The sequence below is a fragment of the Miscanthus floridulus genome, chromosome 12 (assembly GCF_019320115.1).
Source record: "Miscanthus floridulus cultivar M001 chromosome 12, ASM1932011v1, whole genome shotgun sequence".
Classification (NCBI taxonomy): domain Eukaryota; kingdom Viridiplantae; phylum Streptophyta; class Magnoliopsida; order Poales; family Poaceae; genus Miscanthus; species Miscanthus floridulus.
Window position 1 is genome coordinate 61,156,987 of NC_089591.1, and position 72,089 is coordinate 61,229,075.

The 72,089-nt window shown below is 47.5% G+C and overlaps 3 protein-coding genes across 3 annotated transcripts; 1 reads left to right on the forward strand and 2 right to left on the reverse strand.

Annotated features, from left to right (window-relative positions):
• The first annotated feature begins 23,271 nt into the window (after positions 1–23,271).
• LOC136495970 (uncharacterized) lies at positions 23,272–23,577 on the forward strand. Its single transcript, XM_066491735.1, has one exon. It carries the CDS (start codon positions 23,272–23,274, stop codon positions 23,575–23,577), a length of 306 nt encoding a protein of 101 aa, XP_066347832.1.
• Positions 23,578–39,628: 16,051 nt separating this feature from the next.
• On the reverse strand, positions 39,629–42,207 carry LOC136498015 (protein YABBY 5-like). Its single transcript, XM_066493937.1, has 7 exons — positions 41,897–42,207; positions 41,590–41,760; positions 41,264–41,456; positions 40,463–40,511; positions 40,296–40,371; positions 40,116–40,190; positions 39,629–40,014 (listed from the first exon to the last, which is right to left on the reverse strand). The coding sequence occupies exons 1-7, from the start codon at positions 42,020–42,022 to the stop codon at positions 39,922–39,924; spliced, it is 783 nt and encodes a 260-aa protein (XP_066350034.1). The 5' UTR covers positions 42,023–42,207; the 3' UTR covers positions 39,629–39,921.
• Positions 42,208–49,860: 7,653 nt separating this feature from the next.
• On the reverse strand, positions 49,861–53,986 carry LOC136497964 (NAC domain-containing protein 7-like). Its single transcript, XM_066493873.1, has 5 exons — positions 53,675–53,986; positions 53,366–53,563; positions 51,270–51,490; positions 50,873–51,144; positions 49,861–50,731 (listed from the first exon to the last, which is right to left on the reverse strand). The coding sequence occupies exons 3-5, from the start codon at positions 51,427–51,429 to the stop codon at positions 50,132–50,134; spliced, it is 1,032 nt and encodes a 343-aa protein (XP_066349970.1). The 5' UTR covers positions 51,430–51,490; positions 53,366–53,563; positions 53,675–53,986; the 3' UTR covers positions 49,861–50,131.
• Positions 53,987–72,089: the final 18,103 nt, after the last annotated feature.

The window sequence follows — 72,089 nt, forward strand, 5'->3', positions numbered from 1 at the left end:
CGTATTCAAATACACGCCCCCCACAAGTATCCACATTAACACATGCCGGTTACGAACTACCCGTTCTAATAGCACTTCATTACAACTAAGTGTGCTTCCAGCCATTGAAATAACAGTTCATTACAATAGCCATACATACCACAATTGTCTCATCAACCAATTTACAAGCATTGCACCAAATAAATAGAATTCCTAACAACCCACTACAACAATTCATTACAACAGTACATACCACAATTGTTCATAACACTACTAGTTGGGAGTAGTGGAGCGTTTACAAAACTAGTAGCAGTTGCATAAACCATGTGAAACAACTACAGAAACATGCGTCTTCAAATCTGCACGTCTACTCCACGTACAACAACATGTACCTACATTGTCATACAATCCTACTATTTCCATTTCCTACCGTTCCTCTACATCTAACAAATGTCCTAAGTGGAATCTATACAAAATTTATACCCTTTTCAAGGCACATAAGAATGAGCACGAAGCCGGTTTCCATGCAAAAGTTCCTTACCCAACCATCATTTGGTCTTCATGCCATCCTCCAATACACTTAGACCTCTCCTCCACCTCACGGCCTCACTTGCAAGTGCACAACATGTCAAAACCTACATGTCAACATACAAGGGAGAACTGTGTACATTACAGACCAAAGCCTGCCCTACAGCCATGCATTTCGCTTCTTGGGCACCAAGTACTGAGAGCAAGGAAGGTGGCCTCTCCCAGGTGAGCAGGCCATGCACCTCATCAGAGAATGTGCTATCCTCAATCCTACTGAATGATATGTCAGTTCCCATTTCATGACCTGTGCCATCTCATGCTACCTATCTGCATTATTCTCTAAAGTACCTAGTTGGACTCCCCTATATGCTAAAGCTAAAGGATCTCTATGATTAGATGCTCCAGCAGCTAAAGTGTGATGAATAGTTAAATCTGGGGACACTGCAAACTCAAATTTACCAACTAGCTTTGGAACCTAAAGATGATGGAAGTATTGTTACCAAATTGTTTCAGTTGTCATATTATTACAATTGAACAAACAATTAAACGTAAATGTATCAAAAATGCTTCTCCAATGCAGCAGTCTCAGTGGACATACCTGTGCACTACATAGCCCATAGTCCCCTAGCGATCCAATCTCGCACTCGTGCCATATCATCACTTTCAACTGAAGCTGCCCATGATGACAGGTTGTAATCTACAGGCCTATGAAGGTTCCTCGCAGCAGCCCTTCCTTCGTTTTCGCCCTCCACATAATTGTGCAGAGCAAAACATGCAATTACCTCCTTCACTTGCTTATGTCTCACATATTTTGGTACTCCATCCAAAATGTGCCACCGAGCCTTAAGCTTCCCAAATGCCTGTTCCACAACATTGCGCAGCCTTGTTGGTAGTGAAAGGATCAAGATGCCCAAGAGGGGGGGTGAATTGGGCTAATTCTAAATTCTCTAGCAATAATCAAATCCTACGGATAGCCCAATTAACCCCTTGTGCCTAGAAAAGTGTTTATATCAACCTAATGCACAACAACCTAGCAACCTATGTTCCAAACTTACTCTAGCAAGCAATTCTATGGATGTAAAACAAGTATTGAATTGCTCAAAGTAAATACTCAAAGTGCTCAAAGTAAGTAGAGAGAGAAAGGAACGCGGCGATGTTTTGCCGAGGTATCGGAGAGTCGCCACTCCCCACTAGTCCTCGTTGGAGCACCCGCGCAAGGGTGTAGCTCCCCCTTGATCCGCGCAAGGATCAAGTGCTCTCTACGGGTTGATTCTTCGACACTCCGTCGCGGCGAATCACCCAAAGCCGCTCACAACTTGAGTTGGGTCACCCACAAGCTCCGCTGGGTGAACACCAAACTCCCGATCACCACCAAGCCGTCTAGGTGATGGCGATCACCAAGAGTAACAAGCACGAACTCTCACTTGACCACGCGAAGCCTAATGAGAAGATGGAAGCACACTTTGCTACTCTTGATTTGCTAGTGAGGCTACTCTCTTGGATTCTGAAATCACAAACACCTCACTAGGACCTTGCTCTTCTTGGCACTCACAAACGTGTTTCTCGGCAGTTGGAATGAGCAAAAGATGCTCCACTCACGAGTGGAGCTTCTATTTATAAGCCAGCCTGAAAAACGAACCGTTATGAGCTTCTGCGGGATGACCGGACGCTCCGATCGCTATGACCGGACGCTCCGGTCAGTTCAACCCACGAACAGTTTTCAAGTGATGACCGGACGCTGTCAGGGTCTGGTCAGTACCGACCGAACGCGTCCGATCGCTCTTGGATGCTTACTGTAAACGACCGGACGCTGGATACACAGGATCCGGTCACATTGATCGGACGCGTCCGGTCACTCTTTCCCAAGTCTGGACCCTTACTGGAGTCGACCGGACGCTGGCCCTCAGCGTCCGGTTACATGACCTCCTAGTGTCCGGTCACACCAGACTTGATCCCCTTGGTCAAATGAACTGACCGGACCCTGCGGCCAGCGTCCGGTCGCACCGGAGCCAGCGTCCGGTCTGTGTTTGACCCTCCATTCACTTCCAACTTCCGACCATATGTGAATGAAGTTTGCTCCAAAAGATCTTAGGCATTCATAGGAGCTACCTAGAGCTAGTTTTAACAAGTGTGCACCACACCTAACTCACTAGACTCAACTAGGTCAAGCTACCCGTTCATACCCCCCTTCATAGTACGGCCAAAGGAAAAACAAAGTCCTAAACTACTCTAAGTGTCTCTCCAACTCCAATCGACACTTAGAACTAGTTATCCTTAACCTTGTCGTCCATCCTTTGAAAACCGAAACGATTTCCATCGTAGGGGCATGACAACCTCGATTGCCCAATCGATCTCCATTACCATGACCTAACTTAATTGCCTCTGCAAAACACACGTTAGTCATAGTAATCTTGTATTGACATTAATCACCGAAATCCAACTAGGGGCCTAGATGCTTTTAATCTCCCCCTTTTTGGTGATTGATGACAATACCACCTCGAGTATGTTATGGAGTGAGGTTTTTGACGGGCTTGGTTCATATAAGCTTTTGTCAATAAGAACAAAAGAGTTAGTCAAGCTTATATGACCCAAGCCAACACAATGTACTCAAGGGATATGAATTAAGCATGAGTACAAATAACAAAGCTCATTTGCTTCAAAGTATAAACACGGAAGCAAAAATAAATGAGCATTACACAAGTGATATGACATATAGATAAAGCAAAGTAGAAGTCACACATGTCAAATATCACAATCACGTAGATAGCACTATCACATATATATATATAAAAGTATGCATGAAAGTAAACACACGAATGCATAAGTAATAGTGTACCACACAGATAAAAACTCCAAATGTATATAATAAGCTAATACTAGATAACAGGCTCCCCCTAAAACTCGCTCCCCCTAAGTCTACATACTCAAACCCTCTCCCCCTTTGGTGTCAAACACCAAATCCTAAGGGTTGGACGGCGGGGCTGCAGCGGACGAGTCGGGCGCTGAAGTACGTGGAGCAAGATGGAACTGGGCGCCATCATCATCTGACCCTGAGCTCTGAACTAACTAACCCTCTGAAGCAGGAAGTGTCGCTGAAGCGGTCTGGGTCTGAGCTGGGGCTAGTGCTGCCTGTGAAGCTGCAAGTATGTCTGTCGTAGGATCTGACGAGGCGACAGACAAGGGGAGCCTCTGAGTAGTCATGATAGCTGGAGCTGCTGTAGATGGACCGGCAGTATGCATGTGAGGCGGAGTAGGCATGCCGGTTAACTCGCTGAATGATGCTCCAAGACTCCTAAAGACTGACGACTCAGGCACGAATAGCGAGGAAGTCTGCTCTGGTGAGAAACCCGTGTGATAAGGAGTGAACTGTGGGGCTACACCCGGTGAGGCTAACCACTGGGACACCTGTATAGGAGGTGAAGGAAACTGAGCTGGAGGCTGTCCCTGACTCTGAAGCCCGATGGGCTGTACTGCTGGAGTCGTCGAAGTGGTAGGCGGCTGTGCAAGCTGGGGCGAAGTCTGTGGCAGTGGGATCCCAATGGCTGTCACTACATGCTGCATGAATCTCATGAGCTGCTGCTGCATAAGTAACTGCTGGTGCTAAAGAAGCTACTGCTGCCGCTGAAACTCATCCTGACAAGCCTAAAACTGTGCGAAGTTGGCAGCTGTCTCCTGTGCCTGTTGTGTCTGATCCTGCTGCATCCGCTCAAGAATAGCATTGAGAGCGGGGTCTGTTTGTGGAGCAGGTGGAGCAGAACTGGAGCTACCTGCCTCTGCATCGTGTCTGCGTGGAGGCATCTGAGGTATAGGCTGGTAGTCGTCGTCAGAGCTATCACTGTACTCACTCACCTCCTGCTGTGCCTCTAGCTCCTCCTCCTCAGTGGCTGCAATCCCTCTGATGATCTCATCCTGCTGAGCTGCAGACTCTAGCACGTCGGGGCGATGGCTAGGCTGACTGGGTGCCTGAGGAGTGGAGTGTCTGATCCTCTGTGACAGGTTGTAAGCCGGGAACTCTGTGGTGGCACCTGTATACTCATCCATCATACTAGGGGGCTTATCAAGCACTATTCTGCGGATGAGGAACGTGATCCAGTGAGCATAGGGAAGCTGCCTGCGACCCTTGAATCCCTCAGCTATAGTATCCTCCATCTCTGAAAGAAGGAGGTCCCAGATGTCAAATACTGTCCTCTGCATAATGGCATTGAGAAGCCAGAGTTGTAAGCGAGTCAGGCCCTCCTTGTATCCCAACCTGGGAAGCAGTGTCCTCCTGATAATGGCCTCTAGTACTCTCGCTATAGGAGTCAAGTCACTGGGGTTTCTGCTCGACCCCTCACCAAAGGGCTCCTTGAAGCAATGACGCACTAAATCTATAGGGGGCACCAACCCTCCATGGGGACGCCTGGGAGGTCCCTGCTGTCCATAACAGACCTCATGCATCTTTATAGGCTGCTCCTGTAGCCTCAGTATCTCTCTGGCCCTGCTACTCATCACTCTATAGTCTTTGCCTCTGAAAGCAAAGTGAATGAATCTGTGATGTGGATCGATGAAGAGTGAGGCATAAAACTGACGGACCCAAGAAGGTACATATATCCCTGTCCGTCCAATCAGATCTGACAGTCCTGGCAAATATGACAAGTATGGCCGAATGCTCTCTCCGGCTGCTGCCACAATAGACTCTATCTGACAGACCCTCTGAGATCTGAACACTGCCCCACTGTTAAGATATGCATTGTAGAAATCCTCCTGCAGTGGCGTGTAGAACCCCTCAGCTGCTCTCTCATCCCTCCTCGGAGGAAACCAAACCTCAAACTCAACAAACCGCAGCTGCTGAACCTGCCTAGCTGTAGCGGCCCTCAAGTCGAGGTGTACCACTGGAGGCGGACCCTGTGGTCTAGGCGGAGGGCGTGAACCCCTGCGCTATGTAACTGGCCTCGGTGGAACTGCAGCACTGGTACGACTCGAGCGGCGTAGCTGAGGTGCCGGCTCAGTCTTCTGACTCTCCTGAGTCTCCTGGGCTGGCTGAGGCTCTGCTGGTGGGGGCTGCTGCTGTGCTGACGAACCCTCCTCAATGGTGACCCGTCGTCCTGCAAGCGTAGCAGTCCCAGCTGGACTACCGTGATGACGCTCAACATCCTCAATCGCAGCTCTGACTGTGGGTGAAACTGGCTGATCTGCAATGACAACTCCGCTGTGGGTGCCACCTCTCTCGTCACACTCTACGGCCTCTACAACAGCTGTAGCTCTCGCTGTCTCTACGTCGGGGTACTTCTGCTTCTTGGATGTTACCTGCTTGGTTGACTTGCCCTTAGATCCGGCTGGCTGACGAGGCGAGGGCCTCCGATCATCATCACCTGGGCCACCACCAACATTCTTGGTGCGAGCCATCTGAACTAACAAGATGGTGAACTGCCGCTGATGAAGATCAACTGTCAAACTGCCGCTTTCGAGGCTTGGCCTCGATCCTTACTCGCGAGCTTGGCTCTGAGTTGACTGCCAACTGCCAGACGAAACACAACGGAACCGACTCGCTGCACGATAGAATAGATGGATATACAAGTAAATACCATATATCTAATACATGCGAAATCCTAATAGAGAAAGCAATTTTGGATGCGAACTTGAATCGAGTGGCTTTCTACCTGACGATCAGCGATCCGAGAATAGATAAGATGTCACGTGGGGGATCTCGGAATCGGCTAGGGTTAGGTCAAACGCCTTGAATGCAATGGGGAATCAGTGTATTTAGAATTTGATCTAGGTCACAATTGGAGATCAAGATTGAAACACAAAACTTGCCTTACCAATCAATGGGAGGATAGGGCAAGGTCACTCCGGTGTGAAGATCGATCGCCTTGGCGATGGTGGAGTGGTGAGCTTGGGCGTGAGGTGGCTGGCGCGGTGCTATAGAGGCGAGGCAGGGCTGGAGCTCGGCGGCGCTTGACTGGCGAGGGGGCCGAGCGTGGTGGCGCGCGGGACGGCGGTGCGTGGCGGCTGTCGAGCGGAGGAGGCGCAGGAGGTGGTGCGTGGCTGGCGAGGGGGCCTGAGCGCGGTGGCGCAAGGGACGGCAGCGACTCGGCGAGGCTGCGGCGGCGCGGCTGCTCGGGCTAGGGCACGGCGGCACTGGTTAGGTCAAGGAGGAGGAACACGGCTTGGATAAATAATCCCCCAAACGCGATAGAAAAGGAAACCGAAAAGAGTCCTGAAGTCACGCGAGATCCACTGACCGGACGCTCCAGTGGTAGCGACCGGACGCTACCACCCAGCGTCCGGTCGATTCCAGAGAGGTCCAAATCCTCTGGAATCATGACCGGACGCGTCCGGTGGTCCATGACCGGACGCAGGCAGGGTCCGGTCAGTACAACTTGATCATCCTTCGATCGACCGGACGCTGAACCCTTCCTGACCGGACGCACAGACGCAGCGTCCGGTCACTCCTTCAGTAGCGGTTTACCTCTTGTGAACTGACCGGACGCTGGACAGCAGCGTCCGATGCAGCGTCCGATGCACCTTTTCCAGCAAACCTTCATCCTTCCTTCGCGCTGCCTATTCCCAATCAAGTCCCAACTTGAATAAGATCCAAATAAACACCAATTGGGACTGATGTGAGTGACCTCTCTCAAACCCCCATATTTTTCAAAATATTTTACCTTAGGCTATAATTCTTTTTAAGAAAATAGGCAACAAGAGGGCAAATGGAACAAAATGACAAAAACAACATTCATGCATATGTAATACTTGTAAGTAAATCTAGTTGCTTGTCAAGTTTGATCCAAGGTTAAGCTTCTTCACACGCTTTTCGGCGGTTATCTTAACCATGTTAGACAAGCCCTATATGCATTGCCACAAATTAAACATGTTGTATATTACAATGAATGCAAGGGACAACACAAGCTCAATTTTTAGTGAAGTTACTAAAATCAAGTACATTGAGCTCGTTCCGCAATCTACAAAATGTAGCCTCATCTAGCGGTTTAGTGAAGATATCCGCTAATTGATCTTCGGATCTTACACCTTCTAGTGATATATCATTTTTAGCTACATGATCTCTTAGAAAGTGATGGCGGATATCTATATGCTTGGTGCAGGAGTGTTGAACCGGATTATTTGCAAGTTTTACCGCACTTTCATTGTCGCACAAAAGAGGTACTTTCTCTAGAACCACTCCATAGTCCAGTAAAGTTTGTTTCATGTATAATATTTGTGCACAACAAGCACCCGCGGCAATGTATTCCGCTTCGGCGGTGGACAAAGCCACACTATTTTATTTCTTGGAGGACCAAGACACAAGTGATCTACCAAGCAAATGGCATCCTCCGGATGTGCTCTTTCTATCAACTTTGCATCCGGCGTAATCCGAATCGGAATAGCCAATTAATTCAAATAAAGCTCCTTTGGGATACCAAAGGCCAATGCTTGGCGTGTGCTTAAGATACCTAAGGATTCTTTTTACGGCAATTAAATGTGTTTCCTTAGGACTAGCTTGAAACCTAGCACACATACACACACTAAACATGATGTCGGGCCTAGATGCGGTTAGATATAACAAGCTACCAATCATAGAACGGTAGAGAGTTTGATCAACCGAGTTACCTCCCTCATCTAGGTCGAGATGTCCATTGGTAGGCATTGGGGTCTTGATTGACTTACATTCATCCATCTTGAATCTCTTGAGAAGATCTTTTGTGTATTTCTCTTGAGAGATGAAGATGCCTTCTTTCATTTGCTTGACTTGAAAACCAAGAAAGAATGTAAGCTCACCAATCATTGACATCTCGAACTCCTTAGACATCAATTCACCAAATTCTTTGCATGAGTCTTCATTTGATGATCCAAAGATGATATCATCAACATATACTTGACAAATGAAGATATGCCCATCAAGCTTCTTGGTGAATAGTGTGGTGTCGACCTTCCCAATGGTGAAGCCCTTCTCAATAAGGAAATCCCGAAGGCGCTCATACCAAGCTCTTGGGGCTTGCTTAAGCCCATATAGTGCCTTGGACAACCTATAAACATGATTAGGATATCTAGGGTCTTCAAACCTGGGAGGTTGATTAACATAGACTAGTTCATTAATAAAGCCATTTAAGAATGCACTTTTCACATTCATTTGATATAGTTTTATTTCATGATGTGATGCATATGCAAGAAGGATACGGATGGCTTCTAATCTTGCAACCGGTGCAAAGGTTTCTCCAAAATCTAAACCTTCAACTTGAGAGAACCCCTTTGCCACTAGTCTTGCCTTGTTCCTCACAACAACACCTTGATCATCTTGCTTGTTGCGGAACACCCACTTTGTTCCAATCACTCTTGCACCTTTTGGTCGCTCTTCAAGATTCCAAACTTCATTGCGAGTGAAGTTGTTCAACTCTTCATGCATGGCATTGATCCAATCCGGATCTTTTAGAGCTTCTTCTACCTTGGTAGGCTCATAGCAAGAGACAAAAGAGTGATGAGCAATAAATGAGGTAAGTTTTTGAGATTGAGTCATCACCCCCTTTGTTGGACTCCCTATGATGAGATCTTGTGGATGATCTTGTAGGAGAGGTGTATTTCTTCTATTGACCACTTGAGGAGGAGGTTGTGGAGCATCAACATCTTATGCTTGTACCACCATTTGCTCATGGGAGATATGAGTATCTTCATTTTCTACTCTCCCAACTTTTTCACCATCTTGTGGTACATTTGATGAAGAGGGTTGGTTAATGACTTGTACATCATCTTCATCATCTTTTGGCTTGATGTCTCCCACCGGAATATTCTTCATAGCCTCCCTCAATGGTTCATCACCTACATCATCAAGATTCTCATGTGCTCCTTGGGAGCCATTAGATTCATCAAATTCCACATCATATGTTTCTTCAACCAAGCCGGTGGCATGATTAAATACTCTATATGCTTTGGACTTCAATGAGTAACCAACAAGAAAACCTATATCACAACGCCTTTGAAACTTCCCTAGGTGTTGCCGCTTCTTGTAGATGTAGCACTTGCAACCAAACACCCTAAAGAAGGAGACGTCCGGCTTCTTCCCATTGAGCAACTCATATGGTGTCTTGACAAGGAACTTTTGAAGAAATAGGTGGTTGGATGCATAACATGTGGTGTTGATTGCTTCCGCCCATAGAGCTTCAGGGGTGTTGTACTCATCTAGCATTGTCCTTGCAAGAGTGATCAAAGTCTGGTTCTTCCTCTCAACTACACCATTTTGTTGAGGAGTATAGGTTGCGGAGACTTCATGTTTGATTCCAACTTCATCACAATAAGCTTCTATGTTTGTGTTGTCAAACTCTTTGCCATTGTCACTTCTTATCTTCTTGAGCTTCACTTCAAATTCATTTTGAGCTCTCTTGGCAAACTTCTTGAAACAAGATGCAACTTCGGATTTGTCATGAAGGAAGAACACCCATGTATATCTTGAATAGTCATCCACAATCACAAGACAATAGAGATTTCCTCCCAAACTCTTGTATGTTGTTGGTCCAAATAAATCCATGTGTAGGAGTTCTAGCACTCTTGTGGTTGACATGAAAGCTTTGGTTGGATGAGTGTTTGCAACTTGCTTGCCGGCTTGACATGCACTACAAAGCTTGTCCTTCTCAAACTTTACATCCTTCAATCCTCTCACCAAATCATTCTTCATAAGCTTCTTGAGTGAGCTCATCCTAACATGAGCAAGCCTTCTATGCCATAGCCACCCAAGTGTTGTTTTGGTGAATAGGCAAGTCTTCAAGTTTGCATCTTCGGAGGTAAAGTCAACTAGATATAAATTGTTGTATCTAAATCCATTGAATATCACTTGATTGTCATCTACCTTAGATACAACCACCTCCTTCTCGGTGAACAAGCATTGGAAGCCAAGATCACACAATTGTCCAACGGATAGCAAGTTGAAACTCAATGAAGCAACATAGAGCACATTGGAGATGGAATGATCATTTGATATTGCCACTTTGCCCAATCCTTTGACCTTGCCCTTTGAATTATCTCCAAATGTTATTTTCTCTTGTCCATCTACCTCTTCATCTAGTGAGGTGAACATACGAGGATCACCGGTCATATGTTGAGTGCAACCACTATCAATAACCCAATGACTTCCACCGGTCTTGTAGTTCACCTACACATAAGAGATTCAAGCTTTAGGGATCCAAGCTTGTTGAGGGCCCTTCACCTTCTCAACAAGTGACTTAGCCACCCAAATTTTCTTAGGCCTACTCTTGTTGGGGGGACCTAAGAACATGACTTTCATCTTTCCACTCGAATCTTTTCTAAGCATGTAGTGAGCATTGAAAGCAAAGGGTCTAGCATGCTTGGGCAAGGGTTGTGGTGGTGGAGTTTGACACTCATGAGCAAAGTGGCCTTCTTGTCCATACTCAAAACATCTCTTTGGCTTTGGCTTTGGCTTTGATTGTTGGTGTTGAGCTGGAGCCTTCTTCTTCTCTACACTTGCCATATATCCAATGCCACTTCTATCCATCTTCATGATGGTATTCATGAGTAGCTCACTTTGGAGATGCTTGCCTCTAGCAAACTTGCTCAACCCCACCTTGAGATGCTCTTTCTCCATCTTGAGCTTCTTGTTCTCTTCCTTGAGAATATCATTGTTCTTCTCCTCCTTGAGTTTCTTGATTTCTTCTTTTAACTTCTCATTCTCAAGGATCACCTCTTTGTCATGATCAAGAGTTTCTAGCACAATGGTATTGTGACTTTTCATCTCTTCAAGATCTTTCATGAGCTTCTCATTGTTACTCTTGAGCTTGACATACTCATCATAGTCATTGCACTCAACCACTTGCTTGCCCTTGCTACTAGATCCATGCTCAATGCTTTCATCAATTAAATCATCACATGAGGTAGCTATATCAATCTTAACAACATGGTTAGTAGCATCATGTGGCTCATTTGGTAAGAATTCTTGTGCAATAATAAGGGTATCATAATTGATCTTTAGAGTTGTATATTCATCTTTTAGCTTATTGTGACTAGTGATAAGCTCATTGTGCACCCACTCAAGTTTATCATTTTTATCTTTAAGCTCTTTCTTAGAAGATTTGAGCTCCTTGAGTTTGGATGATATAGAATCATTTGTTTCTTTGAGCTCATCATTAGCCTTTTTAATGTATCACACTTAGCTAAGAGTGAATCATTTTTAGCATCAAGTTTTTCATTTGTAGCTCTACTTTTTCTAATGATCTTAGTATATTTTCTTAGTATTTTGACAAGATCATCATATGTAGGTGAGTCATCATCATCGCTATCACTATCATTATCACTAGCATGTTCATCATCACTACTATCATCACTCTTAGTTACCTTGCATTCACCTTTGGCCATAAGGCATAGGTGTGTAGAGGATGATGGCGATGGTGGCGGTAAAGATGCAAGATCAATAGCAATGGCGGCCACCTTTTCATCGTCACTATCATCATCAGATGATCCACTTGATGAATCAATGTCCGTGAGCCAATCATCGACAATATAGGCCTTGCCACTCTTCTTCTTCTTGTAGATCTCCCTCTTTTTGCCATCTCTCTTCTTGTATGGCTTGTTCTTCTTCTTTTCATCTTCATCACTTGAATCATCTTTCTTGCCCTTGTTCTTGAACTTGTCTTTCTTGGGCTTTGTGCATTGATGAGCTAGATGACCAAGTTCACCACAATTGTAGCAATCCATCTCGGAGATTGGCTTTCTTTTTGAGCTAGTGAAGAACTTCTTCTTCTTGCCATCAAACTTGATGCCACTCTTGTTTAGCCTTTTTAGCATCTTGGTGGTCTTCTTCACCATGAGGGCAAGGCTTTCTTCATCATCTTCATCACTTGAGCTCTCATACTCAAGTCTTGCTTTGCCCTTGTCTTGGCTAGCTTTGAATGCTAAGTCCTTCTCTTTCTTCTTTGTAGAGGATGAGCCATCTTGTGGTGTGATGTGCATGTACATTTCATGAGCATTGATCTTTCCCAAGATTTGTGTCGGTGTAGCGGTGGAAAGATCACCTTGATGTAGCACGGTCACAATGTGCCCATATTTGTCAATGGGGAGGACACTCAAGATTTTTCTCACAACGTTGGATGGTGACATTTGAGTGAGTCCAAGCCCATTGACTTCCTCTACAAGAACATTTAATCGAGAATACATCTCATTAGCACTTTCTTTGGGAAACATCTCAAAAGAATTTAGCTTTTTAATCACAAGATGATAGTGTTCCTCACGCTCACTCTTGGTTCCCTTATGGAGCGCACAAACGTCCGACCATAGTGCATGGGCGTCTTTGTGGTTCCTTACACGATTGAATACATCTTTGCAAAGGCCTCTAAAGATGGTGTTGCGAGCCTTTGCATTCCATTTTTCATAATTCACTTCATCACCTTGAAGTTGTGTGGCATTCCTAGGTGCTGGGAACCCTTGAGAGGCGGCTCTTAGAATTCCAACATCTAGAGCTTCTAAGTATGCCTCCATGTGGATTTTCCAATATGGAAAATCATCTCCCTCAAAGATAGGAGGAGGTCCATCCCCGTGAGACATCTTGCTCTAAGCGATTAAGCTTAAAAACGTGAGCACGAGGCTCTGATACCAATTGAAAGGATCAAGATGCCCAAGAGGGGGGGTGAATTGGGCTAATTCTAAATTCTCTAGCAATAATCAAATCCTACGGATAGCCCAATTAACCCCTTGTGCCTAGAAAAGTGTTTATATCAACCTAATGCACAACAACCTAGCAACCTATGTTCCAAACTTACTCTAGCAAGCAATTCTATGGATGTAAAATAAGTATTGAATTGCTCAAAGTAAATACTCAAAGTAAGTGCTCAAAGTAAGTAGAGAGAGAAAGGAACGCGGCGATATTTTGCCGAGGTATCGGAGAGTCGCCACTCCCCACTAGTCCTCGTTGGAGCACCCGCGCAAGGGTGTAGCTCCCCCTTGATCCGCGCAAGGATCAAGTGCTCTCTACGGGTTGATTCTTCGACACTCCGTCGCGGCGAATCACCCAAAGCCGCTCACAACTTGAGTTGGGTCACCCACAAGCTCCGCCGGGTGAACACCAAACTCCCGATCACCACCAAGCCGTCTAGGTGATGGCGATCACCAAGAGTAACAAGCACGAACTCTCACTTGACCACGCAAAGCCTAATGAGAAGATGGATGCACACTTTGCTACTCTTGATTTGCTAGTGAGGCTACTCTCTTGGATTCTCAAATCACAAACACCTCACTAGGACCTTGCTCTTCTTGGCACTCACAAACGTGTTTCTCGGCTGTTGGAATGAGCAAAAGATGCTCCACTCACGAGTGGAGCTTCTATTTATAAGCCAGCCTGAAAAACGAACCGTTATGAGCTTCTGCGGGACGACCGGACGCTCCGATCGCTATGACCGGACGCTCCGGTCAGTTCAACCCACGAACAGTTTTCAAGTGGTGACCGGACGCTGTCAGGGTCTGGTCAGTACCAACCGGACGCGTCCGGTCGCTCTTGGATGCTTACTGTAAATGACCAGACGCTGGATACACAGGGTCCGGTCACATTGACTGGACGCGTCCGGTCACTCTTTCCCAAGTCTGGACCCTTACTGGAGTTGATCGGACGCTGGCCCTCAGCGTCTGGTTACATGACCTCCCAGCGTCCGGTCACACCAGACTTGATCCCCTTGGTCAAATGAACTGACCGGACCCTGCGGCCAGCGTCCGGTCGCACCGGAGCCAGCGTCCGGTCAGTGTTTGACCCTCCATTCACTTCCAACTTCCGACCATATGTGAATGAAGTTTGCTCTAAAAGATCTTAGGCATTCATAGGAGCTACCTAGAGCTAGTTTTAACAAGTGTGCACCACACCTAACTCACTAGACTCAACTAGGTCAAGCTACCCGTTCATACCCCCCTTCATAGTACGGCCAAAGGAAAAACAAAGTCCTAAACTACTCTAAGTGTCTCTCCAACTCCAATCGACACTTAGAACTAGTTATCCTTAACCTTGTCGTCCATCCTTTGAAAACTGAAACGATTTCCATCATAGGGGCATGACAACCTCGATTGCCCAATCGATCTCCATTACCATGACCTAACTTAATTGCCTCTGCAAAACACACGTTAGTCATAGTAATCTTGTATTGACATTAATCACCAAAATCCAACTAGGGGCCTAGATGCTTTCAGGTAGTTGAATTTCTCCATGTATCCTTCCGCCTCTCGACGTTTGAAGTCATCAAGAAGGTACCTTAGATTCCGATAGGGCCCCAAATATCCTGCACGCACGGCGTATCCAGCGTCCACCAGGTAGTACCTTCCTGCAATTCATCAATCATTTGAACCATTAATCACAAAAGTATTCGTCCAATCTGACAACATAGTCCACGATGATACAAGCTTACCTGTTGGCAGATGCGGATAATCTGGTCGCTGCATACACTCCGTCAGTACCGACATGTCATGAGAAGACCCCGGCATTCCCGCACCGACATATGTGAATAGCCCGTCCATGTCCACTATCCCTAACACATTCATGGCCACATCTCCTTTTCTATTCATGAAGTCCAACCGTGACTTGCGACTAACCTTGACTTTGACGTGTGTTCCATCCAAAGCCCCAATGCACCCATCAAAGTAGGGTCTAAATTCTTCGAACCTAGGATGGATTTTTGTGTACATCAGATCCTTTACCACAACAGTCGTCTGGGCAAAGGAGTACATGGCATCTACAACCTCACCCATCTTCTTACTTCCTATGCCCAGACCCCTCCCAAATCTTTGGGTTACCTACCTGTCTAGTTGGCTGCTTTGTCGCACACACCCATAGGAACATAGCTAATAATGACTCATACGACTCAATCTCTTGTGAACTACCCAGCCCATGATACTACACTAACTCATTGTGCAACTTCAATAATGAGTGAGGATACATACGAAAGTTGTCGAAGCACTTTCGTTCATTCTACAAATTTGCTTCCACCCATTGTCGCCCGATCATGTCTTCAAATGGGCACGGAGGATTCACCCTAGGACCTCGCCTAGAAAATGCCAAAGCAGCAACAACAACTCCAAGCCCCGCCAACTTGAGAATTTTTGCCTTTAGTTTCTTCGTGGCACCATCACTCAAAGTTTCACTCACGTTGGATTGTTCCGCGGAATGTTCAGTGCTGCTCATTCTACAAAAAAAATTTAGGAACATCAGGCACCTACAACTCGTAATCATGTTTTCCAAAAAAGACTCTGTGACAATAAATGTAGCTGGACATAAATTAGCTAAACATGGCTCAATCAGTTATAGGCCCCTTTATCAAATGGACTTCAACTACAACATGCCTCACTCAGTCATAGGAGCATACTAAGTAGCTCTAAACATACAGTCTTGTTATTAAGATGGGGGCAGCAATAACATGTACCACTGTCGGACAACTCAAAACTACTGATTCAGATCATACCTTTAGAAATCATATTCCAGGATACAACTACTGTATGCCTAGCATTTAAAGCATATCCAAGATATTTAAGGCACCAGGTCTCTGCCAACATGGTCAAACAAAACACAATGAGATTCAGTTTTGCCAGTATAGCAGGTTGCTGGGTTGATACAAGAAAGAAAAGGCTTACTGATATGCACTAGTGTTTTTAGAAATAATAAGCACCATATCATATGAGCCTACTGAAGAATATCAAATGAGGAAATTACCAAATTGCATGACAATTGTTCACTTTTTGACGTATTTAATAAAGATCAGCAACTTATGTGGATCAACATGCAAGAAGTGAAAAAGAGACTTTAACAACAACAAAAATTATAGAATTGGAATGCTTTACACTTGCCTTATTCTCAGGAGGTTTTATCCCAAAATGCTTCAATTTATGTAGCTTTGGCAAAAACTCTGCAAGGGTAAAAAACAAGCAAAACGGTGAAGCATGGAGCGAATATGGGAGTTAAGGAAAGGTGCAGAAGGAACCCATAAAGCTACATATTGTTCCAAATGATTTTAACAATTTATTACTCCAGTCCAACCAATTCAAACAGCACAGTAAGAAGTCATTGATAATGCCCATAAATGAAATCACCGAAAAGGAGGTATGCATATACATTTACATAACATAAAAGATGTTTGCCACAGTAAGTAGAACGCCACTAAAACATAGAACACCAGTCCTCCCCTACTGCGTTTACCTGACTGTTGTGTTTGTAGTGATGATCAGGCTTCCGTGCTCCTGGTGAGTCCGCGTTCCATCATTGTGGTGCTATGATTCCACTGCAAAATGTAAATTTAGATCCCATACATATCCGACAATAATAATCATAAGCTCAAATTATTAAATTTGTAGCGGAGGCAAATATTATTACATCATAGGGCACCAGATAGAAGTTTATTGTGATGCAGTACATGAAGAACACATAGTTCATGGCAAAGGCTCACCGTACATGAAACGGATTGAAACAAACAAACACACATCGATTAGAACAAACAAACACACATGTAATGAAATTAAACCAAGCATGACTAAACATCAGCGCTGCTGCAGGTCCATTGGTCTACTTGTTTTCCCAATTAAAGTTGATCCAAGACAGTCGGCCATCGCTTGTTTTCATGGTTAGGAATGTCCTACGGTTGAGTTTCTTCTTGCATAGGTACATGGCTTTGAGGAACTGCTCGGTCCCCTCTAAGTATCCATCTTGTTCTAAAATCTAACGAACTTGGTCCATCTCTAGTCCCTCCTGGCTGAGATTGTGCTCACCCGGTCTTTCACGGTGTCTGAGATGTCCCTCACGTAGTCCTCCAAGCTGGCACTCTTCTTTTTCTGTGGGCTGTCCACCACATGGTCCCTAGTGCGCCTTTTGGAGGACTAACCAACACTGGATCTAGCTACGGGGTCCTATGACATAGCTCCTAGAGTGTCTTCGGTCAGCAGTGTTGGTGACCTATCATAGTGGTCACCGGCACTGAGCAGTGTGCCCCTATCTCTAGGGGTGTGGCCGTACAGAGTGGTCAGTTCATCGAGGAATTATGGTGACGCCCTAGGATCCTCACCTTCCTCAGTATTGGCCTGTAGGTGCTCAAGTTATTACTCGAACCGTACATGTCATTGAACAAGCAGAAGCAAAGAATAGATGAAAGCAGTTACCTCTCCCTCTTCCTCCCAATGGCTGGGATCAGATATGACACCTCCAGTTTGGGGTCACGGCCGAGTCCTATATGGGTGCATGGCCGCTAGCTTGTCCTGTAGCTTCTTATTGGCCAACTCAAGGCCTGTTTCCTTCCTAAATTCTCAGTACACATTTTGCTATCCCAGATTAGTTAAGCCCTTCTGGTTGAAGTTCATTTTGTTCTTCTCAGCAATGCAAAGGTCCAGGAAAATTTTTGTCTCCTCAGGTTTCCAATGGGCATGGTCGTTGGCCATTTGCACCGAGGTGTAGTTACTATGACTATGTACTTATGCTAGTTGTATGTGAGGATACACTAAAGAAATGGTCATGATGCATGGAACAAACATGCAGTATTAGTAAGGAATACACATCATTATAGTTGCCTTCTCAAGCAACTTTGTGCGTTTCGAACACAGGTTGTAATGCCTGGCTTCAAGTGGAGAGCACGACGAAGAGGACGACGGTGCCAGTGTGGGCACCGTTGTGCAAGACCTGGTGAAACTTATTGAAACTGGCAGAAAACCTACAACGAAAAAGGATGAATGAACATGACATAGAACCGAAAAAGGCTGGTTCCTGTGGGTGGAAGTAACTATATCGTTGTTAAGTCCTTTCCTTTCTACTTGTTTATGTCATTTTCTTTCTACTTGTGTAAGTACTTTTTTGTCTAAAATAAGAAGAAGCGGTGACATATGCATTGCAAAATGTATCATATCATCCAAATGATGTCCGCATAAGTGACTCGGCATGCAGCATTGACATTATACATCCACTAAAAAGATGTCTAATACAAGAACCCATGAGCTATTGGCAAACCTCAGAGAGGGAGTTTTTAACATTGTATACTAAAATGAATAACATGACAAGTATAAGTTGTGTAGAACTGACAACATATAACTCATCCAAACACAAACAAGGCAAATGTACAAACAGATCTGTGTTCACCTATTTGTTGGTAGATGAGGAAGCCTACGGCAATAAAAGGGGATTTGCATACCCAAGTGACGAGTTGTAGGTCTAATACATTCAACAAAGCAAACGAACAGATCTAAGAATGTGGATCCATACCTTAAGAAGAGCGCAGACGGTCGTGAATGTATAGGGCACAGATCGACAAATCCTGGAAGACAAAGAGCGAGTGGGAGGGATTAGCAGGCTGCGAATGGATTCACAAAAGTAGAGAAGAGGAGAACGAGGTGGTGCATGTACCGAAGGGGGACACAGGGAGCGACGACGGATGAACCACATGGGAGGCATCGGGTAGATCAATTGGGGACCTTCAGCATAGGCAACGGTGATGTTGATTCGGCCTGGCAGGAGGAGTGGGTGGATGATGGCATCGAGACGGGGGGGGGCTTAGGGTTAGAGGGCTGGATGACGGTGAGAGGGATGCCGCCGCCCATGTACGTATGGCCACAGCGAGGTGGAGAGAGACTGCGCGAGGGGAGGAACCCTAGCCGTGGGAGCATCATTTAAAAGAGAGAGAGCTAGCGGCTAACGGAAGCCACCTTGTAGGTCAACCAAATGGCTGCACATGGGTTGTAGAACAGCTGGGCTAACCAGCCAAACACGTTGTTAGTTTAGAAAGCAGGAGACATGTAAAACCATTATTTAGAAAAAAAAGAAGTTTACAGTGGAGGAGTTAGAAAACTAAAAAAATACAGTGTTAGTAATACTATCGTTTTCAAAACTATAAAATTTGTTCCATCCAAACACTTCATGGGACTTTAAAACCAATGTATTTTACAAAACAATGATATATTACATGATTCTAAAAATACTTTGTGTCGGGTTCATAAACTCAGGGTCCCCAATGGACATGCTTCCCTGCAAAAACTTGGCCCAGCAGGCGGCGTTGCGACAACGCGTGCCTCTCGGGCCAGCCCAGATACCTAATGATAGGCCGGGAGAACGATCCGGTCCCCGACTAGAAGGCCTGGCCAAGGTGGGGACATAGTCCGACTCTGACCTCCTTTTTCGACCGAGGATACGTCGGACCTCTACTTATAGCTCTTCCCCGACCAACATGGTTGGGGCCGACTGGGAACGACCGACCAGGGATGCCCGCTCGGTGAGGGCCTGGGGATTAGGCGAAGCAGATAAGGTAAGGCGCTCAAGTGAAACCATAATACCGAGGACCGTACCCTGCCATACCTAGCGCACCTATAGGACGGTGCCACCAGGCCATGCTAGATAGGCACTATGCAACTTTCCAAGCATGTCAGAACTCAAACAGTATTATAGGAGCCAACATTTGCCATACCAGATGAACACGGTAGAACCTACCACATGCATCTGGACATATAAAGTATTGTGGGCACCGACGACCGTCTCGTACCCAACAGCGTGGGCAACAAGACTAGATAGCACACATATACATTCTCTCTCTTTCTTTGACTTGTAAGAGCCCATCCCCTTTGACTATAAAAGGGGATGAGCTCTCTCCCAAAAAGGGATCTAGCTATTCTGACTCTGGGCTCTCTGGCTCTCCTAAAAAAAGAGAGCTAGAATAGCTCTAGAACTCTAAAGTTACATAGAGCATACGCTCCAATACTTAGCGAACGTTAGAGCCCCCATCACTCTCGGCCCTTCGGTTCAGAGTTCGACCGGGCCTTTAACACCCCATTCTTATTTCGACTCGTTTGTAACCCCACAGTAAACTTCGAGCACCTAGGCTCAGGAATAAAGTCATCGACCAACTGAAACTGGATGTAGGGCATATTGCCTGAACCAGTATAAATCCTGTGTCATTAAGTGCTAGGCCACATCCGATCACAACGTATGGCAAAACTACAAATATTTACTTGTTGGTCACTTTTCGCACCGACTGTTGGCGCCGTCCGTGGGGAGGACACCGTGCGTTCACGCATTTGGTCATCGGATGGCCCATCTTTCCACCATCTTCAGCATGGAGGGCTCAATCGATACGATTCACTTTAGCTCACTAGAGTTTCTCACGCTCCCACCCATTGGGATGTGGGTTCCTCTTATCTTCGAGCCGCTCCAGACCTTCCTCTTCGGAAGTTTGGACTTTGTCGTCGACCAGCTCGGCGTACTCCGCCTCCGTGAGGAGGCACTTGTCCTGGTGCCCACTAGAGGAGGAGCGCCCTCCACCGGCCCTGGGCCACTCGACGACCTCAACGTCGAGACACCAGCGCCTCACCTCAAGCCCATGCTGGGCTCAAACTCCACGGTGAGTAATATACATATTGTTCTTTATTCACTATTTAACACCTTTCGCCGACTCTCCGGAGGGACCCCGTTGTCCTAACCACGATCGCCGTATGACCAGTTCCCCTTTGGCTTTGCATCCCCCATGGACACGTGTGCACAGGGGACTCCGAAGGATGCAGACGCCGCCCCCTCTCACATCCAAATTCGTGGGAATGGTGGGCAATGCTCCCGCCTCCTTTCATGACCTCATAGATGACGAGGTCGAAAGCGATGGCTCTAGCATCGATGACGTTGTGGCATCTAGCCACCCTCTGTCCTAGGAGTATGCTATGGCGGACGCCCTGGGATAGCCACTGGTGGTAGTGGAATCTCTACAGACTCACACCCCTCTGGACCCTCATGTAAAGGCCCTCACATGTGCGTAGGAGCACGACGAGGAGTTATGATAAAGGCAGCAGAGTCAGCCACCACCTATGCTAGTGCGCTCAGCGCAGCATGCTACGCCATGTGCGTGTAACCCGGTGAGCGGTGCTCGGGGTCACGCCCGCTTGGTCCAGCGTAACATCCTGGACAGAGGGAACGATTCCCCATAGTTTGCTCGGGCTGGCCAGAACATCGTTGCGGCGGTGATGCTTCTACGCGGCCTTCCCGAGCCTGTCGACCCCCAGGAATAGGCAATCCACTGGAACCTCTGGACGCTGGTGGAAACCACCACCATTCAACACGCGGAGAGCTCCATGTCGTGACACCGGGGGAATGGGGCAGCACCTATCAAATCACTCCATCCACTCACCACTACAGTGCCGGGTGTGGGGTAGGAGGCCGCGACTACACCATAGCCCTACCCGACGCCGGCTCCACACCGACCACCTATGCATGAATGGCTTGGGCCGAACCATGATGCTCGCAGCATCATCAACAATCGATGCCATGCCAGACATGTTGATGACGTCCATCTAGTGGTGGCTAGAGTAGGCAGCATGGGCCCTAGCCTGACCATCGAGGAGTGTAGGGACATGCATCCCAAGCATGGGGGCTGACCAAACGATTGGAACCCTAGCCCGAATGGCCTAGGGCCATGGGCCTTTGGTCGTCGCATCCATAGAGCGTAGTTCCCACAATGCTTCCGACCACCCAACAACATCGCCAGATACACCAGGGAAACGTACCCCAGTATATGCCTCGAAGACTTCCGGCTCGCCTACCGAACCGGAGGAGTGGATGATGACCACTATATCATTCAGTATCTCCCCATCTACGTGGGGGAGCATGTTCGAGCATGGCTTGAATTCCTCCTACCCAACAACATCCGTGACTGGGCAGATCTCAAGAGGGTCTTCGTTAGAAATTTTTAGGGGACATATGTCCGTCCTGGGAATTCCTGGGACCTCAAGAGCTGCCAGCAAGAGCCCAATGAGTCAATACGGGATTACATCAGTAGGTTCTCAAAATGGTGCAACTCCCTTCCTGATGTTGTTGATGCGGACTCATCAGCACGTTCCTTTCTGTGACAACCTGTGAGTCCTTGATCCACAAGGTTGGCTATCTGAAGTCGCGTACCACCTATGACCTGCTCGACATCACCACAAACCACGCCTCTGACGAGGAGGCGGTCGGGGTGGTCTTCAGTGGTGGTCAGGACAAGGGCAAGGCCAAGCACGAGGACCAAGGTGAGGGCTCCTCCACACAAAGGGGCAAGAAGAACAAGAAGGATCGGCGCTGACCGGCCAACCCAGCTTTGGTCACCGTAGCTGATCATGTAGGCAAGTAGCCCCAGCAGGGCCAGCCCAACCACTTTGACAAGCTCATGGAGAGTCCATGCACCAGCCAAGCCTACCCCGTCAAGCACCTCTATAAGGACTACGAGCTCCTCAAGTGCTTTCTATGATAGGCTGGCAAGCTAAAGGAAGGGAAGGGTAAGGAGGAGGCGGCCAAGAAAGAAGGCACGGTGGGCAAGGATGATGACGGCTTCCCCGACCTTGTGGAATGCCTCATGATCTTTAAGGGATCTGATGCTATCCACTCCAAGCGCTAGCACAGGGTACACTATAGAGAGGCATATGCCGCCGAGATGGTTGTCCCCTTTTTCCTTAGCTGGTCAGACTCCCCAATCACTTTTGATCAGAGAGACCATCCTTCCCTTGTTGCCTGATTGTGTCACTACCCGCTCATCATCGACCCCATCGTCCGCAAGAAGCGCCTCACCAAGGTGCTGATGGATGGAGGCAGTAGCCTCAACATTCTCTACGTCGACGCCCATGATGCTATGCGTATCCCTCGGTCGGAGCTCTACCCAGTGAGCTCTCCCTTCTATGGCGTGATCCTAGGGATGTAGGCATACCCACTCAGGCAGATTGACCTGCCCATCATGTTTGGCGATCGAGCCAACTTCCGCTCGGAGGTCCTCACCTTTGAGGTGGTGAACTTTCTAGGATCCTACCATCTTGGGGTAGCCATGCTACGCCAAGTTCATGGTGATCCCCAACTACACCTACCTTAAGTTGAAGATGCCAGGACCCAATGGCATAATCACCATGGGTAGCACCTTTTCACATGCCTACACGTGCGACCGAGAGCATTACAAGCTCGCCACGGCCATCATCAACTCCGCCGAGCTCCCGAAGCTCAAGAATTCATCAACTCCAGCAGTCCCAGACTGCAATGAGCCAACCTCCTCGAGTGCCTTCCACCTGACCAAGGAAACCAAGGCGGTGGGGATCAACCCTGCCGACCCAACCAAGATGGTGCGGATCGGGACCAAGCTCCCAACCAAATAGAAAAGCGAGCTCGCCGACTTTCTATGCGCCAATTACGATGTCTTTGTATGGAAACCTTTTGGCATGCGGGGCATACCAAGGGAGGTCATCGAGCATGCATTATGCCTTGTCCTAGGCTTGAAGCCCGCCAAGCAACGCTTGTGTCGCTTTGACAATGAGAGGTGTAGGGCCATAGGCGAGGAAATCACCAAACTCCTAGCAGCCGGGTTCATCAAAGAGGTATACCACTCTGACTGGCTAGCTAATCCTATTCTTGTGAAAAAGAAGACCGAGAAATGGAGAATGTGTGTTGATTATACTAGCCTCAACAAGGTGTGTCCAAAGGACCATTTTCCTTTGCCACGCATAGACCAGATAGTCGACTCCACCTCAGGATGTGAAATCCTCTCCTTTCTAGATGCCTACTCAGGCTACCACCAGATCATGACGAAAGAGTCCAACTAGGTTGCAACTTTATTCATCACCCCGTATGGTTCATACTGCTATGTAACCATACCTTTTGGTCTGAAGAACGCTAACACCACCTATCAACGGTGCATGCAGCGATGCTTCGCTGACCAAATCGACCCACCCGACCAGCCTGACCAAGTCAAGCGGCCAAAACCAACAATCGCCGTCTATGTAGATGACGTAGTGGTGAAAATGGCTCAAGCTAGTGACCTGATTGCAAATTTGGCCACAACATTCACAAACCTCCGAAGGTTCAATATCAAATTGAATCCTAAAAATGTGTTTTCGGAGTTTCGAAGGGGAAGCTCCTTGGATACATCGTGTCTAGGTGTGGCATTGAAGCCAACTCCAAAAAAATCACAGCCATCTCCAACATGGGCCCTATACGCAACATCAAGGGTGTATAAAGGCTCACCGGCTATTTGGCCGCCCTAAGTTGGTTCATCTCCCGACTAGGGGAACGAGGGAGGCCTCTCTATAAACTTCTCAAGAAGATAGACGCATTCGTCTGGATAGAGGAGGCACAATAGGCTTTGGAAATCCTCAAAAGCATCACTGATGTCGACCCTAGTCCATGTCGCTCCTGAACAGGGAGAACCCCTCCTCCTCTACATCACGGCAAACAACCACGTTGTGAGCGCCACCCTCGTAGTTGACAGGGAGGAGCCGAGACGCCCCCTGAAGGTTCAATGACCGGTGTACTTCATCGGTGAGATACTCACTGATGCCAAGGCTTGATACCCCTAGGTCTAGAAGCTTATATACGTCATGTTGATGGTGACCTGGAAGCTCCTGCACTACTTCACTAACCATGAGGTCATGGTCGTCACCTCATACCCACTAGGAGACATCATCCTTAACCGCGATGCCGTGGGATGAATCTCCAAGTGGGCTCTCGAGCTCTTAGGTGATGACATTAGGTATGTCCCTCGCACCGCTATCAAGTCTCAGGCTCTCGCTGAATTCATCGCTGAATGGACGAAAGTCTGGCTCTCGACCCTGGACGTCACCCACGAGTACTAGATAATATACTTTGATATGTTGGTTATGGCACCTGGTTCAGGGGCAGGAGTGGTTCTGATCTCCTCAGATGGGAGCAGGCTCTGCTACATAATTTGTCTCCATTTTTTAGCCTCAAACAATGTCGTGAAGTATGAGGCCCTCATCAACGGACTGCGCATCATCGTCGAGCTCAGTGCTACATGGTTGTACGTTCGTGGTGACTCATAGTTGGTCATCGACCAAGTCATGAAGGAGTCCTCCTGCAAGAGCCCTCTCATGGCAGCATACTGCTAGGAGGTGCACAAGCTCGAGGACAAGTTCTGAGGGATCAAACTGCATCATGTTCCCCAAAAGGACAACGATGCCGCCAATTTCCTAGTAAAATTGGCTGCCAAGCGGGTTTCATCTCTAGATGGGGTCTTCATCAACTATGTCCATGAGCCATCTGCCCACGTTCTAGAGGATCCAATCCAGACACACTCTGACACCAATCTAGCACTCGGGGGCTCTAACCTTGGCCCCTCCATGACAACATCACCCACCGATGTCGCCGTGGTGGCACTCGATCAGGCTAACTGGAGAGCACCACTACTCGCCTACCTCCTCAAGGAGGTTCTCCCACTAAAAAGGACTAAAGCGCGATGAATTACTTGACGTGTCAATACGTTCGTCGTTATCCGTGACGAACTTTACAAGCGAAGTCCATCGGGAGTACTCACGAAGTGCATCCCGACCAACCAAGGGAAATAGCTCCTCCTCAAGGTCCATGCTAGAATCTGCAGACATCACGTGGCCCCAAGGTCGCTAGTTGAGAAAGCCTTTTACCATGGTTTTTACTGGCCCACTACGCTGTGAGATGCAAAGGAGGTTGTCCGTAGGTGTGAAGGATGCCAGTTCTATGCTCAACAAACTCATCTGCCAACATAAGAGCTTCAGACCATCCCCATCACCTGGCCATTCATAGTCTAGGGCCTCAACATGGTTGGACCCCTCAAAAAGGCCCCGGGCGGCTTCACTCACCTGCTCGTAGCGGTGGACAAATTCACCAAGTGGATAGAGGTGAAGCCCATCACCAATATCTGCTGGGAAGAGGCGGTCAAGTTCTTCCTCGACATCATCTATTGGTTTGGTGTTCCAAACTGTATCATCATCGACCATGAAACAAACTTCACCGGGAAAAAGTTCCTGGACTTCTGTGATAGATACAACATCAGGATCGATTGGGCCTCGGTCGGGCACCCGCGTACCAACAGTCAGGTCGAGTGGGTCAATGGCATGGTCCTCCAAGGACTCAAGCCCCGCATCTTCAACCGACTCAAGAAGTATGCGGGGCGATGGGTTGCAGAAGTTCTAGCAATCCTCTAGAGCCTAAGAACGACGCCAAACCGGTCCATAGGGTTCACCCCTTTCTTCCTCGCATATGGAGCCAATGTAGTGTTGCCCTCCGACCTCGATCACGGCACCCCGAGAGTAAAGGCCTTCAACCAAGACCAAGCAATGGAGGCTCAGCAGGATGCAGTCGACCTACTCAAGGAGGCTCATGAGACGACCATCATCTGCTCCACTCGTTAACAACAAACTCTCCGTAGGCACCATGAAAGAAAAATCAGGGGGTGGATCCTTGAGATCAGTGACCTTGTACTCCGAAGGATCCAGTCAACCAAAGAGAAACATAAACTCTCTCCACCATGGGAAGGACCCTACACGGTGACCAAGGTGATCTGGCCGGGCACCTACTGGCTGAAAGACGACAACGGCAACGTTCTCACCAACACATGGAACATCAAACAGTTACGTCATTTCTCCACTTAAAACTCGGTCTTACTGTTCTCTTTCCATTCAACGTTTGCTCCTACAACACCTCAGCCCGAGCACTCTCGACCTAGGTCGCTCGGGGGCTCCACAAGGGTGCAATACCACCCTCCTCTTTTACTATCATATAGTAATACTTTTTGCCCAAACAAAAGGATGTCACCAAAACGAAAGGGCATTCCGTTCCTTTGATTACCCTATGTAACTTGCGTTTTAACCTCTCGGCCGATCACACCCTGCCACAACCTACGGTTATGAACAGCTGAGCCTCATAGGCCTAGGTTCTTAAGGTTGCAGCCTATGGGTCAACGGGCAGGTGCAAAAAAGAAATGACAAAAAATAAAGCTACACTAGGGTAAAAACGAGGGCGGATGGGACAAGCTTCCCCTCACGAGTGATTTCATCACAAAATGAACTTAGAATATTCATGAATGTAAAGTTGTTCAAACAGGGGCTCCCCTATGAACTCATCTCTTACATGAACTGACTATTTCTACTCTAAACTCTATTATGGCCTCCTGGTGGCATCGGCTATCATTACGGTCGACAAGGACGACAAGGACCAAGGCAGCTCACTTCTGGTCGGGAAGACGTTCGGCTCTGTTGGGGGCAGGACAATGCTCACCTCTGACCCAGTCTCCACTCCCACTATAGGCTAGATGACATCTTCCCAGCGCATGTCTTCAGCCATGGACGAACAGCGAGCCTCCATCACCCACTGCGCGATGACCTACTCGGCAACCATCTGTGCATGTGGCAGCAAACTCTCCCCCAACACATGGATTTCGTCTACGCTCCACCCATCAATGTATCCTCTATAGATCGCCGCGAAGTCTAGATCGGGGTGATGGGTCACCACCGAGGTCAGCACCCACATCATTCCATAGAACATACCATCGGAGATGAGCACTCGAACTTCATTCGGGGTGACAGGCGTACTGGTGCTCGGTCCTTACCCGAACACCTCAAAGACGACCACCTACATGATGTTGCAAATTTGGTCAAGCTCCCCCGTGAGAGCGCGTCGCTCCTTAGGGGACTGGGCTAGCGCCTCCACACCTCGACCGACCGCTGCTTTGACTGTCTCCAACTCTTGCTCTAGAGAGCCGATCTTTCCACCTAGTTCTGGAAGAAGACAACAAATTTAGAAGGAAAGGAAAGGAAAAATCAAGATATCAACTGAGGGCAAAACAGGTACATATCAAGGTGGGTGCTTTCGAGAATAGAGAGCCCTTCCTCTTGCCATGTCACCCTCTTGAACAGTCGAGCATTCGACTCCTCTACCCTGAGCATCTGCCTCTGGAGCACAACCACTTCTTGTTCAGCATTTGATCGGGCCTTCCGCTCTACCTCTAGAGCCTCTAAGGACTTCTGAAGCGCCACCTCAGTCTCTACCAAGTGGACCTTCGCCGCATCAAGTTCTCGCTCAGCAGCAGTCGCCCGCTCGACCGCATGTAGCTCCACCACCCATGCTCCCGTCACCTCAGTCGCTTGGTCTTGGGACTCACAGTGGATGAACTCTAGCTGGTGCCTGAGCTCATTAACCTACCATGATGTCATTGCTTCTTACTCCATCCGACCATGCTCCTCCTAAAGAAATTGGGCTTTATGGATTGACATCATCTCTAGATCCTGTGAGACAAGAAGCAGGCATGCTGAGACAACTATTGAAAGGCCAAGGAGTCAAGGACAACACCAAAAACATAGAGAACTTACCTCTGCAATGCGTGGCAGGTCATCTATCATGGCCTGATGGACAAGCTCAACCCTCCCCAAGGCCTCCTTGAGCCTCTCCTTGGTAAGGGTGAGATTAAACACCATCAATAGTCCTCTCTCCCTGAGCAGGTGCCAGAGCTTCACCTCCTCCTCATCACAAAGGATGAACTAGGCCATTCCCTCCTCGCCGGGGCAAGGCCACACCAGCTCGCGGGTCGCCCCCGACCCACTGGAAGATCAGCATCGTAGTATCATGCGACGACTAGATCATCACCAGCTCCCGGGATGTCGGGATGGTCGGCGGTTCCACCCTGGTATTGTCCTCGCCGGAGAAGGGGATGCCCACCGCCAGGACTCCACAGCTCACCGGCGGATGCACTACCTCCGGCCTAGTCGTGATTCTTCCCAACCCCTCTAGCTCTGACCAGGCAGGCGAACCGTGTGCTCCTCCACTAGGCAAGGCAGGGAGCCTGGTTTCCCCTCCTCTCCTCCTTCGCAAACTATTGGGGATCGCCGCCATCACAGCCACTACCGCTGTTTGCGTTCTCGTGACCACGTCAGGAAGACACAACCCCTAGTGGGGAAGGTCACCATCGCCACCAACCTGCTTCCCCCTCACTCATCATGACCCACTATAGGCTAGGTCTCCACTCTTCTCGCATGGGAGGCAGGGAGATTCCTAGTCCCATCAGCCCCTAGCTGCTGTCAAACAAGCGCAAGTTAGTCACACTCAAAAACTCAACTATGAGAACAAAATGGAGCATGAATGCATACCTAGATGAAAGCGACAGATCCCTAAAGCCTAGACCAACTGACGATGGGCCCAACCAGACGAGGACCACTCGTGGGTCGAGACCCATGTCCCCTCGCATCGGTCGAGGGAGGGGCCAACCTGGCTAGTCCTCGATCGGCCCACGAATGGGCTTTGACCGCCAGCTCATGGCAAAACCACCGGAACACCTAGTGGGGCATCCCCCCATTGGGGGTCATGCACACGCACCGACCCCAAAGATGTAGGGGAACAATCACGTCCCACAGACCGATCGATATGCTCCGCCATATTTAGAGCAGGGGGCACAAAGCTGACGATGCCTCCGAAGGGTGGGCAACCGCGCCTGCTTCACCTCTCGTTCAAGTGCGGTGTCTTCAGTCACAGCACGCTCCTCGACTCAGGAACATCACTGCCCATCTCCACAACATGCCCGCCGCCGACGAACACAGCCACAGGCTCACGATGCTCCACCGTGGTTACAACAGCGCCCCTGACTTCTTCATCCTCTGAGGTACTTGTGTCATCACCCATCTCCATGGGCTCCTCCGACTTGAGCTCTGCCTCCATGTCACTCTGGCTCTCGCCTTCTTGGACCCGCCGATTGATCTCCTCCTTATCAAACCTCCTCTAGGGCCTTTTTGGCTTTCTTCTTCTTCTTGGCAAGCGCCGCCTCCCTCTAGGCAGCATGCCGAGCCACACCTTCTAGCCCTCTTGGAAGATGCAGCTAGGATTTATAGCCCGCAAGTCCCTTCAAAATGGGCAACTCGGAATCAATCAAAACATCAAAACAAGAAGGAAAAGGTCACAAAAAGGGGGGGCATACCAAATTGGATAGCTTCATGGCATGAAGGGGACCAAGCATCCCTTCGAGGGAGTCTTTATCCTTCAACTACAGCACCTGATCGAGACAACTCTAGACTTCATCCTTTGGCAACTCCTTCATTGACACGCGGTCGGAATCCATCGGGCCGGAGTATTCCCACATCGGTCGTGTTCTTTCCACCAACGGGATGACCCAATGATAGAAGAAGGTATAGAAGACCCGTAATCCATTGAGGCCATGCTGCACAAGCCTCTAAAGCTTAGTCTTGATAACCTCCAACTTAATCTGCCAACCAGCAGGGCCCCACAAACCAGCTTTCCCTCCGCTCTAGCCTTTTTCCATTGAACATTGGGAATGACACTTCTATTGGGTTCCTGATGTAGAATCACTCACCATGCCACCCTGAGTTGGAGTCACAGGGGGAGTACGTAGGGTAGGGGACTGACAGCTTCAGCTTCTTCTGCAAAGCGAATCCCCCAACCGACGCAATTCTAGGCGGCTTCACCTTAGACAGGGCTCGCCCGCTAAAGAACTACCGAAAGAGGTCCACGTGCGGCTCCATCCTAAGGAAGGCCTCGCAGATGGTGATGAAGCCGATGATATGCATTACCCCAGTCGGGTTGAGGTGCTGTAGCTCTAGACCCCACTCATTGAGGAGCCCACGCAAGAACCAGTGCGCGGGATACCCAAGCTCGCGCTCATGGAAGGTGAGGAAGGAGACGACCTCATTGGCCTAGGGTTGTGGAACAACTTCCCTTGGTGCAGGAGCCCTCCAATGCGCCACCTCCATCGATGGGAGCAACCCCTTCTCGACAAAGGCGGCCAGCACCTCCTCATCCATGTTGGAAGGCCTCTAGTTCAACATCGCACCTCGGATTTATGAACAAATCTGTGAGTTCTCCTCTCCCTCGCTCTACCCTCCTCTCTCCTAGAAACCGCTGCACACACGAACAGACTTGGCGAAAGGGAGGAAGGAGGAATAGCAGCTGTTGAAGGAAGGCAAAAGAATGGGATGAAAATCCTCTCCCTTCCCCTTATTTAATGCGGAAGAGCGTGTGGCGGCATGTGGCCCTAGCTGATGGGATGTGCTCTGCCTGACAAAATATCACCCGGATAGCGGGATGTGGCCTAGGCAAGGCCCACCACTATCACAACCTGGGCATGAGAAATAAGGCGTAACTGCACACAAGTGATCCTCCGCCTTCCTAGGTAGGATTTGGAAGGGCACACCAATAGAATCTCCATTGAGAAGAAGCCAATGGGTCACCCGAGTGGATCGGACGGCTCGAGCGGCTGCCGAGAGACAGGGAAGGAGCAACGGGATGCCTCATGCGGGTTATGCTGACCCCGTCATGAACGACGGACATAGATCCCATTCGGACATATCCGATAGGAGCTCCCTAGACCCATCACTCGAGCCATCGAGGTAACCTTACCAAACCACCTTTTCTGTTTTCTAGTGCATAATCATTCATTCATCCATTCTGATGCATGCATTCATACATTCATCCCATGCATCCAAGCATTGCATATGCAGTTGTTGCATCACAACGCTTCGTGTTGCGTCATGAAGTGGTAGTCGCCTCATTCTATATGAGCGACGACCAACCAAGGTTCGAAGGCCAACCCGCAAAGGGCTCGAGGCTGCCTCGTGTCAAACAAAGCTAGGGGAGAAAATGCAGATGAGCCCTAGTGACCCTCGCCCGATCAGCTTAGAAGTGGACAGGGCCATCTTGACCTTCTCGTTTGATCCTGACCTCAAGCCATACCCTTAGAATCTCCATCGAGGGGAGGCCGGCGGGCCACCTAAGTCGGTCTCCAGAATGGCTCGGGCATCTGCCGGGAGATGGGTTAAGGAGCAGTGGAATGCCACATGAGGGCTATGCCAACCCCGTTATGAAATATGGACCCGGATTCCACTTGGACGTACCCATTATTAAGCTCACCGAGCGTGTCACTCGAGCCATCGAGGCAAGCGACGTTAGCTCAACCCCTCCGGTTGCGGATATCGTGGATGGAGTAATGCACGAAACTAGACCGGCCCCTCGGCCACGCCTGACACTTGGGTTGGCGCTCTATCTCGCCCGACCGATCGTGCCCAACATTTAGGGTTGGCGCCCGACACTGGGGTTGGCGCTATGTCTCGCCTGACCCCTTGGCAATGCCCGACACTTGGGGTTGGCACCCAACACTTGGGTTGGCGCTCCATCTCGCCCGACCCCTCGGCCTTGCCTGACACTGGGGTTGGTGCTCCGTCTCGCCCAACCCCTCGGCCAGGCCCAACACTTGGGGTTGGCGCCCGACACTTGGGTTGGCGCTCTGTCTCGCCCAACCCCTCGATCGCGCCCTACACTGGGGTTGACACTTCGTCTTGCCCGACACCTCGGCCGTGCCCGACACTTGGGGCTGGCGCCCGACACTTGGGTTGGCGCTCCATCTCACCTGACCCCTCGGCCACGCCCGACACTTAGGTTGGCACTCCGTCTCGCCTGACCCCTCGACCGCGCCCGACACTTAGGTTGGCGCTCTGTCTCGCCTGACTACTCAGCCACGCCCAACACTTGGGGTTGGCGCCTGACACTTGGGTTGGCGCTCCATCTTGCCTGACCCCTTAGCCGCGCCCGACACTTGTGTTGGCGCTCCGTCTCGCCCGACCCCTCGGCTGCGCCCGACACTTGGGTTAGCGCTCCGTCTCGCCTGACCCCTCGGTCGCACCTGACACTTGGGTTGGCACTCTGTCTCGCCCGACCCCTCGGACGCGCCCGATACTTCGGGTTTACGCTCCGTCTCATTCGACGGCGACCCACGATCTTACACCCATCGGGTGCACTCATGAAATGAGTGTAAACAACCCCTTCACGACTTCACAGAAGTCCCAAAAGGGTTTGGGGGCTCCTGTCGGGTTCATAAACCCGGGCTCCCCAATGGACCTGCTTCCCTGCAAAACTCAGCCCAGCAGGCGGCGTAGCGACAACGCGCGCCTCCTGGGCCAGCCTGATAGGCGGGGAGAATGATCTGGTCCCCGACCAAAAGGCCTGACCAAGGTGGGGACATAGTTTGACTCCGACCTCCTTTTCTGACCGAGGATACGCCGGACCTCTGCTTACAGCTCTTCCCCGACCGACACGGTCGGGGCCGACTGGGAACGACCGACCAGGGACGCCCGCTCGGTGAGGGCCCGGGGATCAGGCAGAGCAGATAAGGTAAGGCACTCAAGTCAACCTGCAATACCGAGGACCGTACCATGCCATACCCAGCGCACCTGCAGGGCGGTGCCACCAGGCCATGCCAGATAGGCACTATGCAACCTTCCAGGCGTGTCAGAACTCAAACAATATTGTAGGTGCCGACATTTGCCATACCAGGCGAACACGGTAGAGCCAGCCACATGCATCTAGACATAAACAGTATTGTGGGCGCCGACGACCGTCTCGTACCCGACAGCGTGGGCAACAAGACTAGGTAGCACACATATACATTCTCTCTCTTTCTCTGACTTGTAAGAGCCCATCCCCTTCGACTATAAAAGGGTATGAGCTCTCTCCCAAAAAGGGATCTGGCTATTCTGACTCTGGGCTCTCTGGCTCTCCTCAAAAAAGAGAACTTGAATAACTCAATAGCTCTAGAACTCTAAAGCTACACAGAGCATACGCTCCAAAACTTAGCGCACGTTAGAGCCCCCGTCACTCTCGGCCCTTCGGTTCAGAGTCTGACCGGGCCTTTAACACCCCATTCATATTTCTACTCGTTTATAATCCCACAGCAAACTTCGAGCACCTGGGCTCAGGAATAAAGTCACCGACCGACTGAAACTGGACGTAGGGCACGTTGCCTGAACCAGTATAAATCATGTGTCATTGAGTGCTAGGCCACATCCGATCATAATACATGGCAAAACTATAAATATTTACTTGTTGGTCACTTTTCACACCGACACTTTGCATCCAAACAGGATCTAAACTGTGTGTATTATCAAAATAGTTTGACCGTCGTGCAACCATGGATATTGATTCTAAAACAAAGCGTGAAAATATCATGGAGAAGAGAGGTTGTCATCTTGAATGGCTTTACCAAGAATTGTTGGGGAAATATTTATAATAGACTTTGGATATGATTTTTTCCTACATTTTTCTGCTTATCTCCTTTATTTTTTTATCAGCAAAATTGTGAAACTTATGTGTGCGGCTATATAGAGGCGAGACTTTTTTCCATTGTTCTAAAGAAAGGCTGTTGAAATGCATATATGTCCATTTAGTGAGATAGCCAGAACTGACATGCCAATATATGCCATGCCGCACCTATCCCTATCTAAGTTAAACTGTCAAATCGAATTCAGTTACATGACCTGATCAGGATGCTCTAGGGTCTATCTACAAAACCATTTTCACAGCAGCACACTTCTGTAAATATCAGGGAGAAGAGAGGTTGTCATCTTGAATGGCTTTACCAAGAATTGTTGGGGAAATATTTATAATAGACTTTGGATATGATTTTTTTCTATATTTTTCTGCTTATCTCCTTTATTTTTTATCGACAAATTGTGAAACTTATGTGTGCGGCTATATAGAGGGAAGACTTTTTTCCATTGTTCTAAAGAAAGGCTATTGAAATGCATATACGTCCATTTAACGTCCATTTAGTGAGATAGCCAGAACTGACATGCCAATATATGCCATGCCGCCCCTATCCCTATCTAAGTTAAACTATCAAATCGAATTCAGTTACATGACCTGATCAGGATGCTCTAGTCTATCTACAAAACCATTCTCACAGCAGCACACTTATGTAACTTTCCCATAATGTTTTCCATCATCCATTATTTATCCACCGCGTGCACAGTAACGCCTTTGGACACGAGCGAGATAATTTGCTCGTCACGGGCGCGCTCTGGAGCGCCAAAAAGCCTGCCGGTCGACCGATCGAAACAGTGGCCGTTCCGGCGACTCGCGCGTCGTGTCGTCCACACGGCGACGACGACATGACAGTTCCGATGATGCCGCAACTGTGCCTGTGCTTTGCTTGCAACATGGCAGCCGAAAAACAGCAATCATTGACCCATGAGAGGGAAACCACGATCAAATCGATCGTCGCGTCGATTCGTTGGATGTATGCATGTAACCGGCCCCGGCCGGACGGAGGGCGGAGAGGAGCCAGTCGTACTCCCTGGGACGGGGACGGGGACGGGGACGAGGACTGCCGGGCGGTGGCGAGTGGACAGATGAGAGGAGCAGCTCGCGACAGAGCGGGGAAAGGAAAAGAGAGCAGCAGGGCTGCAGGGCCTAGGGGAAAGGGTTAGGTCGCAGCAGTGCTCTACGGCAGCCTAGCTCTAGACATATGGAAATGGTCGCACCGTTGTATCCCTGTAGACGATGGCGCATGGCCGGCCCCAACGAGCTTGCCATGCCAAGCACCAGGGCTAGCTGTCGCCGCTGCAGCTCGTCGTGGCTCGTGGAGCAGATCAAGGACACGCTCGTCAGCACCCTGCTCGCCACCGCGCGCGGCAGTCGTCGTCGGGCACGTAATAAAGATACATTTCGCGCTTCTGCAAGCGCCAGATCGTGGAATCGTCGTCTATGTGGAAGTCCGCCCAGGACGCCGGCCAGCGACTCTACCAGACCATACAATCGTGGCACTTGCGGCAAAGGTTGAGCTCGTCGACGAGGTATATAGGGGAAGGATGACGCTCAAGGTCGGCGCCTTTTTCTTCGCGACCAAGTTGACCTCGGCTCGCGATCCGGCGCTGCTCGTACGTCTGTACTGGCGGCAGCGGCGGCTGGATCGGCCGAGGGCACGCCCACGGCGCAGTAGTCGTACTCGTAAGTCATATGGTCGTACGTCGTACTCGTGAGCGCCGGAGGGTGTGGCCGGAGCTCTTGGTAGTCGACTGCGGCGGAGCTCCAGTCGGGTGGTGGTCCTGGATCCAGGCTTTCGTCGAGCGAAAATGCGTGAAGCCAAATGCTAGCGACGAGCGACGAGAGGCCGCTGCTCTTTCCACCTGTCCTCGGCTCGGCAGCTCCTCCTCCAGCCCCCAGTCCCGCCCTTGTAATTGCGCCATACAGGCAGCAGCAGCAGCACCCTGCCATGCCTGCTTGTGCTCGCGGCTCGGCTCCCCAAACTGTCACCTCACGCGGCCCGGCGGCCCGCGCCCTTGACTGACTCCTTCTGTCTGGACCGCGCACAGGCTTTGGCAGCTGCAGCCTGCCAGTGCTCTGTCCCTGCGCCTGTTCCATTGCCTGCCGCGTCCTCGCCTGCCATGCACGCGCAACGAGATGCTACCTTGCTACTCGTTGTATGCATGGCGCCGTTGTATGCATGTGTAGAGCAACTGTCTTCTTGTCGTCGCGGGGTATGCGCGTGGTACTTTTCTGTGGGGATAGGCACTCATCTGTCATCACGGCGATTCACCAGTAGACAGATGGGTTTTGGGGCCCTGGATATACAAGCTACTCCTTCGTCATCTAATTCTAAAGAGATTTACTACAAATTAAATATTAACTTTGGCTAAATTTATAGAAAATGATATCATAACTTCAAGTACATGGTTATTTTTATCCTATTTTAGAAACAATTTATTATTTTTACCTAACCTTTTACTCATGCCCCGTTTAAGTGTCATGACAAGATGAAGTTGGAGTGCCATGTGCAATGGTGTGACAAATCTGCCATACAGTACGTATTAGCGATGTGTGCCGACGAGACGTGCTTCTGCCATGTAATCAGTGTGACGCGACAGCGACTATCTCTAGCAATAGAGGGATTGGTGCGACAAGACCACTTCCACCTGACAAGTTCATGGCCCTCGATTATCCTCACCAAGGTCATAACTGCACCCCCAGACGGGGCTAGGTCGGGCCAGTTTGTCTATGGCAGGTCCAATCTAGGGTTCATCATCCATTTGGCATACACGTCTTAGATGGATAGGCACGTAATCTAATTTGATTGTAACGGAATCGACAACTTAGTCGCTAGCTCTTAGGCGGGGGCACTACCGGAAACCGGCATTTTGCCGAGTGCCGGAAGCTTTGCCGAGTGTATTTTATCGGGCACTCGTCAAAGACGGCTTTGCCGAGTGTTTTTTCGGCACTCGGCAAAGATGGCTTTGCCGAGTGTTTTTTTTTTTTGCACTCGGCAAAGATGTATTTTGCCGAGTGCCATTTTTCGGCACTCGGCAAAATGCGTCTTTGCCGAGTGCCTTTTTTTCTGGCACTCGGCCGTCTTTGCCGAGTGTCTTTTTTGGCACTCGGCAAAGAGGCATTTTGCCGAGTGCCATTTTTTGGCACTCGGCAAAATGCGTCTTTACCGAGTGCTTTTTTTTTGCACTCGGCAAAGAGGTATTTTGCCGTGTGCTTTTTTATTTTTGCCCTCGGCAAATTATTTTTTCAAAGCAATTTTTGAGGCCCGAAATGAATTCAAATGAAAAACTTTTCAACTACAAAGTTGCATAACTTCTCAAGATCTACAAAGTTTATTTTGGTCATTTCTTCATTTGACAAAACGACAATAACGTTGTTCATAAAATCTACATCTCTCTCATATGTCTCATATTAGTTTCATGAAAGTAGAAGAGGGATATATAAGATTTGTGAATAATGTTACTATCACTATGTCGGATGAACAAATGACCAAAATAAACTTTGTAGATCTTGAGAAGTTATGAAATTTTGTAGTTGGCAACATTTTGATTTGAAATCATCTTGTCATGCAAAAACGGCGTTTGAATTTGAAAATTTTAAAATTTGAATTTTTCAAAAGACCTCGGATGGAAAAACTTCCTAAACAAAAATTGTAGACCTCCAAAAGTTATGAAACTATGTAGTTGACAACTTTTTGATTTGAAATCATCTTATCATGCAAAACTACGTTTGAATCTCTCAAATTTAAAATTCGAATTTTTCAAACGACATCGGATGAAAAAAACTTCCTAAATGAAAATTGTAGATCTCGAAAAGTTATGAAACTTTATAGTTGACCACGTTTTGATTTGAATTCGTTTAGGGCCTCAAACAAGCAATTTACTCTCGGTTTAGTATAATATATGAGGATAGATAATGGAATTTAGACACAAGTGACAGTGTAGTGCAGTGGTATAGCAGTAGACACGCGAGGGAGAGGTCGTGAGTTCGAATCCTACCCGCCGCGTTAGCCGTGAACTTTGCGCAAAAAATGCAGCGACTTCGATGGACGGTGGCGCTGGACGGACGGGCGCTGGCCGGTGGCGGCCTTCCCCCAAAAAAAATTGCTATTATTTTTGGGGGTTTTTTTCGTATTTTCATTTTGCCGAGTGTAAATCTTTGCCGAGTGCTTTTCCGGCACTCGGCAAAGGCTTTGCCGAGTGCCCGACAAAAAGCACTCGACAAAGGCTTCTTTGCCGAGTGCCCTTTGCCGAGTGCGACACTCGGCAAAGCCTTTGCCGAGTGTATTTCGGGCTTTGCCGAGTGCCGCAGACACTCGGCAAAGTGCCAGTTTCCCGTAGTGGCAGGAAGTATTTCCTAGTTATATTTCTCCTGTCTAAGGGCTTGTTTGGAACTGATCCACAAACTTCACCGAAGAGCAGCTCAAAAAAAAACTGAGAGTTCCTTTTTAGGTGCTCTACCAACTGAGTATTTTTTGCTCCACCTTTTTCTTGTAGCAAAGTTTGAGGAGTTGGATCTGTTTGGCTGAAAAATATAGAGCGAAGCTGAAAACATGGAGGAAAGCATTCCCAAACAGGCCCTAAATCAATTAGCATTTGAACTCCAAATTCTAGATTCGACATGTATGCATGTTATATATAGTTTAAATGTTCCATTTTACCAACATGCACAATGCTGAGTCCTATATATTCCGAAGTGTTTGATTTCAAAGTAGGCCATATGTTATTACTACGATGAAGTCACTTTAGTTTCCAAGTGTTAGCATAAGAGAGAGAAAAGTGCTTCCTATTGTTATGGCAAACCTAAATTTTGACTTATCATGATTTTGGTTGGACAAAAACTGAAAGCCAACTAAGCAGGCCCTATAAACCACTAAATAAACAAGAAGTATTACTCGATCAATTTTGGTAAAAAAAATTATAGATATGAATAATAAGGTGTCTTCCTTCCATTTTGGTACCATACAGAGTATGAAAATTTATATCTTCAAAATTATTTAATCCCCATAATATAGTAAAGATATACTCTATGCCAAAGCTAGGTCACCTCGAAAGTATAAGTTCACAGTGATGTTACTCGAATAGTAAAAAAAAACATGGCGTTGACAAGATCTCAAAATACATTTTTTACTGGAAATGTATTTTGTTGTTGGACTAATAAACTTATATATATTGTATATGATTTTTCATGTTTTCCATGCAAAACATTACATATAGAATATAGGCAACGATATAGTTTAAAAATTTTCAAAGCACATGTAGCCTAAATTATATATCTTTAATTTGTTCACAAAAAAATATATAATTTTGCGACGAAAACTTTGGAAAAAGTTGAAGTCGTAGATGCTCAGCCGGATATCCAGCTCGAATTATGTCCATACTCCATATAAGATATAAGAGACAGCATCATACACATAACAACCTCTCTAGGTTACATCATAATAAATTAAGAAACTGGAACCAAAGTAAGGAGAACGAGAGGACACATATATAGATATACGGTTTTAGAGACATTTCGAGATTATCCGGATCGGATAGGCATTATTAAAGCTATCTCTCAAGCAACCGCGATACTGAGGGACTGAGACAGAACCCTAAGCGGCTAAGCACAAAGGCAAAACGATATGGAGTGTGAAGTCAGAATGGAGAAATGCCCATGCTGGACGCAGCTGTGGCGGCGGCGGCTGCTGCGTAGAGACCGTCCTTGAAAAGCATGCATTCAGCTCCCTCCTACAAAGCACAGCAGGAAAAAAAATAAGTGTTGCTCATGCAGCATATCTGTGTCGTTGGCTCTGAGTTCCGATTAGGGTTTATTCTCCGTAGGCTCTTACCTGATTCTGCATAGGGTTCTTCTTCAGGCCCTGATCGGGCATGAGACCGAAATGGATGTTTGGGAAATGGGCCCACTGATGCGTAGACAGAGGGGAAAATAAAAGTCAGTATATACAGATCTGATTTATGAGAGAGTAAGAAGTATGAACAATATTTGATGAGAAAGAGAGAGGAGTTACATTCTTGGCAGCCGCGCTGAAAGCTTCCCTGTGAGTGATGTCCGGATTGCTGGCCTTGATGCGCTGGATCTCATCTCTATACACATGAGTAGCAAGTTCGTCAATAGCTAGATGCCGCATGCTAGTTAAAGGGAAAATCTTATGCGAGAAACGAACGATGAACTCACTTGATGAAACGGTTGTATGCGGAAGGAACTCTCTGCCGCTTCTCTGAAGCTGCGGAAAACACAACCAAATCGAGATTGAGTTATTAGCAGAACTGATGAACAACGTAACGTACTAGCTAGTCGCTAACACTGATAAAAACTAGTATATCGATCAAATAGTGTCAGACATGTGCAAGGGCAACCTAGCTTGGCCATGATTCTGTCCGTGTGTTGTTCTCATTGGTCCCGTGGAGTCGGTGGAGATCAGTGTTGGATCTCCTGTGCTTCGCACTAGCATCTTTAAACACTTTATTTATTTTCCACTTTAATTTAGTTCTCACTGTGCGTGTTTTAGGGCCCGTTTGGCACGGCTCGTTTTCTCTCTCCTCCCCTCCTCTCTCACTGACATCGGCGCTGTTCATCGAAGCCAGAGAAGCCAGTTTGCCTGGCTTTTGCTACAGTGTTTTTGTCGGGTAAGCACGCCGTGCCAAACGGGCCCTTAATGTCGGGATTTTGGAAGAGCCTACCGTGAACGTACTGAAAAGGATCATACATGGACACAAGGCACTATTGAGCTGACGTGCAAACGTACTAGTCACCGTCCTACTTTTGACCACTAATTAAAAGGAATCGTTTGTGACGGAAAACTGGTATTTCTTTTTATATATATATATATATAAGACTTCCAAAGTCTCATCAAGAGGATCGAGCTGTGTGTTGTTTGTGCGCGCGCGCGCGTGCTCGATCGCAAGAACAGTGCGGCTAGCTTGCTAATGCAGCACCGAATGAAACGATGAAGATGGAAATAAGAAATAAGCTCACTTTTGTTGCTCTTGGGCAGCTGCGGCTCCTGCAGTGCAGGTTTGGCCGGTGGCGACGGCGCCATCGACGACATGGCCGACGCGTTGTTGCCACCGCAGCTGTTGTTGATGCTCGTGATGGTGCTCACGCAGGCGCTGGGCGGTTCAGCACTCCGCTGCAGGCTCGGCGCTTGGAACGACATCGTCTCAGCATCCTACGCATATATATATATAGTCCATGGCATGCATCAACAATTATATACGCCGAAAAAGAACGCAGACATGCGGCAGGAAACATCTGCAAATACTAGTAATAAATACAGAATGGTAGTATGCACCAATACGTACAAGTAGACCGTGCGGGGAGGTTGGGGAGAGGAGAGCCTGGCCGCCGAAGGGTGGTAGCTGGTTGGCGGCCGCCGGCGGCAGGAGGGCGCGGAGGTTGACGTAGAGCAGGTTGGAGCAGTGGCCGCACCGCACGGTGACCGTCTGGAACAAGCTGCTGCACGGCACGCCCACCTGTAGTAGTACATACAGAGATGAGTTTTCCTTCTCTTCGTGGCCGGAGCCCGGAGGAACGTGATCAGGCGACGCGGCGCGTAAGGGCACGCACGCCGTATATGTATTATGCCCTATGCCGTATGTATGTACGTACCGCGAGGATGGTGTCGCAGTAGCTGCAGTGCACGTAGCAGATCTGCTCCTGCTCCGCTGGCGGAGGCTGCTGCTGCACGAGGTGCTGCTGGTCCAGGTTGAACGTCTCCGGCACCGACGACATCATGGCGCCAAAAGAAGCAAAGATCCTCCGCGCGGATGATGGTGCTTCTTCTAGCTTGTGCAGCTCACAGCAGCGGCAACAACCGGCCGCGCACGCGTTCTTGGTGGAGTGGAGTGGAGGATGCGGCTGGAGCGTGAAGCAGCTAGCTAGCGAGGTGCAGGAAGGAAGGACTTGTGCGAGTGGATGGATGGTTGTGCACGGGAGTGTGGGGAGGGGAGGACTGGAGGAGGGAGGTTTATATAGGGGCGTGGCGGGCGGGCGGCTCGGTTCCGTCCCAGCAGGTCCCCCTGGGAGGATCGATCATCGATCGATGTGGTATCTCGATGTGATGGACGACGACGAGCCGACCGATCGATCGGCGTTGGATTTGACGTGTAGGGTACTAGTACGTGGGGTGGGGAGCGGCTGCCTCGTCCCCCTGACGGATTTGATTGATGGACCTGCCCGATTCGAGAAACCATCGGATTTGTTGTTGCCTCCGCCCGCCGATTTGAATGATGATGCTCTCTCGGGAGGAGAGAGGGCAGAGACAAACGGCGCAAGGCTGCCTTGCCTGCCCTGATCGCCGTTCGTTCACCTTGGGGGTGGGTGAATGGCCAGGCCACACCGCGGGGGCAAATTGGCAAAGGCATCAGGAGTAGGGCGAGGCCAGGCGCCAGGCACAGCCTGCCGCGCAGGCAGCACCAAAGCCGAGAGCGTCCACCATCCCTCTGGCCTCTCTGCCGGACGGTGCGAGCAGTGGCAGCAGCAGTAGCCGCTAGCGACTGTTTGTCTGAAAAGCGGGCAGGGCCGGAATGAGTGGTGGGGGATCGTGGCGCAGGCGGTGGCTGGCCGGACAGAGCCACAGTGGGCCACTGCCCCGGCCCGGCCGCCTCTCCGATGCATGATCGATGCCGCCGTCTGGTCCTGTCCCGGTGTGGTCACGATTTCGACACGTTCGGTGCAGGGTTAGTTTAGTTTACACACAGTGCTACGTATTTTTCGGGCACCGTCGTCCTTGCCTTGCCTGGCCGCCTGGTGGTGGGCTGCAAGCTACGAGAGCTCGTAGCCCTGCGTCGATGCCACGGCGTGCCCTGCGGCCCATCAGCTATCAGCAGCTAGGCTACTTAGCTCTAGTACTAGTATCTTTGCAAATTGCAACCAAACGCATGCATGCATGGAGCATGGTCCCCTTAACTAGCTAGGAACTGTGCCGTAATTGGTGCCCGGGGAAAATGACTTAAATGGAGACAAAAGCAGGTTAGGCGCGCGCGGCAGAGGTAGCTACGACGATCACAGTCGCTGCTGGGACCGGCCGGCCTGTGCACTTTCGTTTCGTCGCTTTCCGCTTGGGAGACGCCGGGCAGGCGCGGCACGAAAGGCTGCCGCCTTGGCTCCGCCTCCTCCGGTGGCAGTGCATGCCGCCATGCCGGAATATTCCGGGCTGCCTGTGTGCGCTGCGCTGGGCAGCCGACCGGGGCCGGCTAAGTGTACGTATATTGCAAGCGAAAGACAGGTCCGCATGCATTCAGCATGTCCGCTGGATCGTAAACTATCTTAAATTTTCAGTCGGAACAGTATTTTTCTCTCACATTAAACCAATCAATAATAATAATCTATGATCGTATACGATCGTATCATCACCAGCCGAACAGGCTGATTGATGGTGGCCTGGCCTGGTGCCGTGGGGCTTACCCTGTGGCCTGCAACCGAGAGGTGGGCCGCGGTGGAATCGCGATCCGAGCTGCAAACAGCCGCGCGCGGCCGCGTCGTCGTCATGGCTTGGTCTTTGGTCGCGTCCGCGTTCACTCTTGCAGAAGTTGCAGTGGGCACACTTCAGAAATAACTTTTTTTTTTGTTCGAACAAAACTTCATTTATTATGGATGGATCTAACAGGCGACAGCGTACGTACGCCGAGCACAGCAATCAAAAAGACCTTCACACATGAGCTCAGCTACGCGTGTTCCTTTCCTCGTTTCGTTTGCTCGATCGTCACCACGTTTTGTTTGGCGAATCCTGCAGTCTGCCGGCCGATCGAGACGCTGCGGCGTTGCTAGTCGATCCACAGGATGCATGCGCTGCAGAGCAAACGTAGGCAGGAATTCTCTGTCGCGTAAAAGCGTGTACACATTCTGCATTCTACTGTTCTTTTTCACGTTTCGCGAAAAAGCGAACAAGCAAGCACGTCGTAGCCGCTCCCATCGAGGCCTGGACTACGGATCGACCTTGATGGATGAATGCAGGGCTAGCTGCCCTGCCTGTTTGACAGTTTTGCACAGTGCCACTGTCGCAGCTAGGCTAAGAGTAACTTTGACTTGTCTAGGCTCTGCTCATCCTCAGCACCAAGGTCAACTTAGCTTCCTCGTGCTCTTCATTCGAAAAAGGACTTAGTACATTTTTGCATGCAAAAATTTACATCCACAAAATTAAATACTCATCTGACATACGTACTGTATATAGTGTATACCACATGAAAAGATGTCTGGCAGACAATTTTTTTTTAACTTTGGACAGTGTAGGAGGAATTATTATAGATTATTAAATACTCAACATGAACTCATTTTCTTAATTTCTCTTGTTCCAATTTATAGTAAAGTGCACCAGCGGGTTTTGAGGACAGTCCCGCCGGTGCTTGTTAACCAATCGTGGGCCGCTTAATCACTCCGAGGCTTGGTAATTTTGTCTAGGAGAAAATATTTTTTTTAAAGACGTCACCGGGGGTGAGAGCCCCACCTGAATAATTCTCACTGATACCGGCGAGGTCGGGAATAGAGACGGCAAAGCACATATTATAGAGACGACCCTTGAAGGTCACAGAAATATACAAGACAGAGTGGGAGAGACGAGGACTATAACACCAACACCAATAAATTAAACAGCAACAATACAACAACCTAGTTCAACTATAGGCTCAGCCTACATCCAAAGCTATTGTGAGCACCACGTTCCTGACTTGTGCCATCACTAATGAAAGACTCTGAAGATCTCTAATCTAGAAGCAGTTGTAAGAGAGCCGGGTCCGACAGACGACCGACATGAAGCTTCAAAGCAATAGGCGACAACCATGAGTTGCATCACCTATGAGAGCATCTGAGGTCCAACCGACGCTCATCTATGCCATTTGGGTGAAGGAAGCCTCAAAGGGAAGGACCGTCAAGAGGAGAACGATGAGATCCAGAGATGGGGATTAAGGTCCTTGCAACCTAGCATATGATGAGGCGAAGCACTCAGCATATGATGAGGAGAAAAGAATTGATGCAGTTTGATGCGGCTTTTATGAAAGATGAAGCTCGACTATTGCTTAAAGAAATGTCGGTCATCAAGGTAGTAAAATTAGTTTGTTTTGCAGTTTATGTGCAATTAGTTGATTTGTCAGTGGCCTATAGGTGGGTTTTAGAGACATGTAATATGTTTTAAATGCATTGTTCAGTACTTTTTTAGGAGAATGATGGAGCTTGTGGATTTTAGCCATCTTACTTTGTTGTATAGGGCTCTATATCAAGTATTTCGTTGGTGTGGATAGTAGAGTTAGGGATGCATATTTTATTGGGTCAACCCCACAATCCATTAGACATTACTCGACATGTAAGTTTTAGTGTACAAACCCAATAGGGCTAACCCAACCAATTTATGGTCCCATATTGAATAACACTGTGGGTCATTGGGTTACGCACTATGTCACAACGCAACCTCCTACGGGCCATTGTCAACCTTTGTTCGTTGCTTTTCGTTACAATCAGGATTCTTTTTGTAATCCTCTTTGTTTTTTATTTTCCTTTTTTCTTGTCTCCTAGTCACTTGTCCCTTTCCCCACACTCTCCATCAAGTCCATGCTCCTACTTCACTCGTTTTCCAAATAGAATTAGTTCAACAAGTGTCTCCTTAATTCTTGGCTTACTGTCAATGGCCCTATCGAGCTCTACCGCCCTAGGTGACATGAACGGGGTCTGATCTTCCATCAGATTGAGATAACAATTGATTTTGCGGAGAGCGATACACCGATCTGGCTTTAGATCACAAAGACCCAAACCCTGTAATTTTAGCACCACGTATCCTCTGGTTATGAATCGTGTCACAATCCGGTTGACCTCAGCAAGAAGGCTAATCCCTACTACGAATCGAAGAATACAAGCAAGAACAAGATAAAGCACAACTTAATTAAAGTGACAATTGCAGATGAATGATTAAACACTCAAAGTTGAGGTTTCACGACCGATAACGACGACTGTTCAATGGTAGATTTATCTAAAGCAAAACTCAAACCTAATGTGGGCTGCAGCTACTGATTATATTGTCTAAGGGGCGTCCAATAACCCCTATTCGCGTCTTCTAATGGGCCTACACGTTACATGGCTCAATGACCCAAAAGACGGTGACGCAGCACCCTAATAGATTCTGGGCGCTGACTTATTTCGATAATTTCCGTTGACTCTGGTGGAATTTTGATGTCAAACTAAAGCCATCAGTTAGCTTATGAAATTATCTTTCCATCCATAGGTGGACCGTAAAAAATGGAGTCTGTATATGTCTGGGGCGTCCGTTTTACTGTAGGTGGTCCTGGATTCAGAGATGGACCCAAACTTGATATAGATGGGCCTCCAACTAGACTTGGACGCCCTTGCTAGCCTTCTATGGAGGTGTCCAAGGGGAGGACGTCCAAGGTCTTCCTTGATATGCTCTCCACATGGTTGGGACGTGCTCCAACTTGTGCTCCAACTTGGGCTAGGGTCCCAATTGTGAATAACAAGCCCGCGACGACGTTGTAGCACCCGACAGAAACATGACAATATGTCTTATCAAACAAGCTTTTCCATCAAAGTGCTCATTGACATCCATTGCACTGGGGATGTATGAGTTATGGCTATCCCAATGAAGCACTGTCGGGTTGCCGACAAACCGAATGCTGAACTTTGTTGAGCTTGCACTCCAAGATCGATCTTGTGCATTTGGTTTGAAATTGCATTTGGTTTATTTCCACCAACAAGCTCTGCTGATTTTTTGTCCTTGGCTTCAGCAAGTAGATGACAACTTACGCTCTCAAGTTTGTGTGGGAGCAAGTGCAATCATTTGGTCTATTTGGTTGAGTCGAAATGATTTGGTTTTTTGACAAAAAAAGATATTATCTTCTAATTTACAGGTTGTTTTAAGGGCCAATCATTGGACACGCTTTTGGTCCATCTTAAAAAAGACCATGACCGACCGACGTTAAAGTGGGCAAGCCGTATTATAAAGACAGCAACAATGGAGATTCTCATCAAACATGGGTGGTCGTTTTGAATAGGCTTATGCATAGTTTATCATTACTTCTTGCGAGTTTTTTAGGCTTGTTTTTATGCTAAAGACTTGTTTTGTAGTAAACTTTGATTGAGTGCATAACTTATGCAAGATGGCATCTATCACCTACAAATGGTTGTGGCTACCTTAAACTCTTGTGATCACGATGTTGCTTAAACTCATGTCTCTCAATTAGTTGCACACACTGGACAAGCAATCATTATCCTTTGTCTTTGTTTCTATAGTGCTTTAGCCTATTCGACCCTATTCTGCCCAACAGGCGCTTGTAATCTCTCCATGGATGGCTCTATTCCCATCATGGGACGTCACTACCGGAGACTGTGTAGTTACCGAGTGCCCCGACAATTACCGAGTGTCAGAAGTCGGGGCACTCGGAAAACAATATTTACCGAGTGTCAACACTCGGAAAACAAAAACACCCGGTAGTAGACCGCTTTACCGAGTCCACACACTCGGTAACTTAAGACAATCGGTAAAGGCAAGGCAAAGGACCCCGACCTCGTCTACAACCCGGAGGACCCGCCCGAGGCATACAGTAACCTGAGCGTGCACAGTCGCCTCAGCGAGTACACGGCGATGGCGAGAGAGATCCATGGGCCAGAATTTGATCCGAGCACCGCTGACCTCGAGGGTGACATCGTCATGAGGTTGGGACCAGGTAAGCCACACGGGAGGTACTATATGGGCAACAGCACCATAGACACGGCCAACACTCAGACACTCGCCCAGATTAGAGCCCGGAGCACGAGTTTGAGCCCAGCCATACGCCCACGCTCACAGCCCCAGGTGGTAGCACTCCAGGTTAGTTCTGTTGCATTCGTTGTCCATTCATTTTCTACCCGTTCTTTATTTGCATTCTAACTATGTGATAAATAATTGTAGGCCCAGATTGAAGCCCTGCAGGAGTCACAGCAGGCCTCACAGAGCCAGTTTCAGGCCCTCCAGCTATCGCACCAGGCCGAGTTGGCACAGGAGAGGGCGCGAGTGCAGGCCCAGCTTGAGGCCTTCCAGCAGTCGCAGAAGGCTTGGTACGAGTACATGGCCAGCTTTTCTCAGAGCATGGGCCAGCCTCCACCGCCTCCGCCGCCGCCGATGATACCGTTGGTGCCTCCACCTCCGCGCGACGGCACTCCTGTGAGTCACTCTTCATCTTGAAAGGCTTTTTCAGTTCAGATTGTGCTACAGTCAACACTATCATGTTAGAACCTAGAAGAGAGTAGGATACATACATGTATAAGTTAGATTATTAGTAATATTGTTCAGACCTTGAAAGGCATCATGTTAGGTTCTACATGAGTACATAGGTGTTTGCCCAATTCATGTTCAGTCTACTCGACCATGTGTGACGATATCTTGCACATAGAGGAGAACTAAACAGCAACTAACTTGATATGTGTTATCTATTATATGCCTATATATTGATGTCACTGTTAACTGGTCTTTCGAAGGAATATTTGAATTTGGCATACTACCTTATGATTAATTGACAAATATGTTTATTTTCTTTTGCTCCCTCATTCCAGGGACCTTCTACAGCTGGATCGAACAACGATCAAGACTTGGACTTGTCTCCGTTTCTCGGTAGGGCTCCGACCATGTGACAGGACCATGTTTCACTTGTTTGTATGTTGAACTTAGAAGTGGGTTGAACTTTGTGGACTTTGGACATGTTGATGGTGTTTGTGGACTTTGCATTGTGCTTGTGACATTTGTTGTAGCTATATGTTGGTTATAATGAGTGGATGTGACATTTGTGGACATATATGTGATATATATTGTCTATCTGTTGGTAACTGTGATATTCTGTTATAATTGTTGTTAATTGTGGCTGGATATGCACTGAAACAAACAAAAAAAATACTGTGGACAAGTTTTACCGAGTGTAACACTCGGTAATGGTGATGTTTACCGAGTGTTACACTCGGTAAAACAGAGAACAGAACCAAATTGGTTCTGATTCTGTTAATTTTGCCGAGTGTGCCATTTTTTACCGAGTGCCACGACCCCACTCGGATATATGTGCCATTTTTTACCGAGTGGAACACTCGGTAAATGAGTTACATGTTTACCGAGTGTTACTGGTACACTCGGTAAACTATATTAGGAAAAAAATATTTGCGGAATTGTTTTAATCATGAAAATGGTTATCTGTTTACCGAGTGCTATGTCTAACACTCGGTAAACGACGCCGTTAACGGCAAGCTTGGGGACTGACGACCGTCACGTCGTAGTTGTTTACCGAGTGCTGGCGTAGCACTCGGTAAGATTTATTCTCCGAGTGCCCCGTTAGTTGACACTCGGTAAACTAACTTTACCGAGTCGTTGTTTACCGAGTCATGTTTACCGAGTGTGGCACTCGGTAAAAAATTTACCGAGTGTTTATCCATATTTGCCGAGTGTTTATCACACTCGGTAATTAATCAGTATCCCGTAGTGCGTTCTTATGTTATCAATATATTTAGCTTTAAAAAAATAGAATGACAGTAGAGATGCACCTGTATACATGGACAAATTGACAATACAAATAGGCATTATTGCCTTTGACGCATAACCTATAAATCTTCACGACTTGCCAGGTCAGTTGCTAAAGCCCCTTAGCTTCAGCTGTTAGCTAACCTTATTAACATCAGACATTATGTCGACTTATGCATGGAGGTGCAGCCTACTCGGTTACACTTTATTATGTACACATACCATTCTACCACGACACATGAATCGGTTGGCTACTTATGTACTACGTTACATCCAACACACCTCAATTTTATTAACTGTGTAATGATGCAATTATGCACTATTCCAGTGATTTAGTGTGTATGTGAATATGTATATCGTTGACGTTATAATTTCCACAAATCATTGTCCCCACCACAGGAAGTTGACGTTGACACGTAGTCCAATGCCTCTTCTTTCTCCTCAGACTGCTGAAACACCTGTGCTGGATTGGAGTAGCTAGCTGACTCCTTACGAGTGGTGTCGCCGTTGTTGAGCTGGGACGCCACGAACTTGTCGAGAGCTCGCCAATCTGTGCCTGACGCATCCCCAGCCGTCAGATAGAGAGTCTCGGCCTGGAGCTCCTGCACGGTGTAGCGAGGGGCGCCATGCTCCTGTGTAAGGCCGCATGGCTGGAGAGTAGTGTCTACATGGCCAATAAGGTCAGGGAGCTTGGGGCTCTCCAGCTGAGGGAGCTGCTGCAGGAAGTGCTCCTGGGGAAGGAGGTGGTGGTACTCCAGCTCCACCTTGCAAGGGTAGTTGTAGCTGCTTTGTTGCCTGTGGTACATCATGGCGCTCTGCTGGTGGTGTGCCGCCTGCCTCGGCGAGCCGAGCTCCGGCGCCATGAACCCCGCGTGGTCGTTGAACCAGTAAGGCGAGTCCCCAACCATTCTTTGGACAGTCGCGAGTCGCTTCCTGAACACCCTGCAGACAACCCATCCTTCTTCCTGAATGAGAATGACATGTATGCATACAACCTTTTGTTAGACAGGTGAATAACTAATATAACGCACACGTAGGATGCTGACATGCATCATGCGTACATGACACTAGGTGAACAAGTAATCCTGGGAATCTGTATATCTTACGTGTGGAATTCCATTTTCGTTGGTCTCCAGGCGATACTCGTGCATGATCCAGTCTGACTTTTGTCCATTGGGCGCCCGGCCTTTGTAGAAAACTAGTGTCTTCCTCATCCCTACGAGGCAGTTCTTCACATAGATCGGCTTGTCCCTTCCTGTGGCCTTCCAGAAACCGGCCGTCGTCGCTCTGTTGGTGCGAGTGCCAGTTGGGTACTTCTTGTCTTTGTGGCTGAAGAAGTACCATTCCTTTTGCTCTTCGGTTCCAATCCTGCACTTTTCTGTTTCATCATCATATATAGAAGTGGGTTAAAGAAATAGAGACTCCGAACCGTTGAGCTTCATGCATAATTACTTCACAAGAAGCATGTTATTGCACACATGCTATGAGTTTATCTTACTGCACCTTGCAGATCCCAAGGCTCAATTTTGTACAAATCCACATCTTTTATAACATCCAAGTCTATCTTCTTCAGTGCTACCTTTTTCCTAAGGTAGTAATCAACGAGTTCCTCATCGGTAGGGTGGAAACGAAAGCCGGGAGGAACATGTGTGAAAGCGTCCATCTTCTTCTTGTGAGTCCAAGTTATTATGCAGCTGGACCTGGTAGACGTCGAGCAAATCTAACTGCACCATGGTTAACAAAGCTTTCATTTAATTTAGCTATAACTTTTGTTGTCAACTAGTCTTCTGATGTGTGGGCCTATCTATTTTGTACTAGCTCAGGCAAAATAAATGATAAGAATGTATGACTCCGTCCTGTTCAAGAATATATAAAGATTTGGACAAGCAACGAAAGTTTTCTTCTGATTAGAAAACTTGACCCTTAATTTCTACAGTGATAAATAATTTAAAAATATTTGAAAGCACTTGTGCTTTTGGACGAGATCCCATCAAAATCTTACAACTTTGGCTATTAATAATATTTTAAAGCATTTTGCTCCATTCAATGCAATACATCTCAGGTGGGTACTGTCTCCTAGATCTGTTGACCATAAAAGGATATGTAGTTTAAAACATAAAAAATCATATGTATAGATTTATCTTGAATAGTACTTCCTCCGATGCACGATCTCTAATATGATATTTTTGATAAATGATATAAATATATACAAATGTGATCATTATACATTATTCAATTATTTTTCATAATAAATCTAGTAATACCGATCTTCTAATGCCAATCTATATAAAGTTTTAGACAGTGCTAGTGAAAAAGTAAATAACAACTGGCTTAGGATAAACCTAGAAACATAAGATCATGTGTCTAGATTATATTTATCTAGAATAGTACTCCCATAACCGTATAAATCTATTAGGTTTTATATAGATATATATTCTAGTAGAAAAATAGTGATCGAAATCACAGCTTCAGAGCCCATGAATGATAAAAAAAACATCAAGTTTATGTGAATTGAGGGAGTACTTCTTTTATGTAACCATCTGAGTCATTTTATTTGCTCCAGCGGTTGAACTTGAAGAAATATCTTCCAAACCCCCTAAATGTCATATAATTTAGAATCGAGATAGTAGTTTTAGTTTTCCATGAACTCTAAATGTTTGTTAGAAAAGGTGAGAATCATCACGTGCACTATGGCTGTGTTTAGTTCGCGAAATTTAGGAATTTGGCTACTGTAACACTTTCGTTTTTATTTGGCAGTTAGCATTCAATCATGGACTAATTAGGCTCAAAACGTTCGTCTCGCGATTTCCAACCAAACAGTGCAATTAGTTTTTTTCGTCTATATTTAATGCTCCATGCACGTATCGTAAGATTCGATGTGGTGGCTACTGTAGTACTTTTTTGAAAACTTTTTGGGAACTAAACACAGCCTATATATAGGTAGGATAAAAGTGAGGGTGGGTCTGTATAGACAATAATACGGAGTGTGGGCACACTCACGTAAAAACGAAAAATCAGTGATTCTAGTTATACTTTTTCACCAGTACATGCACCCTGATGGTAAAAGTTATGCACGCAAACACGCCCAGCCTCGAATGGTAAAAGTTTATGCACGCAAACACGCACGCCTTCGAATTTACTCTAGCTTCAGCCCTACTAATGACAGTATAATGCTTCCGTCATACGATTACCCGGACGAAATCCCATTATCGTGCTTTGTTTATTTCTTTTGTGTCAATGAAGCTAGATTTAATTTCTACCCTCGTGGAGACCTTTACGTTGAATTGGTTAAATTAATGTTCAAAGATGACAGCGTGGTAAAGAAAAAGACTTCAGAGTATTTTACTATCTCGGAAACATTTTGCAAATATATCCTGAGGGAAATGCATTAGTAAAGCTCATAACCATATTAATGCATGCACGTTTGCTTTCCTCTAACACAGAAGTACAAAGATTGTAAACCCCGACAACAGTTTGCCTTAATTCTCAGAGTTTGAAAACACGGTCGAACAAGTCCTTTGCAAATCCCGACTGTGGAGTAGTAGCTGGAACTATCGAAACCTACGCGCAGACGTAATAAGGGGGATAGCTGATATTACCTGACTTAGCCTGTTAATCTATGCCTCGTGCGGTCGTGCTCGTGCCAAAGCTGCGCCGGCTTTGCGTATAGCACGCCGACTGCAAGCAGGTACTGGAGCACCACCGGGGCAACACGCTTCGCCGCTCCCTTTCCTCGCCGGCCGGCCCGCTTCGCGCGAATCGATCTCGGCGAGACTTACGATGAAATTAAACGACGACTGTACGCACGCACAGACGATCATGCATCATCAATCAGACGCAGTTCAGCAAATGAGCGAGCGAGAGTGAGAGCTAGCTGGAGATCAGGGGGAGAAATTAATGGAGGCTACCTTGGTGTGCTTGCTGGGATCGACCGGAAGCCCCCTCTCTCGCTGTCGTCAGCCGGATCGATCGGTATATGGAGAGGCGGGATAAGGCCGGCTGCGCGCGGCGTGGGTATATATGGCGGTGGCCGGTGGTGGGTGGCGCCGGAAAGCGCGGATGGATTGCGGGCCAAGGCTGGGTGCAATCCAGGCGCAGCGCGGGGCGGACAGCGACGCGGAGATCTCCTCCCGATCTCTCGCTCCCCCGTCCCCCGCGTTTTTCTATTGGCCTTCTTCGCCGTAACCGCCACCTCGCCTCACCCGCCGACGACAGCGACCGGCATCGGTCTGTGCCGCCCGCCCGGCCGTCCGGCCTCTCAGCGATCGATCGAGACCACCTCAGATCCGGTCCTCCAGCCAAAACGTGCGAGAGGTTTCACTCCAGTGCGCCAAGCTTATGTAGCGAGGGGCTGCGAGGCACGCCTGGCCTTCCAGACATGCAAGAGGGTGGCTGCAACCTGCAACTAGAAAAGAAGAAAAGATGGGCGGTGCCAGACGCGAGCGAGCTTCCACACAAAAGGCCGGATGCAACTGGCTCTGCATGCCACCACCTTTCTCCTGAAATTCAGAGACAGGCAGGGAGGGAGAGGGAGTGCAACGATGTGGCAAAAGGTGCTGCTACTCCTTTCACTTGTCGGTAATGGGCAATTGTCACATTCGATCGAGAGCCTTAACCGAAACGTGCATCGGTGTGTGTGGCCCTAAAAGCCAAGTTATTATGGCTATCAACGGCGATCGATGGGATGCGCTCTCATCATTGTATTGTAACCTAATCGATCGGTGAATCGATCGCAACCACGCCACCATTACCGGACTCATCTCTGAACCAGACGTTTAACAGGTGACATTACATGTTCATCTACAGTTTACTTTGTTTGTTAGTGACTGTAGCCCAAGGCTATCTATCGGTTTGTGCAATTATACGTGGAATGATAGCTTTTGTTACGCACTCTCGACAACATGCATGTATACATACATACAGGTAGTTAGTTTCTGATGTCTTAGTGAATTCATCATAGGTTAGGCTAGCTCTCGGTCAGTGTTAACGCTGCACCTGTCCACGGTTGGTTGTGTCTGCTAGAGCTAGCTGTCACTACCACAGCAACTCATCCAGCTCTTCGCTTGAGCTTTTCTTGCTCTCCCTGAATCTGATGGTCGCTGTCAGGTCGGCTGGGCCCGTTTCTCGACCGACCCAAGTATATTTTGGATGGCGTCCTTCCTCCAAATGGAAACCCATATTGCCACACAAGGCAAACGCCTCGGACACTCACACTACTAGTGCTTGTATCCTTTCCTGAAAAAGAGGCCAAAAGGATCTTATTAAGCCTTTCAAGATACGTCACGTTTCAACAGTACAGGACCACCTAGCAGGGCTGCCTAGCTATGTGTCATTAATAGCTGATTAATTTTACTATCATGGCCAGACAGCCAGCAGCCCAGCAGAGATTGATGGGGCTTGTGTGTCCATCTTCACTGTAACCAAAGTTTACCATCTGATTTGATGTGCCCATATGCAACTGTTTATATTGTCACCCATCATGGACCAGATTAAGCTGTGTACAGCAGCAGCAGTAATAGTATATATAGGTTCCGATTGTAAGGATGGGCAGTACAAGAGAGTGCGTGTTAAACCTGAATAAAGATAATTTGTTCCAGATAAGATGCGGGCACAGGGCTAGCCGTGTGGGGCGGCCGGCGTGGTGCAGAGTTGCGGTCAGGCAGAGGCGGCGGGCGGTCCGGCGTGGGCTCGACCTGATCATTACGCAGCCCTACTTTATACCCGATACCCCAATCTCTTTTGCTCTGTTATTAAATTTGGACCGGCTGGACCATTTGGTCGACATGTAACTAGATACAGAGTTTTGAGCCAGAAGCAGAATATTGTTAGACACCAAATCTACATCTCACAGATGGATCGATTACAACAATACTAAAACTGTAGCAAGCTATAGGCAATATGCAAGCATCCCAAACCACTCTTTTGTAATTAAGCGCACAGCTTAGGAAAGCCCCCCTCCCTGGCTATATGAAGCAACTGGTGGTCACGGTGCCTAGGCGTGGTCCTCAGTGTGACATGCACGCCCTTCCCTCGCACGCAAGAATGAGAGCTGGCTTTTGTCAGTTCATACTGTTGTTGCAAGATCAATCAATCGGCACATGCACATCTCGTCGATCCCTCCCTCTCTGTCTCAGTCTCTGATAAGCATCCACCGATCGACGATGCTTGCACATGTTTCACGTGCGTATGCAACAACTAAACGATCTGGCAGAGAAGAAGAACCCTAGCTAGCTAGGTCTATCGATCTGTCCCCAGCTACTATATAGCTGCTTTGCTCTCTTTGTTGCCTTGAGCTCAAGGTTAGGTTAGGAGCCTTATCTTTCCATCCAAAAAAAGGGTTAGGAGCTTTTATCTGGCAGTCGACACGTACTACCTTGGCACAAACATAAACTAGCAGGGTTGTGGGCGTGGGACAGATGGCGATCGATGGCCGGAGCAAGCGGCATTGGCGCCGGGGAGCTAGCTACCACGAGTAGAAAACAGATCTTTTTGTCTCGGCACCATTTTCGGAGTTACTCCTGGCATTTTTTGAACTCAGAAGTGAAGGAGATTTAATCCCGGCTATACCCTCGAGCCGGGAGTAAAGGTCGCTGTCCAACGCTGCTGGCTCGGTAGGCAAACCTTTAGTCTCAGTTCGAAGCTATAACCGGGACTAAAGATCGACATTTAGTCCCGGCTAGAGCCACTAAACGGGACTAAATGTTTAGTCCCGGCTGGAGGCTTTAGACGGGAATAAATATTGCTCTTTGTTCCAGATTATAACCTCTAACCGGGAATAAAGCTTCCGCCAGTAGTTATTGGTCTCAAACTTTTTCTCAAGACTGCAAATGCCCTGTATGAGGCCACCGCCAAGTTTGAGATTTTTCTGAGCTGGTTGGGTGCTTTTTGCACTTTAATTGAATTTCCGCGCGAATTCACCGATTAATTATACGTTGAACTAAGTCCACCCCCGAAAAGACCCGGAATGGTGCCAAACTTTATCAAATGGTCTCTTGTGCCCTAGGTGACAAATCTCTGTGGAGGTCGACGCAAAATTCTAGTGTTTTCAATCTATAATTCACCGTATTTCGTCTCACGCGGCACAAAGAAAAATGTAATAATAAAAATAATTATCAGAAAAACCTAAGATCTTGAGTGGGCCCATATTTTGGGGGTAAATGACTGCCAAAAAAATTTCAAGCCGTTTCGACATAGGCGAAGTCGACGTGCTTCACAGAGGTATATAGAACCTTTCGTCGAACCCTATCTATACACCTAGGTTCTCTGGGATTCTGAGGTCCATGTGCTTTCCAGTGCCGGATTGGTCTCAAACTTTTTCTCAAGACTGCAAATGCCCTGTGTGAGGCCACCGCCAAGTTTGAGATTTTTCTGAGCTGGTTTGGTGTTTTTTGCACTTTAATTGAATTTTCGCTCGAATTCACCGATTAATTATATAATTATTGATGAAGAACTTAAAGATTTACGTTAAAATGATGTGAAAACAAATTTCCTGTCGAAAACCAATAGATTTAATGATTTTAATTAAAGTCTATATTTTTGCATTAACGAAAATAGTGATTATTAGTTGCATTATGTTCAATATTTATAATTAAAAAGACAATAGTTTAGGTCACATATTTTTCTTGTGTGCAGTAAATCAAAATAAAATTTATTACTTTTAAAAAAAATATTATGCTTAGTATTTAATTTACTAAGCAAATAATAAGAATTTAACATTTAAATAAAAAAATATATATAATACACTAACCAACCAAAAAACTGGCGCGAAGTGAATTTTCCAGGCCCCTTTAGTCCCGGCTTCGATCACTGCCCAGGACGAAAGGTGGGCTGCATTTGGCGGCCCGTCAAAAATTACCTTTAGTCCCGACTGGTGGTTGGAGTCCTGGCTGGTTATTGGAGCCGGGACTAAATGTGGACCTTTAGTCCCGGCTGGTGGTTGGAGCCAGGACTAAAGGTGACCTTTAGTTCCGGACAGTGTTAGGAGCCGGAACTAAAGGTCCCTCTCCTATATATGCCAGCTCCCTTCTCTTCCTCCTCTCACTTCTCGTCTTCGACTTCATCGTCATCAGCGAGCCGCGCCGTCGCCGATTTGGCTCCCCGTCACCAGATCGTGGATCCCGACCACCCCGACGCCGCCCTCCTCGCCGGAGGAGCCCCCGACACCGCGCCCGTCACCGGAGGAGCCCCCAAGACGACGCCCCACGCGCGCTGCCTCTCGCCACGGCCCCCATGCCGGCCTGCACGCGCCACCGGCCTCCCCACCGACGGCGCCCCCCTGCAGGCACTCCACGACGCCGGCGCGCGCCTCCCCACTGACGACGCCCTCCCCACGGGCACTCCACGATGCCCGCGCGCCGCCTCTCGCTAGCATCTCCACGACGCCCCGTGCGCGCCGCCTCTCGCCGCGGCCCACGCCGACCTCCACGCGCCACCGGCCTCCCCACCGACGGTGCCCCCCGTGGGCACACTCCACGCGACTCCCGTGCTCGCCTCCCCGGCCACCGACGCTGGCCGGCCACCCCGCGCAGGCACCACCGCCCTCGGCCATCAATAAGTATATAATTATTTATAAATTTTATTTTTTATATATATGAAATGTATATGGAAGTATATGAAATGTATAAATTTATGTTATATATAATACTAAATTTCATTTTATATGTATGAAATTATATGTATGAAATGTATAAATTTACAAGTATAATACTAATTAAATTTCATTTTATATGTATGAAATTATAATAATGGGTTATATATATATATGAAATGTATAAATTTATATTTATATCTATGAAATGTGTATGAAATTATATGGCTAAACCCTAAACCACCCTATATATATATGTAATCCATTAAAATTATATATATGACATGTATAATTTGTACTTAGGAAAAAATCTATTGTGGAGTATGAAAAAAATTATATATCTATGAAATGTGTATGAAATGTCTATGAAACCCTAATTGCATAATTATTGTTTTATAATTGTTTAGGCTCTCTATGGCCGACCCGAGAGACGATGACCTGGAGGCGGAAATGATGGATATTATCAACGCCAGCACTGAACATTGTGCCGATGTTGATAATGACCAGCAGGAAGACGACGGGAGTCAATACTTGAATCTCGATCATATTGTTGAGGAAGTTGTTCATGAAGATAATTCCGGTGAGGTATATATTTCTCAATATCTAGCTCTCATTTATTTATTATGCATACATGTAGCCCACTGGATCGACCTTCGTTTTATAATACTTTGTGTTTCTATGCGTACATAGCCGTCTGGATCGACGACGACGATGGGGAACACAAAGAATGTTCGAGGGGCCAAAAAGCCGTTGGAAGGCCGCTACATCATCTCAGAATTCAACGTGGCTACAAGCGAACCACTAGGACAATATGCACAGAAATTCGTGTACCACTGTGGGTACCTTGTAAGGGACAAGCTCCCGATCAATGCCCGTGAATGGAAAAAAATAACAATGCTCCTCATATTAGTTATGTCTCTGATAAGGACAAGGAGCTGATTTGGCAAGATGTTCTTGCACATTTCACGCTCCAAACAGATGATTATCATGAAGACATCAGCCACAAAAGGTTAACGAAGCGAGTTAGGCACTGGACAATAAAGAAGATGGCCACCCAATTCCAATCTTGGAAGAAGCAGCTATACAAATCATACGTCAAGAAGAACAAGACTCTAAATTGGAACGATAAGGGCCCAATCGTGAAGGCAAGGCCATACTGGGAGGAATTTGTACAGTACAAGACATCAGAAGAGGGTGCGAAACGGGCGAGAAGGAACCAAGAGAATTCCAGACAAAAGCAATACCACCATAACATGGGATCAGGTGGCTACACGACTTCCATCCCCAAGTGGCAAAAAATGGAAGCAAACCTTATTGCCAAGGGGGTCGTACCTAAATTAGCACCGTGGCCGGAACGCACAAAGCGTTGGTTTTTAGGTCATGGGGGAGGATTGGGCCCAGTCACCAGGAAGCTCGTCCATGGCACAAAACTCGAAAGAGCAACAGAAAGGTTGATTCAAATTCTAAAAGCTAGACATAGTGGACTATTCTGCCCCAACAGAGAGAAAGATGAACTGACATATTCCATCGGGACTGCTGAGCATTGTGGACGAACTAGAGGCAAAGGGGCCGTTCCGTGGGTGCAAGGTTTCCCTGAATGGATCAATTTGTACAGAAGCCACCAGAGACGGAAGGATGAGGAGGCAGAGAGGATCCGCATCTTGCAGCAATATGTTATTGAGTCACGGGAAGCGGTGCTTGAATCACAAAGGCGAGAAAAAGAAATGCAAGCAAAAATGCAAGAGAAAGTCGCAAGGCAAGTGCAAATACAATTGAGTGCCCACGGGATTACAATAGCTCCAGGAATCAACATTAGCTCCAATCAATTGAGAAGCAGTTGTGCTTCTACGGAGCTGCCTGATGCCATAAAAGATGCAGAGCTACGCTTCCCCGTGGATGACGTCACTAAACCTTTTACATCATGTGAGTTGCACATTCCAAAAGATAATGGCACAGTGAAGGTGGCTATTGGTGTTGTAAACCCTATCGACCGTACCAAGACACCAAGAATCCATGGGGCAGTAGTACCAGCTGGATATGCTACCATCTCGGTGGATAAAGCTATTGAATTTTTTAGCGATGTGCCTCTTGACATTCATGGAGGTGATGGGGAGAAGACCGTGGGAGAAGCAGAGAAGTCATTCATTGCATGGCGCAAGCGCTACATCAATATTCCCGGGAAGCCGTTGCCGCACAATAGGTACGGATGAAAGTGAACGAAACAATTTTTTTATTAATTTTATATTGCCTCTTAATTTTATATTGTCTTCTGTACACACACTGCTGGGCCTCCCCCAACCTAAGTCCAATAGTACAATCACCAGACCAGCATAGTGCTCCGGGCGGCGGTTACGATGGGGTAGAAGACACGGCTGCATTCCCACCATCTCCAAGACGGTCTCCACCGCCGCCGCCACTGCCTCCAAGGCGTTCCCCAACGCCGCCTCAAAGGTCTCCAACGCCTGTTCCCCCACCTCCTCCCATGAACCAGGGAAGATGGCTGCAAACAAATAAGCCATCTGCCCCGCCGGCGAAGACGACCAAGAAGGCCCCCGTGAAACCAAGGCCAATTCCACAGAAATTGCCTGGTGAAATGAGTAAAGAGGAGTTAGATGATGCGGTTAAAAAACATCGAAGCATTCTTCTCAGGCATAGGGAAGAGGAAGCAGCAGGAGCAGAAGCACTTCCACCTACCTCCAGCTAAACTAAGGCGGATGGTGGAAGCTAAGCAGAAAAAGAGGCGGCAAGCTCATAAGCCCTCGCCACCATCAGACTTTGACCACACTCTTAGAAAGATAATCAAGAAAGCTGCTAAAGCAGGGAAAACTGTTGCACAACTCGGAGAACAAGAATTGCAATCAGTCCCTCCTCTAGTTATTGCTAATGAATATGGTTCAAACATAGATATGCTGGATATGATGGAAATACCTGCTGATAAAGAAGTGGATATGGTGGAACTTGCTAACTTTTATGCTATGAGAGGTATCGACCTTGGCGATTTCCTCTTCGAAAGTGCGCCAGTAGCGGATGAATGGCAGAAATATGAGCATGGCAGGAGTCTATGGAATCCTAAGACCATCAATGAACTAGGTACACAATTGTTCAAGCTAAACACCTTGTACCTCGACACGTGTCATTGGAAAGAGTTCTATATTTCTGGCAGAATCAAAGATGACCATTGGTTCCATGGCGATGACGTTATGTACATTGAGTTAGCTGAATTACACCAACTAGTCCACCGAAACTCTCTCGACAAGACTCTCATCAGCTGCTATTGTCTGTAAGTGATTCTTTCTACTAATTAATAATAAGTCGCTATGTACGTACATGTCTGTGTTTATTATCCTCACTCTATATATATGATGCAGGTTTGAGATGGGAGAGTACACAAAGAGAGGGTGTACTGATATTGGTTTCATTGATCCACATATCGTATTCAAAAACCCTAAACCCCAACCAACATGGAAAGCAGAAACGGAGGCCAATATCAAGATGTTCTTAGAGAAGCAACATGACAAGAAATGTATACTCTTCCCCTACAACTTCAGGTAAGTGTTCATAATGTCGACGATCATGTATCCATATATATATGTTCACTGTACCTATGAGCTAATTAATGAGTGTTAATGGACATGGCAGTGAACACTAGATATTGATGGAACTCGATCTGGAGAAAGGTCTTCTAGGCATCTAGGACTCGATGAGAAAAGAGCAAAAAGAGTTCCAAGAGATGATAGATATTATTCAGAGGTAATTGCAGTCTCATTAGCAAAACTATTCCAGTCTCCCTACATGCAAATTAATGGTCCAAATATTTTTTATGTTATTTGGTAGTTGTTGGGAAAAGGTCAGAAACACCATATGAAACGCAAAGTGCCACTGAAAGTAGTGCTATACAAAATAAGTACTATATACCTACCTTAGTTCAATTTCTCTATGCTCGGATGATGACGAATCTTTTTCTCGTAAAGTGGGTTCTGCTGCAGCCCCAGGGGACCAATCTCTGTGGATACTATGTTTGCGAGTTCATGAGAGTGTGCTAAAAAAGAACTAGTCTAGAGGAAAAAACGGTAAGTGTACACATATATATATATTCTTCATACATATATATATATATATATTCATGATAGATACAATTTATTACTTTTTCTTTATCTCATATCTCAAATTGAAGACTCGTTGGTTGAAGGAAAAAACCCTGGACATACACCATCTCAAAGCAATCCAAGAGACAATAGGTGTATTTCTGAATGATCAGGTCTTAACTCCCGGCGGCGAGTTTTACTATGACCCAAATATGTGATGATGAAAGCCAAATTTCATATTGATCCAAAGAACATGTGATGATAAAATGTACAATTAATACAAACTTTACATGTGACGATGAAATGTAATATTATATTTTAGTTTACTTTTACTTGTGTTGCTTGCGTGCATTGATCGAGCGAAAACTTTACAGTACGCGTGCGTATACGTATATTACTTTGCAGTGAATAATGCGTATTCAAAAACTAAATTAAAACAAAAAAGAATCATCAATTGAAATAAACAGGAAAAGAAAAAAAAAGACCCTTTAGTCGCTGTTGGTAATACCAACCGGGAATAAAGGGGCTAGCCTAGGCGCTGGTGTGGCTACCTAGGTCCACTTCTATTTCTGGCTACTAACCCTTTATTCCTGAACTCCTATTCCCGGCTGCGTAACCGGAAATAGAAGCCCTTTTTTACTAGTGTAGCCCGCATGCTTTGGGAATACACAAAGAACTGATCGATCGAACAAGTGGATAGAATAGGAGATGCTGATGCCTTTTATTTGGTTCCGATGGCGATGCATTCTAGGATGTTTATTTGGGTTGACAGCAGTTGTGCTTGTTGCTAGGGTGGTGCGCTGCATCTTCTTGGGGAGAACTGAAGCAAAAGGACTGCGACACGGCGCATCATCTTGGCCATCTGCAGACGTCATACTGGGCCCTTTTCTTTCGACAATGGGGTCCTCTTGTATCAATTTGCATTATTATATCGGTAATGTTGTGCTAAGTACGTCCGTCCGTTCGTCCATCTAGACGCTCCTGTTGATGGGCCACGATACCAGCCCAATGGCCCAACTCTCCACATGCATATTCGCTCGTCTAACCTTATCTGCTCATGAGCCTATTGTCGTTCCTCTCCATTCACCGCACCACCATCCCATCTGCCTAGCCGCACGCGCTCCAGCACGACCATGCCGCCACAACACTCTCCACTACGCGTGTGCTCTAGCGCAACCACGCCGCCGCAGCGCTCTCCACCGCGCCGGACCGGCCGCCGTCCTCTCTTTCCACCACACAACAGCGCCGCCGCCCACCATCTGTCCTCTTCACCGGGCCATCCGCCCGCCGCGGCGTTCTCCACCGCGCCGGCCGCCTTCTCCATCGGAGCAGCCTTCACTACTACACAAATCTTAATGGAGGCGGACGAAATGGGTTAATGGAGGCGGGCATCGCAACCGCCTCCAATCAATGGTCATGGTTAATCGTGACATAACGGAGGCGGGTGCCCTGCCCGCTTCGGTTAATCGTTTAACGGAGGCGCCTCCATTAATCAAAAAAATAAAATAAAATAAATCCAGGTTCTAGAGCCAACTTGAGCTTCAGAAACCAGCTCCAGCTTCTGGAGTCGCCCAGATCCGTCCTTCGTCCACCCAAATCCGCCTGTCATCCGCCCAGATCTGCCACCGTTGTCCGCTCAGATCTGCCGCCGTCGTTCGAATCTGCAAAGGGGGAGGGAGAAGAGTAAGGGACATGAAGAGGGGAAGAAAGAGGAAGATGGGGAGAGGCATACCTGAACCGCCGCCCTTCGGCCGGGTCCAGAGAGAGAGAGAGACCAGATCTGGTGCTGAGGGAGGAGCTGTGGCTGCACGCCGCCGCCTGGGAGGACCCGCGCCGCCACCGGGGAGGGCGAGGACCCAAACCGTGGCCGGGGAGAAGACCCGCGCCGTCGCCGTCCATGCCGAGGAGGGAGGAGGGAGACCAGTGCGCCACCGTCCGCGCCGAGGAGGGAGGAGAGACCCGCGTGCCGCCATCCGCGCCGAGGAGGGAGAAGGAAGACATGCGCCGATAAGGGAGGAGGGAGACCCGCGCCGAGGAGGGAGGAGGGAGGAGGGAGACCCACGCCGAGGAGGGAGGAGGGAGGATAGCTCCCTGGCCACCGGCGCTTCTGCTTGTGTGGTGAGAGAGAGAGGGGGATGCGTGGGGAGAGAGCAGAGAGGGATGAGTGTGGCTGAGGTGAGGAAAACTGAGTGATGAGTGTGGCTGAGGTGAGGAAAACTGAGTGATGAGTGTGGTGGTTCCAAACCCTAACTCCCTATTATATATGTTGGGCCTGTTTCCGATGGCGGGCTTCATAAAAGGCCCGCCTCCGAAAATGGATTCATTTTTGGAGCCTCGGTAAATTATAAGCCAACCGTCTCGGTTAATGGCTGATTAACCGGTGACCGCCTACGTTAAAGATTAACTGAGGTGGACGCTCGGGAGCCTGGCCTGGCTGGTGATAATAGAGGCGGTCAAAAGTGGTGCCCGCCTCCAATCAAAAAAGGGTGCCGCCACCTAAAAGGAATCCTGTAGTAGTGCTTCTCCGCCGAAGCTGCGCACCACTCCATAGCATCGAGCTCCGTGCCGGCGTCGAGCTCCGCGTCGATGAGCCTCCAATCATCCAAACAGAAAGTAGGTGTTGCGCTGAAAACACATGTTGCAAGTGTATGTTTCAAGTGTTTTAGATGTTTCAGAGGTATATTGCAGGTGTTTCGTATGGATGTTGCAAAAGTAAATCAGGATGTTGCATACATTGTAATGGTTGTACACATATGTTAAAAACGTCTGTTCCCAATGTTTCATCTATTTTTTAGACATATGTTGCAAGTGTGTTTATGTGGATGTTGCATATGTTTCACAGATATATTGCGTATGTTTTATCTGGATGTTGCGTACGTTTGCAATAGTTTTTAGGTGTTTTGCAAGTGTTTCAGACTCATGTTTCAAGTATTTCATCTGTCTTCAGACGTATGTTGCAAGTGTTGCATCTCAAAGTTTCAAAAGTAGATCGAGATGTTACACATGTTGTAATGCGACCCTGCCTACTGCAGCTGCCAGAGGGGACGTGAGGGGCCGGGCGGGGCTCACAGATGCTGCGTGGGGTTGGGCGGGGGTGCAAACACCACGTGAGGTCGGGTGGGGGCACAGTCGCACAGACGTCGTATGGGTCGAGCGGTACGCAGGGTGCAACGTGCGGGAATGGGGTGTAGGCGCGGGCATCCGTCCGAACGTGCAGACGCCAGCACCGCCGTTATTATATATGTGCATTATTTATTTGAACACAGTACTGCCTTACAGTGAGTCCTATATTGTTAAGGTTCATGTATCTAGGGCTTTTCAGTCATGATTGGGAGCTCTGATGACTAGCTTCTGATTAACTGTAGACATTTGTTGTTAAACAAAAGGAGTAAGGACTGGGTATGATTTGGCTGCTTGCAACGACGACTGAGCAAGCATACAGTGAGCTTTAGTGTCAGTCTCTATTAAAATAGGCGGCGAACAAGCGTGAGGCATTGGTCAAAAAGTTTGAGGCGCGTGCTAATTTCTGTGCTTCATCTCCTGCACACTCGAGTATACTGCTACTCCTTTCGTAGCAACGCCTGCATGCCTGTTGGTACGTACGCTTCAGCTGTTATTTAGAAATCCCGTTTGCAGGCTGCCGCTAGATACAACAAGGTGCACGCAAAGAACATACTCGACAGGTCGACAGTTAGAATGCTGAGGCTCATCAAGACACGCAGCACTTTACTGGACCAGAAATAATGTGTCATGGGACAAACCATTTGAACGAACTCGATCGAGCTACCCTGCTAGTCTTATCAGAATAGAACCCGGCCCCCACTCGATCGAGTGTGGACGGCATCATCAGTGCCCCAGCACCAGCGAGATGCCGTGCCCGGCTGCCGGCACTCCTTATCCACTTGCATGCAGAATATCATGCGATGGAGCGCCTGCACCTTTTGCACCGATCAACCAACACTTCGATCGGAGCTCAATGCGAGAATACTAGCATCTAGCAGCATTGTACGGGTCGGCGTCGTAATGCAGGCGGTGGTGGTGCACGACCGGCCGCTCATCGGCGGCGAAATAAAGTTCCAAACGCCGGAATCCCTGACGATGAAGACTAGACTAGCCTACGTCATCTAGTGGCCCATGTCGGCCCGCCGCACAAATCATTGGCGCTGCAGCGGTTGCGTCCGTGCGCGCGGTCCCTTGGCGGCGTCCGTCCGCCGTGGCGCAGCCTAATACTCCCTCAGGCCCCGCCGCGCACCCGCACCTGCCGACCCGCGTACAACGCCATCATGGCTGCCCGCGCACGCGCACGAACACGAGCCAGAGCCCGAGCCCGAGCTAGCGTAGCGTCTGCCTCTGCCGCCACCACCAACCTGACTCCATCGGTTGTCACGCCATACCCATACAGCGTGCAATGCGAAATGTACTACAGGCCACACCCACAATAGCCAGCGATTACGAGAAATATTAGCCGGCCGCCGGTCGTAACTTTTCCAGCTTGTTTATTAGGATGTGTTTAGCTGGGAGGTGAAAATTATTGAGTATTATATTGGGTGTGTCGGAAGGATATCGGGAGAGGTTTTTGGATACTAATAAAAAAACAAATTACAGATCCTATCAGAAAACTGCGAGACGAATCTAATGATACTAATTAATCGGGCATTAGCACGTGTGAGTTACTGTAGCACTTAAGGCTTTTCATAGACTAATTAGGCTTAAAAGATTCGTCTCATGATTTCACCGAGAACTATGCAATTAGTTTTTTTTTGTTTATATTTAGTACTCTATGCGTATGTCCAAACATACTCTTTTACTATAGGAGGTAAAATTTTTTGAAAACTAAACAGGGCCTTACTTTAGCTCCACCAATGCAATCGATCTGTGGCAGCACGTGGTAACTTTACGTCGATCAACAGGCGGGAGGTAACATCGATCAAAAGAACCTACTCACGTGCATTATTCATCTAAGTAACAAACGTATCCGTGCGTCACAGCTAACAAACGTGCATGTGGATGCAACGGAACCTAATACTTATAGGATCGGACTCCATATCATCACCGGAAGCCACTTGTTTTAACTCATATGAACGTAGGTATTTATATATATGAGATAAGCGTAGGGCGTAACGTATTGGAATTTGACTCTATATTCATTGTCACTAGACGTGAGCCGTCCTAACTTATAGAGAGTATGAGTCATATTCGAGACACCGAGGCCATAAATATAGTTTAGGAAAGTAAAAAAAAAATAGAGCGGAAGAAACTTTCCACCTACCGCCCAGTTAGTTTGGCAAAGATGGATTAAAAAGTAGATGAAGAAAAATTTTACCTCTTTAATATTAATATATATAGGTATAGATATAGATTTCTAATCAAAACTATATCAACAATTTAGTGGTGAAAATTTTATTTATTAAAAAAGAGTCAAGATTTTAATAATCCATAGTATTATATTTAGGACCTATTTGGCACAGCTTCATGAGCTCTTGTGAGCTGTTTTTTGCCAAACACCCTTTTTGCAAAAAAACTTTGTGGATGAAGCTTCTTAAATCATGCTCTCACAAAGAAATAGGGTGGGGTGAAGCTGAAAATAGTAGCTTTTCATAGCTTAATCTCACACTTTGTGGGGCTGGTGTGGGATTTTGTGAGAGCATGTTGAAAAATCTAAATGTTGAGCTTCACCTTACACTAATCAATTTGCTATGGTCTTGTGACCTTTGTAGAAATTTTTATAGGCTATTCACCATCTCTAGCTATCTACACTACTACGTAAAAGATTTTATGAGGTGTTTTGAAATTGGGCTCAGAGGCAGGCGGGCTTTTAAACCGCCTCGGTTAATACCTAGTATTAACCGAGACGGTCATTTTTTATTAATCGAGGCAGTCACAGTCAACCGCCTCGCAAAATCGATTTACCGAGACGGGCAACCTAATACGACCGCTTCGGTTAATGTATTAACCGAGGCGGTCACATTATAAAGCCTACCTCGGTAAATCAGGCCCACCCGGCTAGCCCAAAAGGCCTAGTTCCGAGCACACCTATATATACCACACTTTATGTTTTTCACCCTCGTCTCCCTCCTCCCTCCTCAGCCACATGTGCTGCGCTCCTCACTCCCTCAGAACACGCTCCTCTCTCCAGTCTCCCTCTCTCTTTCTCTCTCGCACACGCGGAGCAAGGGGCCCGGCGCCCGACGCCCGACGCGCCCCCTCCCCTCTCGGCGCCCCCTTTCGATGATGTGCACGGGGCGGTGGTGGCCTCACGCGGTGGTGGCGGCCTCACGCGGTGGTGGTGGACTCGCATGGGCGGCGTACGGTTGAAAGCTCTAGTTTAGTTTTGGTGAATTGATGAACCCCTAAGTGCTAACCTAGTGTATCAAAGCGATTATGAGATAGGTGGCACATTCCAAGTGGTGAAACAAATGAAGATCATAACATGATGATGGTGATGCCATGACGATGATCACATGCTTGGACTCGGAATAAAAGAAAGAAAAACAAAAAGCTCAAGGCAAAGGTGAAATTGATATGAGCTTTTCGGTTTAGTGATCGAGACACTTAGAGAGTGTGATCACATTTAGGATCGATAGCCTTACTATTAAGAGGGGTAAAACTCGTATCGAAATGCGGTTATCAAAGTGCCACTAGATGCTCTAACTCATGGCATACGCATTTAGGATCTAGTGGAGTGCTAACACCCTTGAAAACATTTGTGAAAATATGCTAACACATGTGCACAAGGTGATACACTTATTGGTTGGCATATTTGAGCAAGGGTAAAAAAGATAGAGTTGAAAAAAGTTGGTCGTGCTGGTCACTGAGTGACTGGACGCGTCCGGTATGGCGACCGGATGCGTCCGGTATTAACGACCGAACTCTGGCTTAGTGGAGTGACCGGACGCTTATGGCAGAACCTCCTAAGTTATAGGACCCACATGCACTTGTCACTGTCCAATGACCTTTGACAACTATGCATATGTCCCTGGTGACTTAAGAAGTCTGTCGGGTGTCCTCGGGGAACCCCGAATCATCCATGATTTCTGAGCAGGATCACATTACAGAGTCATTAAAGTATTACAACATTTATTCAAATATATACATCAGAGTAAAATAGCGGAAGTCTTACGATAACATAGTTTACAAACCAGTTGTTGCAAACCTTACAAATTAAATTCGATAATTATTACAAACCATAGTAGTAGTGGAGTGGCATAATTAACATAAACATAACACACAAAATAAGCATCCTGCCCAAGGATCACACATTCACTTATCGTCATCGACAGGAACAACAGTCATGCAGCAAGGTCCAAAATAGACCTGCTCATGAGGCTCACCTGCAACAAGGGTCAACGAACCCTGAGTACAAAAGTACTCAATAAGACTTAACCGAAATAAAACTGAGAAGACTCAGGAATGCAGGCTTAGGGATTCAAGGTATGGCTTTAGCAATACTCAAAGTTCTTTTGCGTAAAAGCTCTTTAACAAAATTTTAGTATTTCAACATTTAAACTTCATAAGAACCATATATGAATCTGCCATGATCCGTAATGAGATCATGAACTTCATATCAAACTCTTTCTCAAGTCCAGCTCAAGTTTCAGTTATTAACTACGATGATGAGCAGTGAGTTGAGTCTCCATAACCGAGGAGCAACGACGATTCGAACCGATTATTAACCTAGCTGGGGATTCCAGACCACACGACATATGCAGGTCCCCGACCTACATATACCAACCTACCCTTAGGTCCCCTAAAACAAGAAAGGGTCCGCGCCATTCGAGAACACAGTACTCCACCAATCCAGCCCATTGCCACGTGGGTACACGCTATTCTCGTCATCTCTCCACTCCCAGTGCACGAGTAGCCATTCTCGTAATAAGATCACCAAGATAAGGCTTACCGGAGTATGTGGTTAGTACTACAAAGTCTCACCTCATGCAATTCAACAATGGACGGACCTTAATCAACATAGGCGGAAAGAAGCCGCTCACAAGACCTCCATGTCTTGTGGCTCTCACACACCGAGTCCACCCGGTCTAGATTTATTACTTCCATGCTCATATCTCATGATAACATAAGTAACCAAAGATCTATTTAAAACTCTCAGGTGATAGGTAATCACCCGGCTAAGCAGGACTAAGCATAATTAGTCATTTACGAATTAAAACTGGTAACAAGGTTGATATGGAAAAACAAGGTTGATAATGCACCAATTAGGTTTCCACTCAACTCCTAATCACTTAATGCAGTATTGAAAAGCAAAAACCATAAAAACTTGTAAAACACAAGGTACATTTAAATGCATCCGGGGCTTGCCTTCGTTGACGGAAAGGTTAGGTTCCTACGACGTTCCACAAGTATCAGATTCGACCTCAACAGACGGATTAACTTCCTCCGCAACTTGATTAACTATCACGTGTTCACCTTCATTCACTACACATAGTAACAATGCCATGTTTAACATGATGCGGAATATGAAACATGATGCTTGATGATGGATATAAAATTAACAATTCGAATACAACTTTCCTTTGTGGTACAGTTGCAAGTCAACCAAACTAAACCTTTTTCGTAACACATACATCAATTGCCAAGGATCATTACCAACTAATGATTCAAGGTCATCACTCAATCCAAAATTTCAAACAAAACCTAAATCATTAAAAGTTACAATTTGCTTTTATGAATTAATTATTTAATTCAAAATTATGAAATAAATCAACTTATTCCAATTGAGCTCAAAAATTTTATAAATGTTCATCACATGATAACTAAGTGGCAAAACAATTTTCATAATTTTTGGATAATTAATTAAGCCAAAAAATCATGGAAACCCATTTATTAATTAATTGAGCAATTTTTATCACATTTATAACTTGCTGAAAATCAACATTTCATATTTTTATTAAATAATATACATCACAAAGAGGTCACACAAAAATTTTCATAATTTTTGGAGCTCTAAATAAATCTACACAAAAATAACAAATTATAACACTATTCAAACATTTCTGAAAATAGAAAAATTTATTTTTCAACTACACAGTCGCTGACAGGTTGACCCCACATGTCATCCCCGACCTCCCGCTTTGACCACAATGGCAACGGCGCTGACCGACGAAAACTCACCGACAGTGAGACCAACGACGACGGCCAAAGTACCAAAACACTCCCCACACCACCCCGCATCGCTAGAAGGCACTAGCTTGAGCAATTATAGCGAGTTACGAGCTTGACGTCAGCCATGGCGGACGCGGCGGCTCGGCGACGCCACACCAGTGAAACAAGGCCGGTAGAGTGTAAACAAAAGGCATGGGAAGGTTCAGCAGCTCACCACGAACATGTTGGAGCAAAGAGCGAGACCGGAGAAGCAACGGTGATGCGGGTCGACGTTCACAGCGGCCACGGCGGAGCAAACTTCGGCGACGGCGGTGCTCAGGTGACTGTGATGGACAAAATGAGCAATCAACTGGTCATAGAGCATCTTGGGAACAAGGCGGAGCTAGAGGTGCACTGAGCAAGAGCAAAGGCTCACCGGAGAGCGCTGGCCACGACGGCACAAGCACGACGGAGATGTTGCCGGCCGCGAGGAAGAAAGGCGGCTAGCGACGATTCCCGATGAAATCAAGTGACCACAGTTGGATGACTAGGCGC

Coding starts and splice junctions, on each gene's coding strand:
- LOC136495970 (XM_066491735.1), top strand. CDS start 23,272: ATGGTGATCCCCAACTACACCTACCTTAAGTTGAAGATGCCAGGACCC.
- LOC136498015 (XM_066493937.1), bottom strand. CDS start 42,022: ATGATGTCGTCGGTGCCGGAGACGTTCAACCTGGACCAGCAGCACCTC. Junction 40,372..40,462: donor GCATACAACCGTTTCATCAA/GTGAGTTCATCG, acceptor TCATGTGTATAG/AGATGAGATCCAGCGCATCA. Junction 40,015..40,115: donor AGAACCCTATGCAGAATCAG/GTAAGAGCCTAC, acceptor TGTGCTTTGTAG/GAGGGAGCTGAATGCATGCT.
- LOC136497964 (XM_066493873.1), bottom strand. CDS start 51,429: ATGGACGCTTTCACACATGTTCCTCCCGGCTTTCGTTTCCACCCTACC. Junction 51,145..51,269: donor TGAGCCTTGGGATCTGCAAG/GTGCAGTAAGAT, acceptor ATGATGAAACAG/AAAAGTGCAGGATTGGAACC. Junction 50,732..50,872: donor ACGAAAATGGAATTCCACAC/GTAAGATATACA, acceptor ATTCTCATTCAG/GAAGAAGGATGGGTTGTCTG.